General features: G+C 36.5%; 4 protein-coding genes across 7 annotated transcripts; 1 reads left to right on the top strand and 3 right to left on the bottom strand.

Annotated features, from left to right (window-relative positions):
* The first annotated feature begins 9,797 nt into the window (after positions 1 to 9,797).
* LOC109021196 (transcription factor bHLH140-like) lies at positions 9,798 to 10,385 on the top strand. The gene has a single exon (XM_019003788.2). It carries the CDS (start codon positions 9,863 to 9,865, stop codon positions 10,337 to 10,339), a length of 477 nt encoding a protein of 158 aa, XP_018859333.1. The 5' UTR covers positions 9,798 to 9,862; the 3' UTR covers positions 10,340 to 10,385.
* Positions 10,386 to 27,553: 17,168 nt separating this feature from the next.
* LOC108994864 (receptor-like protein 7) lies at positions 27,554 to 30,230 on the bottom strand. Its single transcript, XM_035688862.1, has 2 exons — positions 28,750 to 30,230; positions 27,554 to 28,218 (listed from the first exon to the last, which is right to left on the bottom strand). Exons 1-2 carry the CDS (start codon positions 30,191 to 30,193, stop codon positions 27,731 to 27,733), a joined length of 1,932 nt encoding a protein of 643 aa, XP_035544755.1. The 5' UTR covers positions 30,194 to 30,230; the 3' UTR covers positions 27,554 to 27,730.
* Positions 30,231 to 43,199: 12,969 nt separating this feature from the next.
* LOC108994886 (receptor-like protein 7) lies at positions 43,200 to 45,812 on the bottom strand. Its single transcript, XM_018970280.2, has 2 exons — positions 44,367 to 45,812; positions 43,200 to 43,835 (listed from the first exon to the last, which is right to left on the bottom strand). The coding sequence occupies exons 1-2, from the start codon at positions 45,796 to 45,798 to the stop codon at positions 43,348 to 43,350; spliced, it is 1,920 nt and encodes a 639-aa protein (XP_018825825.1). The 5' UTR covers positions 45,799 to 45,812; the 3' UTR covers positions 43,200 to 43,347.
* Positions 45,813 to 67,181: 21,369 nt separating this feature from the next.
* LOC108994921 (60S ribosomal export protein NMD3-like) lies at positions 67,182 to 71,352 on the bottom strand. 4 transcript variants are annotated; one of them, XM_018970347.2, is made up of 4 exons: positions 71,093 to 71,326; positions 70,201 to 70,220; positions 69,104 to 69,187; positions 67,182 to 68,916 (listed from the first exon to the last, which is right to left on the bottom strand). In XM_018970347.2, the coding sequence occupies exon 4, from the start codon at positions 68,912 to 68,914 to the stop codon at positions 67,379 to 67,381; it is 1,536 nt and encodes a 511-aa protein (XP_018825892.1). In that variant the 5' UTR covers positions 68,915 to 68,916; positions 69,104 to 69,187; positions 70,201 to 70,220; positions 71,093 to 71,326; the 3' UTR covers positions 67,182 to 67,378. The 4 variants fall into 4 exon arrangements, with proteins under 4 accessions (XP_018825892.1, XP_018825891.1, XP_035544354.1 ...); XM_018970346.2 differs by lacking the exon at positions 70,201 to 70,220 and having other exon boundaries at positions 71,093 to 71,352; XM_035688461.1 differs by lacking the exon at positions 70,201 to 70,220 and having other exon boundaries at positions 69,104 to 69,238.
* Positions 71,353 to 72,089: the final 737 nt, after the last annotated feature.

Genomic DNA, 72,089 nt, shown 5'->3' with positions numbered 1-72,089 from the left:
ATTAAAAAAAAAACCAGCTCGGTACTTATAATTTCCCTTAGCATCCTCTGGATGTTAGGAATTAAGAGAAGTCATGATTTTCAATGAGTATATCTCGAAATTCATTAATTGAGGAGAGAAAGAGACACAGAGAAAGAGCCGTCGAGACAGGGATTCTTGGAGAAAGTTTCAAAAGTGTAATTGAGTTTCAAAAGTGTAATTGGGCTACAGATCTTTCGAAACGAATCACTCAATAACTGCTAAAAAACATAAAGAAAAAGGCTAACATGCACATTGTACACGGGAAGTTCCTCCAAATTAATTACACCCATGCATATATATAGATTCAACGTTTTTCATGCATGGTATATATATACCCATGTTCCCACACTTAGAACAACCACATACGACTGGACTGTGTTTGGCAATTGAACTGTTTTCGGATTATTTCACTAAAGCATTGCTATTCATAAGTCTATACACCACACACCATAATTTTTTTATTTTATTTTTATTTTTTAGTTTTTTTTAATTTTTTTTTTTTTTAGTTTTATTCTTTTTAAAACAATTGAATTCTTTTACTCATCATCCATATACAACACATTTGGTAAGAAAAGAAATTAAAAAAAATCACAAAAAATATTATGTGTGGTGTATGAGGCTTATGAATAGAATTTTTCATTTCACTATTATTTACAAATAGTTTATTATTATTTATAAATAATTTATTAGTATTATTTTACTATTATTTCATTACTACTCACAGGTGTGAGACATTTTTAATAAACTTGATAGCCTTAGCTACTAGCCTGTGTCTAGGTTCCAACGTTTTGTTTTCTTGAAACTTCAATGGAAACTGGAAAGGCTAATCCAATATGAGAGCTGCTACATATAGTTCCATTCTGGGGCTCCTTTGTAGTCCTACATACATGTGCACGTGTGTTTCATTCAAATGACTAAATTGTCCCTGTTTCCTACTAGAAATCAAAATTATTGAAAATCGAAAGCTGAATTTTTTTTTTCCCTCTCGTCAATCTGTGTCCATTGCCCGTCGACAACCTCCTCCACCATTGACAGAGTCACATACTTCACTGCCCATTGTCGGCCTTCTCCACCATCAACGGATTCTCAGTGCTCTTCTCCTCCACTGCCCATCGCCGACCTCCACCACCATCCATAGAGTCGCAGTGCTCTTCCCCTCCACTGCCCATCTTTGGCATCCTCCACCATTGATAGAGCAAGTAAGGAATTTGTTACCTGAATTTGTTTCTCTTCAAAAAACCTGAAGTTTCTTTACATTTCTTAATGGAAAGTGGCTTACTTTGCATTTTTTAATGGAAAGTAAATGAGGTTTTGTGTATGAAATCAAGATATCTATAAATTGAATAATTACGACTACATTTAACTGATCTCACCTTCCCCACACACACCTACTTCTAGCACCGTGGTTCCTTTCTTTGTTGAGTGCATGACTCTGCAATAGTTTCCCCGTGGGGGCTGCCAAAATAGCAACATAATTGAAGTATAATTGAAACGCATAAATTTGACATTTTAATTACTAAAATGAAAAGTCCAGGACCTTAATTGAAAACTAAGTGAAATATAGAGGTTGCAAAGGAAATTAACCATTCAAGGGTGATTGTCTTTAACCAAAGAAATCAAAGAGAGACTGGAAAAAAATGGTACTGGAAAACTAAGTGAAACTTGATATTAGAGGGATACGACATGCCCAAAAATTCAAAGCAAAGCAAAACTACACTTGAGTCTTCCAATGTGTATTCATGTTGGAATACTTTTGTACATGAATGAAAATATTACTGAGTACATTTGTGCATGAAATCTACATTAGTGAAAATATTCATGTTGTGCTTAAATGTTCATTTGTCTTTTCCATACCAAGTTTTTTTACTTATTTAATTTTTTTTTTAATTTCATGTTGTGCTTAAATAAATCGAGATTGTTCTTGATGTTAGTTCTTACTCTATGTAGGTATTCTTGGTGTACAACTCGATGGAGAAATGGAAAGAAAGCACATCTACTAGGCGATCGTTGTTTTCTTCTGAAAGCAGTACTTATCCGAATACTCCGAATGTGAGAAATGATGAGAAAGTAACTGATGGGGTTCTAGAGCCAACTTTGGGGAGTGATGATGATGATGGGGTCTTAGAGCCAACGTTTGGGAATGATGATCATGGGGTTTTAGAGCCAATGCTGAGAAATGATGATGATGTGGCTTCAGAGTCAACACCGGGGATATTTTTTAAAATTGAGCAAAAACTCATTGACTACTACAAGTAATATGGGAAACAGATTGGATTTGGCATAATGACTCAAAGAAATAAAATGGAAGATGATGGGAGTGTTAGATATGTAACACTTGGTTGTGCTCATGGTGGTAAGGCAAGGAATCGTATTACCAACCTTTCTAAACCACGACCGACAATGAAAATTGATTGTAAGGTAAAGATTAATGCAATCTTGGTTGGTGGTGTCCCGTACATAACTACTGTTCAAAATGCACATAACTATGGGCTGAGTCCACAAAAGATAAGATTTTTTAGATGTTATCGAGCTATTGATTATTTCGTAAAGAGGCAATTAGATATTAATGACAAGACATGAATAAGTATGGCTAAAAGTTTTAACGAATTGGTTGTCGAGATTGGTGGATTCGGGAAACTTCTATTTATTGAGAAAGATGCACAGAATTATATTGACAATGCTCGACATCTAAGACTTGGGCAAATGAGGTACTGATGCACTTCGTATTTTGAGAGAATGTAGTATAAGAATTATAAGTTTTACTCATTGATGGATTTTGATGATGATAGACGATTACAAAATGTCTTTTGGGCCGATGCACGTAGTAGAGCATCATATGGGTATTTTGGAGATGTTGTTACAGTTGATACAACGTACCTAACAAATAGATATGGCATATCATTCGCCCCTTTTGTTGGTGTTAATCACTATGGACAATACATACTTTTGGGAGTAGGTTTGATATCAACTGAAAGTACTGAAACAATTGTTTGGTTATTTGAGACTTGGTTGAAATGTAAGGATGAGAGATCGCCAAAAACTATCATCACTAATTAAGACAGGGCAATGAAAAATGCTATTACAATAGTTTTTCCAAACACCCATCACGGATACTATTTGTGGCACATAATGCAAAAATTGCAAGAGAAGTTGGGTTCACAGGCTGAATATAAGGGTGGTTTGAAGAGTGCATTGCAGAAATGAGTTTATGAGTATGAAGCTTTTGACGAGTTTGAGAAGTATTGGAAGGTGTTTCTTGACACTTACAATTTACACGAAGATGCAAGACTTCAAAGTCTCTATAGTGAGCAAATATATTGGGTTCCCGTATACCTAAAAAATACGTTCTAGACTGAGATGAGCACAAGTCAGAGAAGTGAGAGTATATATGCCTTTTTCGATTGATTTGTACATTCAAGAATTACGTTAAAAGAATTCGTTGATCAATTTGAGAATGTACTGAGGAAGAAAGTAGTGAATGGAATGGCAGCAAACTTTTACTCATTCAATTGTACAATCCCATATATATCCCATTTATCTGTGGAGAAGAAATTTTAGGAAGTGTACATGAATTCTAAGTTTAAGGAAGTATACGCAAAAGTAATAAAAATTATCTATTCTCATTATGTTCTCATAAAAATGGAAGGGATGATTACAACATATCAAGTTAATGACCAGAGGCAAGTTGAAGATTGCATCTAACGATCAACTTTGCAGGCATATTTCAATGAAAATGAGTGAGAGGGGAAGTGCATGTGTGAACTATTGGAGATGAGAGAAATTATATGTATGCATATTCTTGCAATTTTTGCCTCAAGGGATGTTTGAGTGTTGCCGGAAAAGTACATTATGGATTGGTGGAGGAAGGACATTAAAGGTATTTATGCTCTCATTCGAAACAGTTACGATGATTTGAGTAGTAAACCAGCTACTGGTAGGTACTCTTGTTTGATAAAAATATGCTAAGAAGTAGCTACAAATACAGTAGAAAATGAAGATAATTCTATGAACATGACACAGAAGTTGCAGGCAATGAATTTGATTTCCACTAAAACAAAACCTCAAACTACAGTTGCAAATACTCATACTTCCATTAATGTCAAAACTGGAAGTTCAAAGAAAATGGTGAGTCCTCACGTTGTTAAAGGCAAATGGAGGCTCCCATCGAAGAGGAGACAACCTACAATAGAGAAGTTGCAAAACAAAAATAAAAAGGTCAGTGGCTAGTGACAGAGGAAAATTGTGGAAAGATTTAAATAATGAGATTTTGATATATGCAAAAATTTATTTTTAAGTTATTTAATTTTTTTATGTATTCAAATGTAGGCGACAGCACATCCGAAAGATGTATTAAACCCAACAAATTCGTTAATATTACCTGGCTTACAACAAAGTGTTGTTTCGCAAGTGCCTGGTACACAACACAACGTTGTTTCTCAGGTAAATGTTGGTACTTTTCCCTTTGTTTCTATGTTGAACAAGTAATGAGATTTTTTTTTTATGATTTTTACCCAACTTTTCAAATTACTTGCAGGTGGACTTCTAATATCATGACCCTCTCAAGGACTGATGAGAAGACTGTGTAGACTACTGCATTTTGACTATGTTAAAAAGAATTGGTTCATGTATTTCATAACTTCATTCGTGTAATTCTATTTTGGCATGATGGGACGTTCAGTGTATTGCTGATGATGTTGGATATTTTAACCAGTTTATGAGTATGGATTGATATAGATTTTGGTGGACATGAGATTTGCACTATATTTTCAAATGATTACATGATTGGTCATATTCATGAGATTGGTGGACATGAGATTGGTCATTATAATTTTCTAACTCCTAGTAGTACATGCTGCCATTATTATCTAACTTTTGAGTATTGCAAACATAGCAATCCAAACTGTCTGAATACATGACAACACTTATAATATATTATATAAATACCATAGGTTCTAAGAGTTTCATACACAACTGCTAGATTTGAATATTATATTGATAAATGTTCTAAACCTATTACATCCTGAACAAAGTTACACAGTTTGGTACACATTTACTTAATCTGTAATTTTTCTTGATCCTATCCAACAACATGATATTAGAATTGGAAGTCTCCAATACACGTAGAGTAGCATGTGTGCTAGGCTAATATCTTTCATTTGACCTTGAAGCTCATCCCGATCATTAAGAAGTCCAAATGTAATATTTTGGATGTCTTCCTCCCTTTTTTGAATCTCTTCCCATGCAGGTTGGAGTTTTTCCTCCCTGTTTTGGAGTTCTTCATACCTTTTTTGGAGTTCTTCCTCCCATTTTTGGAGTTCTTCCTCTCTCTTTGGAAGGCGACATTCTCTTTTCCAAAAAACTTTTCCTTCATTTCCTACTTCAATATATGCCCATAAAAAGTACTTGTAGTATGACATTTCCTACAACAAACAATTTGTACAAATCATTGTGGAAAATTATGATTAATACAACAATGTAGGAAAATAAAAGTACACAAACAAGAGAAAATATTAGTGTTCACCTCATTATTGTAATTTGGACATGAATAAAAATGTTGCCTTGGACTTCTTGGGGTGTTCGAGAATTTTAGACCTACCATCTCTCTGCATAAACATCTTGGAGCGTGATTCGAAAAACGATCAACCAAAGAAGATGAAGAATGCGATGAAGACATTGCATATCAAAAACAGAAACACTCTTGGAATAAGTAGAGATGCTGCTGCAACATAACAAAGATTTCTTGGATTATATAATATATGAAAAAAAAATTATTGACAAGCAAGAATTACAACTGTATTTAATATTTTGATATTTATTTTATATAGATATGCATTTTGTGAGTAGGTTGGTAGCAATGCTAACACTGTTGCATTAAACCTTGTTGCAAAACTGCCATTGAACATGTGTTTAACCATTTTATTAGCAGCTTCTCAAAAGCTCCTATTGAAAAGTAATTATTTTCTTGGTCAAATTTGGACTTCTCATTAAAGTAGAAAGCATGACCTTCTTTGTTGGCTTATTTACAATCATAAATGGGCCAAAATGGAAAGCAATAATAGTTCATAACATTCCAGCCAGGTGCAACTAAAGGAAAATATTTTAGGTTCATTATATGGACTTGACCAAAATCGAACAACTTTGTTCATTAAAAGGCTAAAGACTAACTAAATGGCTTTACTGCAAAGTATACTAGACATGTCAATGACTGACATATCACACAAAGCAATTGACCAGAGTAACCAATTCCATAGCTTATTGTATTTATGATATTGACAATTGATAAAATAACCAGATATGTAATTACATAAGAGTAGGAGTGTAAATTTTAACCGAAAAACCGGACTGGACCGGCCGAAATCGGTGGAACCGGTTTACAAGATCTCTCAAGTGCAAGCGTTATTTCTAATTGCTTCGTTTAACTATCATATTGACATAGAAATCATCACTTCCTTTTCTTGATTTTTTAGTTTTTTTTAGTTTTTAAATTGGTTTCAATAACAACAACTTGAGGATGCATTTGTTTTATTTAATTTTCATTGATTTCTTTTTTTTATTGAATGGTTTTAAGCATAATCAACAATACCCTCAAAACCATCAAGATCCTTGATAAATTATTGTCATGTGTTCATTCCATTGTATCTCAATGACATGTAAAATTTATCCCACATCTGCTTATTCGATTCGGCGAGCAAGAGATGACAAGATAAACTAGAAAAAAAAAATCAATATAAACTTAAAATAGCATAAATCAAGCTCATGGGTTATAGCAGACAAGCTCAGCATCTAACAAGAATTCAAACCATAAAACAAGAATTGAAAGCTCATAGCAGGAATCATTTATCATGTTAAGGGTAGACTCTACCTGACGAAGGCGACAACTGAGGAAGGGGAATGTGACGGACAATGATTCTAAGCAGGGGGAAGGGGACGACGGTTCTAAGAAGGCGACGACTATAGACGGGGAAGGCAATGACAAAGGGGAACGGGATTTTTTAGACTGCTTTTGGGCCTAGAGCTTAGAGAGTAGCTTTTTCCTTCCCTACGCACATGATATTTCAGAAAAATTTTTCACTAAAACGAAATAATTCTTTTGGTTTTTTTTTTTTTTGATAAAAACAAAGCACATTCCTTCATTAATAGAGGACATTGCAAAATTGACTTGAAAACAAGCCAGTTACAATCGTTAATAACTTTTCAGCATATTTCAGTGACTGATATGGTTTATTTCAGACTGCAAATCTTTAAAGACCTAAGTTTAAGAGATAGCACAACTCTATCCACGATAGAGGTAAATGAACCTGGTAACAAAACCCCCTATCCCGACTAAACGGAGTAGGGTGCACCAAACCTGGTAACAAAACCCCCTACCCCGACTAAGCGGAGGGGAGACCTTCCCATCAGACTAAGGTCTGAGGGTACGATATTTTTTTTAATTTTTAATTTTTGTAAAAACACTGCAAAAAATTAAGAAAATACTGCAAAAATTGAAAAAACAAAACACAAAAAGGCTGCAATGACGCGTGACACTATAGAAGAAAGGCCGTCAGTCGATCTTGAAAGTCTCAAAATTACATGCCCCAAAAATACCGAGCGTTGCGTCGGCGGAGAGGTCCTCGGTTTGGTTTATGCAGGGCCTGGATACGCATTCCACTGCAATTTCTCAATCCGATATATATATATATATATCTATCAACGACCTCCTGTGAGTCGTGTCGACCCAGTAGCACTGCTGCCGACGGCCTGTTGGATCTGTGTTTTTTTTGTATCTTCTTTTGATATGTTTTGTTAAATAGTCTTGTCAAAAAGCCCTAATGGAAGTGATCTTTTATTCATTGTAAAAGTCTTCTATCATTGCCATCATATTGCACTTGAAAATGCTTGCGACTGATGTCATTATATATATATATATATTTGGTTAATGTTTTGATTTTTGTTTTTTGACCAGAGACTGATGTGGTTGATGAAGCTGGATTTGAGAAGACAGGGAAAGCAGGTGATTTTCAGCTGAAACAAGTAAAAATAATTAAGCTTCTACCCACTCCCAACGTGAAAACCGGAGCTGCATGTGCTGTTTGCTTGCACTTGTCTCTCCGTCTTTTCCGATCACTATCTTAAGTAGTACTCCTGTTTTTTATTTTTATTTTTTTCTTTTTTCCCAGTTTTCACTCTTTCTTTCCATGAAATTTCTATTTCATCATTTATGTGACTATGTTACTGAATTAAATTAAAGAATGTGGAAATATAAAGTTGTATTGGAACGAACCACAATCTCCCTGTTCACAACATGTTTCATGCTATTCATACCTGGCCCCCCAATCAACAAGGATTATAATATTTTGGCTTCCAGTTAAATCATTAACTTTCTCCACCTGCCAAACTATATATGCATGTATTTGTCAATTTCCTTCAAATTTGTTGAAAGGAGTAAGATCCATGAATTTTTGTACGTTTTGGCTCACAATTAACTTGAATGAGCCACTCTACCAAAACTTGTGGCCTTTCTCCTGCTTGTATGTCTATATATAGCTAGCGCACGGCCATCATCTTCAGCAGTACCTCCTTCATGAATACACTGCCTGAGCTCCGGCTTGAATTGTTCATGATATCATGGTTCCTTTGAGGTTTGATTCGAGATTTATGAATTTTAAGTAAAAGTCTTATAATATTTATTAATTATATTGCTCATTCAACAGTACTGCATGTTTAAAATATCTATGCCAGTAATAATAAAATATTATAGACTCCAAATTATATATTTTCTGCAATTTTAACCTTTCCATTCTAGACAAGAGCTCAAAATTATTTTGAGCGGAAAAGAGATATATAACTATTCATGTATTCCATTCAGTACTGCGGATGCGAGGATGACACGTACCCTCATGATCAGCAGCTAGCCGGCCCTTAACACAGACCATTTTAGTAATAGTACTATTGGTTCCTACCTATTTCAGCCGACGAAACCATGAGATTGCAACTGTTAACTCCCGTTTTTCGATTCTTTTCCGCTGTGTTTTTATTCTCCGACAAAAAGACAAAGCATACCTTTGGTTTCTTTAAAGAGTGGGGTTTTTCAGCTATACTTTGTAGTGGATCTAGCTTGAATTTAGCAACAGTGGAATTAAACAGCTTTGATCCAAAAATCCCTTTAAAAGAAGAGCTGGGGGAGACATATTAATAAGCTCTTTAATTTCTTTTCCTCTTAACGAGATGCAACCTAAGGAAACACAAATACTCATTGATCGATCTCTTTCAGCAAACAGTGTAACCCGAGGTTAAAAAAAGCAGCTTGAAACCGTACACACTTAAAAAGACCCGCAACGACTTGCTCTTTTGATTAAGGCACACTTGTTATAATCATGATACATCCGCTTCGATTTCAGAGGAAGGGCCCCCTCTTGATCTCACTGCTCTGACCCACATAAAGAACAAATTGAATCCAACCTTAAAACAACACTGATTCCAGTCGTAGGGGTCCTATTTGGTCACAAATTTTTGTAGAAGGTCGGAGTCCACTAAAGCTAAGTAAACATGCCTTTATGGCTTTAACAAGCCAGCCAAAGCAAAAACCTTTGCGTATGCTAAAGATCGAGGCCCCTGCTGGGCTAGGCCCCTACGGTTGGACACCCGTATCCTGGCCAAAGATTAGCTGACTCACATGACGAAATCTCATCCATTCATTCAACACATCAAATCAACATTCCCTTGCGTTGTGATGTGCTCTCCCTATAAATATGTCCCATGGAAAACCTCCACTTCTCAGTCACAACTTACAAAAAGTCCGGAACTAAACATTGTGAGAGTTGGATAAGAGTGTTCAATTCCTTCTTATTCCTGCTTATATATGGACTACTTTTCCACTGCCAACCCTAGCTCCTCTGAGTTTTCTTCAGTGGCAAACAGCAGCAAGGAGAAGAAGATCAAAGGTGGGAAGAGAAGCAAGGGAGTTAAGCTCTCGACTGACCCTCAAAGCGTGGCTGCTAGAGAGAGAAGGCACCGGATCAGTGACCGGTTCAAGATCCTACAGAGCTTAGTTCCTGGTGGGAGTAAGATGGACACAGTGTCGATGTTGGAAGAAGCCATTCACTACGTGAAGTTCCTAAAGACACAGATTTGGCTTCACCAAACCATGATCAACTTTGTGGACGAGGACCCATCTTGCTTCCTTGCACCTTCTTTTCCTTCTCATGATCAGCAGAACTTTTATGCAGAAAACAGTTTAGTAGACCAAGTTCAGCCGTCATCACCACCGTTACCATTGCCGAATTCTTACTTCCAGACTGAGGAAACCGTTTCTTTGGACCCTTACGTGAAATACTAGATTTGGTCTGGTTTCTCTCTGTCTGTGTCCCTGTCTTTCTTGTCTCTGTGGCTGGGTGGGTGGGTGGGGTACTGCGTGTTAGCTGTGGTGTAAGAAATCCATCTGCTCTTCTGCAGAAAATGATTCGCTGCATGCTATATATTATATGGGCTGGGCTAGCTGTTGAGAGTACTATTACTAATTTCGAGGGATGTATCATAATATTGTAGTAATATTTTGCAGTTCATATATATTGTAGTACTGATGGTTATATGCATGGAAAGCTAATGATCAGTCCACGTTTTTAGAATCTCTCCTTGGATTGTGATTTATGAATATAAGAAAATGCAAGATTTATTACAAATTTTGGTATGAACAATTTTTTAAATTTAGTATAAATGGTGAGACGTGATCAGTGTACATAACATAATTTAATTTAAAAAATAAATTTTAAAATTTGAGTTTTAAAATTAAATATTATTATTTAAATAATATAAATAATATGCTCTAAGTACACACCAATTTTGAGAATTAATAACTCTTAATATTATTACTTGATTAGTTTAGGAAGCCTTATTAGTAAAATTCATGCCTCTTATATTACTCTTCAATATAACCACAAGATTTATTTACAATCATATATTTTCATCAATTGCCTCTTCAATATAGTGATTTTTTTAAAATATTTTTTAAACTCCCTTATATAAAAATCATAAATTTATTTAAAAAAATATTTGCTTAATCATTAAAAAAAATTAATACAAATTTACGGTAGGATTTATCGGTGTAATTATCATTTCCCTTTAATTTTAAAATAGTCGTCCTTTCACATGCCCTTTTTGACTGTGAATGAACTAGTTGGAACAATTGAATGAACTATTAACTTCGAAGAATTGAGAATTTCAAATCAGTTTGACCTCTTTTTTAGTCTCTTTTTTAGGCTTAAGGCTTGGTCAGTACTTCTAGTTCTCGATCCCTTTCTAGCTAATTTCTTCTCTTTTTTCTCTATTTCTTTTTTTCTCCTTTTTCCTTACTTGTTCTACGTCATTGCAATTTCTCAATAGCAATAATTGGACAAAACCCATCAAAGATCATCATGAGATCATCATCTAGCTAGAGATTTTCAGACTGAATGTTGGAATCAATTCAATTTTTTCAAGAGCGGTGTTACTCTACTGCTTGAGTAGCACCGCTTCAAGTGACCGCTAGGCTAAATTGATATTTTTATTTATCTTTTTAATTTTTTAACTTATATATTTTTTTATTATTTTAAAATATTTTAAAAATATATATAAAAAATTCAATACATTAATAATCATTTTTTTAATTATTAAGTAAAGAAAAAAATAAAAAAAATTAAAATACATAATGTATCAAAATAAAGAAACAAATTGATTGGATAAAATATCATTTTTCTTTTTTCAATACTATTACTTGAATTAGTTACAGACTTTCACATAAGTAATATGTTTGGCTTGTTAATAAATAGATTTATAAATAAGATTATTAAGTCAGTCCGAAATGAGAAATAAAGATTTTGAAATAGGTGTAGAAATAGACATCAACGCATCTATTCAATTCAAATTTTATTTATTATTTTAATATAAATGCCCAACTTATTTTCACCCATCACGTCAAAGTAGTTCATGCTTTGATCTTTCTCAAAATTTTTGCGTAAAAAATAAGGTCATGAGTCATGGCAAGACTTCAAACACGACAAATTAATGGTATACCCAAAGACTTGTACTAGCCCATTACGATAGGCCAACTGAACTCGAGAGATGTCAATATATGTCTACCTTTCTTTTCAGGTGGGCAAGTGGGTGTTCCCCCGTGGGGTCTCAATGTCATGATTTACATCTTTTTTTTACCTTTGAAAGAATCTAAACATTCATTTCACACTATAGAAATTCATCGATTACTATTCATTATTCCATATTTTATATCTTATTAAAAAAATTCTCATATACTATAAAAATTATCTCCACATATCTTATAAAAAAATTATAAAAATAAAATATAAAAATAAATAACGACTGATAAATAATAATTCCATTCACACTAACCCAAGAGCATGGAAGAGTTTAGACCAAAAACAAAAAAATAAAAATCTATTACAAGTAAATTTAATCATTTAATCAAATTCTCAGTTTTAATCATTATTTTTTGAAGAATATTAGGCCCGTAAAAAGAAAAGAAATACTATTCTTTCTCTTAGATCTTATCATTTTTAATTGTGAATATTATGTATCGTATTATAAGTGATTACTGTTTAAGTTGTTGACATAAGAAGCAAATATAACACCAAATGTGATGGAAATAATAAGATTTATGATAAAAATTAAGAGTTCTGCTATACAGAAATCGATGTGTTACCACACTACTTATAGTAGGGGTGATATCCGCATGGTGCGGGGTGGGGGTATCCTCCCCCGCACCCCGCCCCGGAAAAAATCACATCCGTCCCGCCTCCCGCCTAGGCACCACATTGTGTTTAAAAAAAAATTTTGATCTAAAAATATTTTTTTAGACCCAAATTATAATATAATTTAAATAATAAATTAAAATTTATAAATATAAATTTTTTTAGTAGTAAGTCTCACATTGCTTAAGGATGACTATTGTATAACCTTGGCCTCCTATATAAATGTTGACCTAGGAGGCCAAGGCAATCCAATGACTCAAATATAATTTTAAGTTTTTAATAAATTGTATATATCTATATACAATATATTTATTTATATATATATATAAATAAAAAAATTTTTATATGTCGAGCAAGGGCGAGGGGCGGACACAGCTTACACTACAGCCTCATCTATGACTGCAAACTGTTCCAACTTTTCTTCGGCTCCAAGTTGGTATCCGGACATAGCTGCTACTCATCATATTACTAATGATCTTGTAAACATGAATTTACAAGCTGTCGAATACCATGGGGAGGAGCAATTGCGTGTTGGTGATGGAACTGCCATCCCTATCTCACATACCGGTTTTGCCTCTTTTTTTTTCACCAACTTCTACATTTCATCTCAAACAATTGTTATGCGTCTCTTCTTTTCAAAAAAATATCGTCTCCGTCCAAAAGTTTTGTATGGATAACAATGCATTTTTTGAATTTTATTCTGACTCTTTTTGCATAAAGGATCGCATCTCGGGGAAGCTTCTACTCCGCGGGAGCACGCGCAATGGTCTCTACCAGTTCACACCATCCTCAATCCCTTCTGCTGCACTGACCACTGCCACTTCCTCAATTCCGCAATGGCATTACCGTCTCGGCCATCCATCCTTCAAGTTAGTCCGTTCCATTTTACAACAACACAATCTACAATATGATCCCTCTCAGTCATCTACTTTTTGCAACGCTTGTGCCCAAGCTAAGTCACATAGGCAACCAGCTCACAAAAGACCTCATAAATCTGTTGCCCCTTTTGATTTAATTTTTTCTGATCTTTGGGGACCATCCTCTCATGTATCAAGTGATGGTTATCAATACTACATTTCCTTTGTCGATGATTTTTCTCGATTTACATGGCTATTTCTTTTAAAATCCAAATCCCAAGCATTTTATATCTTTCTTAAGTTCAAAGCTCATATTGAACTTCAGTTTAATTCAAAGATTAAGAAATTTCAATCTAATTGGGGAGGCGAGTTTTGCCCATTTTCAAATTACCTTGCTACTAATGGCATTCTCCATCGTATTACATGTCCTCATACTCACACTCAAAATGGAATCATAGAGAGAAAACATTGCCACATCGTCGACACGGGCCTAGCACTCCTTTCTCACACATCAATCTCTTTAAAATTTTGGTCTTACGCATTCCTTCATGCAGTTTATCTCATCAACATGTTACCCTCACCATCACTTAATCACTCATCACCTTTCCTCCTTCTTCATAACAAACACCCAGACTATAGCTCTTTACGCACATTTGGCTCTGAGTGTTGGCCATTGACCACTTCCTACAATCACAGAAAGTTTGCTTACAGTGCCATTTCCACTACTTTTTGGGGTCTCAATCCTCTCCATAGAGGTTACATCTGCTATCTCATTCCAACAGCATGCATATATATTTCCAAAGACGTTCTTTTTAATGAAACATCTTTCCCTTTTGCAAATATTTCATCACCAAAAATCCCCAATCAACCAACCCACAGAGCCTTACCCCACTTCACTCAAACCACACACTTAAATCACTCAGAAACACTACCCTCAATACTGGGTCCTCCCCCTCAATCCCCGTCTAGTTCCCCTGTTTTATCATCAAACATGCACAGCTCCCCTCCTATGGTTGCTCCGCAGCCTGTACATTCTATGGAGACATGATCAAGGACCTCTTCAAGTCGTCCTCGACAGTTCAACGATGGGACCATACGTTGGCCACCACCCTGTGCACTTCTCACTACTCAAGTCAACATACCCAAAGCTCCTTCATGTTTGACAATTGCTCAACAATATCCTGAATGGCGTGAAGACAATATCCTGAATGGCGTGAAGCCATGTCTAAAGCATTTAATGCTCTACTTGCTAACAATACTTGGACCTTGGTTTCAGCTTCTCATGCACCTAACACAGTGGCTTGTAAGTGGGTTTTCCGCACCAAACGTTTTGCTGATGGCTCAATTGAGCGTCGAAAGGCTCAGCTAGTGGCAAAAGGATTCCTCCAGCAATCCAGAATTGACTTCGATGAAACTTTTAGCCCTGTTGTAAATGCCACCACAGTGTGCCTTGTTCTTGCAATGGTTGTCTCTCATGGCTGGGTTACACGGCAATATGACGTTGCAAAGGCATTTTTACACAGCCCCTTACAAGAAACGGTATACATGTCCCAACCTCCTGGTTTCTCACATCCACAACTTCCCTCACATGTCTGCAAGTTGAACAAAGCCATATATGGGCTACGTCAATCTCCTCTTGCGTGGTACTCGCGCCTCAGTAGCAAATTAACTGATCTTGGCTTCACCATCTCAACAGCCGACCCTTCTCTTTTTCTGTATTACACTGGCAGCATCACCATTTTCATTTTAGTTTATGTTGATGATTTACTAATAACTAGTTCATCGCAACAAGCCATTGAGGAACTCTCAGCTCTTCGAGAAGACTTTCCTATAACTGATCTCGGCAAACTGAAATATTTTTTAGGGGTCGAAGCTACCTACAATTCTGCTGGTTTGCTACTTACACAGCAAAAATACATCATTGATCTTCTTAACAAAACCAACATGATGCATGCAAAACCTGCCAAGTCCCCGATGGCCACATCAGAAAAACTTAGTGCTTTTAATGGAAGCTTGTTTGAGGATTCGACACTATACCGCATTGTTATTGGCTCTTTGCAGTACCTCTCTTTCACTAGGCCCGACCTTGCATTTGCTGTGAGCAAGGTGTGTCAGTTTATGCATGCACCAAGAGTACCCCATTGGCAAGTCGTCAAGCGTATCATTCGCTACCTCAAACACACATCTCACATTGGTCTACAATTCTCTCCGTGTTTGACTCCCAACCTTATTTTTTTTTCTGACGCCGACTGGGTTGGCTGCCCAGATGACAGAAGATCAACCAGTGGCTATTGCATTTTCCTTGGTTCCAACTTAATTTCCTGGTCTTCAAAGAAGCAACCTACAATAGCTAGATCATCAATGGAAGCCGAATTCAAAGCCATTGCTAATACTACAGCCGAAGTAATTTGGATGCAACAACTCTGCCGAGACCTTGGTATTACACTCAACCGTGCGCCCCTTCTCTACTATGATAACATTGGTGCAACATACTTGTCTTCAAATCTTGTTTTCCATGCTAGAACCAAGCATGTTAAAATCAATTTTCACTTTGTGCATCATCGGGTTCTTAACAAGTCTTTAACTGTCTCCTTCATTTCTGGAAAAGATCAGCTCACCGACATCTTGACTAAACCCCTCTCAGCAGCTCGCTTCACTCAATTATCTTCAAGTAGGGGTGTCAAATCATATTAACAGGTCGTGTTCGTGTCGTGTCAAGGTATGTGCATTATACTTAATGGGTCAACACGAACATGACCCGTTAAGGATTTCGTGTCAAAATTCTAAACCCGAATACGACACGATAAGATAACGGGTTAACACGACACGACCTGTTATGACCCGTTAATAAATAAGAAATAAATTGACACGACGTGATACGACACGACCCGTTCCGTTTCAACCCGTTTACGTTAATGGGTTGAACAGACACGATACGACACGACACGATCCGTTTGACTTAATTGATTTTATATAAATATTTAAATATAAATAATATCTATAAAAAATAAAAAACTAACTACAAGTCTAAAATTATAATCCAAACAAATATGATCCACACAATTTGTAATAATATTCATAATTAAAATTACATCCCAAATATAATAAATAAAACATACAATGTAAATATATTAATGTTACAATCCCAAATATAATAAAAAATTAAAAACACAGATCTAAACAAATTTAGAACTTGAAGATAGAAGTGGAGCGTCCTCTTTGCCTTTTAGGTCTAAGGGTATAAAGGTCAATTTAATTTTCTTAACGGGTCATAACGGGTTATAACGGGTTGACCCGTTAGTGACCCGTTAAGCAATCGTGTCTTAACGGGTCAACCCGTTTTGACCCGAACCTGTTAAGGCTAAACCCTAACCGGCTTTTATTGTGTCGTGTTTGTATTGGATTAAAGGGTCGTGTCACATATTGCCACCCCTATCTTCAAGTTTTCGCCTGCAATCCTTACTGCTTGACTTGAGGGAGGATGTTAAGGAAAATTCCACGTCTAAAGCACCATCACAGACATCACAGGCAAGTAAATCGGGTAAGACCCCATAACAAACTCTGCACAGCCAGCTGCTGCCCTTGCTAAGGATCCTGCCTGCATGAGTCACACTGCTACGCTGCTACAACTATGTGCTGCCTCTGCTGTACTACATTCTGCAACTTGTAACAAATACCATTAGAATATTCCTGTAATAATTATTCTTAGCAAGCTACTATATAAAGGCATTTGCCTCTGTAAATCAATTCAAGGAGAAGAAACTTTTCACAACTTTTCTATCTTTACACATGCTTTCTTTCCTTATAATATAGAACAGATGCACCCAATTTGATATTAGGTAGAAAGCAGATTATTTCTAAAGCAGAAGGGCCACTCAATTACATGTTCAAATTATGTTTTCATCCCCCCCTCTCTGGGGTTGATGATTTTGTATCTATATACAAAAAGGGCGGTCCACATGGTATATACAAAACCAAAACAAAAGAAGGGAAGAAATATGTACTCTGATGGTATGACTATGAAGAAGATGAGGATGCAGAGGAAATGAAAGAGATTGGTGGTGAGTTATGACATATACACTAGCGGCCATGAATGACCCTCTTCCTACCAATGTTGAGTTTAGAACAAAATATATGCACAATACTGACCTCAAAAATTTTAATCTTCCGTATCATCTTCTATGTTGTCACCCTCACTATCGCCCTCTGCCTCAACCACAACATACTTGTAGCCTATGCAAGACAATAATCTCATCATGGGAAGAATCACTAGAAGAATTTTAACAGTGCTACTGTCATATTGTTGCTCCTGCCCCAAAACCAAGTCCAGTCAATATGAACGTCCAATCAAATCCAATCAGCATGGTTGAAGCTGTCTTTTGAGATTTTGGTGATGCTGATGGCGTTGTTACTCCAACGTTGCATTTTGCCTTCAAAGGGGGGCCACAAGGCACAAAGTCCTTTGTTCCCTTCGTAAGAATCTTCTGAAAATGTGGCAAATTTCTTGATGAGTGGAATTAGTCCCACCAATTGATTGAAAGAAAGGTTTAGCACTGAGAGGAAAATAAGACTATTTGCAAGTTGCACAGGGATCTCCCCTTCCCCGGTAAGCTTGTTTCCTAACAAATGTAATGACTCCAGCTGAGTCAAGTTTGCCAGAGATGCTGGGATATAGCCTGTAAAAGCATTATGTGACAAGTTGAGAATATATAGTGATTTGAGTCCTATTTCATCTGGTATTGGCCCATCAAGATTGTTGCAGGACAGGTAGATCATTGAAATAAAAAGAGTTAGAATCTTCACCAGTTCCCTCTCTAAACTTTGAAGGTAACTCCAACTGAATCTTGATAATAAATCTTACTCAATTAATTCCAAGACTTCATACTGGAGGTGGTTGAGCTTTGATTGGGCCTCATCTTTAGCATCCATGATTGCCTTCCACTTAGAAAAGCATTTTACTGGAGAATTACCAATGAAATTGTTTGAAGCTATATCTACAATTTGAAGCATTGGCCAGTTGACATTATGCCCGGGACAACCAATGGGCCTACTAAAGTTGTTAGACTGCAAAACAAGTACACACAACATGATATGTTCTTCAAGTAATATGGGAAGATATCCTCAATGTGGTTGTTACCTATGTCAAAAACCTCCAACTTTGTGCAATTGGCCAGGGACTTTTGTAAGTGTTTGACAAGTTGGTTTCCATTGAGACCTCAAGCTTGTAATCCACAATGAAATATATTAGAAATTGTGCCACTGAGATTGTTTTTCCTTAGATCTAGCACCCCAAGAGTCCTACGCATCCCACTCAAGCTTTAGGGAATTGTGCCACTGAAGGAATTATCTGACAAATAAAGAACTAGGAGGTAGGTTGCATTACATATTGATGCAGGAGAGATACTCCCTAAAATTACCCAAGTGTCACTGTAACGCAGCGGGAATATCTACCAATTCACTCAACAAATTGGTTAGTCTTCAAGAATACAATTAATTTGATAAAAAATTAAATATATAAAATAAACGAAGTGCGTAACACCAAAATTGGTATCAAAGGGAAACCCTTTAAATAACTATTTAAAAGTAAAACCTTACGGGGCAACCAAACTCAGAAAAATCAATTTTATTATTTGAAAATCAATTACAAGTAAAATTCAATTACAAGACCTTTATCAATTGACACTCTTACTTGACTAGACAAATGACTCATTTGTCTTCTACCGCAGTAGCAGCCAGACCCTTTAACGAACTTCAAACATTGACTTTTCTCCTGGAATTCCAGTGGTTGAACTCGATCACATCAACTCCGACACGGAGTATGCACGCACTCAAAAAGAGAGATAAAACACAAGAGAATTTTCTCACACTCAAGTACTACTCTCTGAGAGAAACAATATGAAAATTTTTCAAAGAACTTTCTCACCAAAATATGCACTAGAAAGTACTCTAGAAAATATACATATTTGAATCTCTAATGATCCTAACCAATAGGATCACTTAAATAAATAATTTGAAAATCAATTCCAATTGCAGTAAGATTCTGCTGACGGAACAAATCTGATAAAGTTTGATCTGCAGTAGGACTTTGCTGACAGAATGAGTCTGGTAGGAATTTGATCTGCAGTAGGACTCTGCTGACGGACGCGAAGTCGTATCCAGATGAAATACTGACATTTCGATTTCAGATCAACCTCTTCTCTGGATAAGTGCAAATTCATTAGGACTCGATTTTCCCACTTATGACTTATCTAAACAACTTTTAATACCTCTTAGATAAAATTAATATTGTTATAGATAAAGTTATTAAATAATTTATATTCATACAAAATTACCAACTTAATGATAGGAAAAACTATATCATTTTAATCACCTAATCCTATACAAATTTATCAACTTAGTCACCTAGAGCCAAACTTTTACATCTACACTCCCATTGAATTTATTGCTTGCAAGAGAGAAGAAATAAGCAACAGTGAGGAAGTTGTTGTTAATGCAAACATGTATAATCGAGCTGAAATTATTTCTTGAGAAAGCCAAGTACGTAACAGATGGTGGGAGATTTGGGAGTTTCCCTGGATCTGGTTGGAGTGAAGGTCGAGGACACTCAAAGAAGAATGAGTGAGTGAAGATCCTTCAAAAGTAAAAAAATAGTGAAAAGATAGATTTAACTCAAAAAGATTAGGAAGTTTCCAGATCTATCTGGGTATCTCTATGCTAATCTGGTTGTTTGAAAGGTCTAGAATTGCTAATTTGGATTGAATTCTTAAGAAATTAGGACATGAGTTTAGGTTGCTAGAAGCCAATTTTAATGTAGTAAGTTGGGGAAAGGAGTGTAATGAAGAATTAGTTACATTATACTCAATCGATCAGCTGTTGTATGACAGATCAATCTTTGTAAATTGCTCAACTGCTGAATCACAACAAGCTGCAAGGAGCTATTGAAGTTGTTTGAAGAAAGTGATAAGATCTAATTAAGACCTCGGAGATCAAAGATTGACACTGGTATTCTCCCTTCCAAGTTGTTGCTACTCAAATCAATGGTCTCTAGTATAGTAGAAGAAATATTGGGAAATTGATTGAGTTGACCAGAAAATTGGTTGCCAGAAAGAAGTAGGTTTTGCAATGATGAAAGGGAAAATAGAGAAACTGGAATACTCCCTTCTAGTGAATTGTAATACAAATCAAGGTTTACTAAATACTGAAGCTTTTCTAGTGAGTAGAGGTAATCTGACCAATCATATGATTACAAGAAAAAGTTTATTTGAGTCAGATTCTTGGCCATGCTAAGTGAAGTAATCGGCCCACTGAGACTGTTCCCTGAAAAATCCAAATCAAACAATTGTGTAGGAAAGTCTGGCAAAGAACCATGAAGTATCACTCATTATAAGACAAGTCAAGAATCTCTAGTGTTGGTAACTGGAAGATCTTTTTTGGGAATGTGTCGTATAACCAAGAAGAGCTAAGACGCAAGGATGTCAATTAATATTTGAATTTCGGGAAAAGCTCTAGAATTGGTGTACAGAAAATGTTATCATCCAGATGAATAATCGAGAGGAACTGAAGGTTTAGTAAGGAGTAATCGATAGCACCTGAAAGATAACAATTTGAGAAGCTTAAAACTAGTTGAATATGATAAAGTCCAACACCACTTTTTCCCTCGTAATGATATGTTGACTCCATCTGTGAGAGGAGTTATCCCCTGGACCAGACCAGGAGAAGGGCCTGGGTTGAAGCCCAGACATAAGGCCTGAACTGGGATGAGCATGCTAGAAGGGCTCGAGTCAGAACCCAAACATGAGATCTGGGCCGGGCCGAGCATACCTTAGAGGCCCAACTAGATGAGATGGTTAGACAAGAAACCATAGCAAACATATGGCAGGGAAGATAGTTTGATGCCCCACTGGCCGATAGACAGAGACATTCACCAACTCCAAGTATCGGTGCCTAAACATGATAGGAAGGTAGCAATGAACTGAGTAAGGCAATGCCACATTAATGAGAGGGAAGAAACTGAGAGAGTAAGGCAACGCCGCATTAATGAGGTAGAAGAAACTTAGAGATGAAGGCATGTTGCATTTAATGCGGCCCGAGGCTTGGTACGAACGATATGAGGCCCTGTGTCAAGGGCAAGTGCCCTGCGTACCTGGCAGAGGCCCTACTGCATTAATGAAATGGAAAGAGTTGTAAGGGGAGGGCACCCCGCATTCAATGCGTCCCGGGGCTCGGTATGCTCAACATTAAAGCCCAGTGTCAGGAGCAGTCACCATCAAACCTAAGTGTCCTATAGCACGGTGAATGGGCAACATGAGTATCTGATCTCATACAAAGCGACGCCTCACTATCATGAAGGCTAGACCGTCGAGTATAAATAGGTATCATCTGGAATTAGTAAAAAGGTTAACTTCTATATACATTCCTAAGATTACTTTCCTTAAGATATACTCTCTGCATCTCTTACATTGAGACTAATTTGAGCGTCGGAGGTACCACGGATCCCGAACTCCCCATTCTCCTCCTTGGAAGGAAGAGTCCGAGTGCTGCCAGCGTAGAGCTGTCCAGGCCTGCAAAACACGACATCAACACCATCAATTAAGATGAAGTTCTATTAGTTCTAAAAGATTCCGATCTAGCATATGCAAATTTGGATATTCAAATTTCAGGGAATGAGGAGCTCCTAGAAAATAAAGGGTAGACATATCAAGAATAACCAACCTCGTCAAGCGTGAAATGGCAATCGGAATCTATTATTAGCTTATCGTATAATAACATTTGATTAGGTTTGGATAGTGAGTTGAGATGAAAGTTAAAAGTTGAATAAAATATTATTTTTTAATATTATTATTGTTTTAAGATTTGAAAAAGTTAAATTGTTTATTATATTTTATATAAAAATTTATAAAAATTATAATAATGAGATGATATAAAATGATTTAGATTGTTTCTCAATCCAAATCTAACCTCATTTTTTAGTTACATGTATCACATGCACATTAGTTAAAGTGTACATCACCTGATTACTTCATTATATATATTTTTGTACTTTATTTTTATGATGAAATACAAGGTTCTAGACTTCTTTTTATCTTCCAATCAAGCTTTCCCCTTTCCCTCTTATCATGGTATAAGATGTAACCCTAATTTATTAGTGATGATTCACCATGGTTGTCGCCTCTGATGATTCTTCTTCTTCTTCCACTGTTCAACATCATACTTTTGAGGATTATTCAAATCCTTATTATCATCAAAGTGGTGATCATCTTGGAGCGATTCTCATTTCCCAGCCACTGAATGGAGACAATTATCTCACATGGAATTGATCCACGTCCATAGCACTCATTGACAAGAACAAGTTGTGTTTTGTTAATGGAGCTCCGCCACTGCCTGCAGAGACAAATCCAATGTATAATGCATGGATCTGACGCAATACTGTCGTTCTATCGTGGTTGCTTAATGCTTTATCGAAGGACTATCGTGGTTGCTCAATGCTTTATCGAAGGAAATCGCTTCTTCACTCATCTACATCAACTCTGCTGACGAGATGTGCCAAGCTTAGGTTCTAGAGGTACTAGAGACTAAAAAGGTTACTTGAATTGTCGAGTCCACCCTACAGGTTACACCTGCCCATAAACAGCACTCGATACTGTGATTCCAGAGCACCATTTTTGTGAAGGATCTCCCTTTGAAATGAATTCTTTCTTCAATTGGAGGTACAAGGATTGCTGATCCTCCAAACATTGGCCAGAGACTAGAAAAACAGATCAGCTGAGCAAAGTTGACAATACTGGTAGTATGAAAGAAAAGCGATGAAAAGAACTGAAGTCTCGTTGGAACTCATATCAAGAGAGACCTGTACGGTAAAGAATTGAAAACGGAGATGAAATTTGTAGTGGGTTCAGGAACTGATTATGAATAGGTAGGGTTAGGCACAGGCAATAACTTAAAGTGTAGAATGAGATCGAGGTTGAAGGAGAAGAAAAAGTGCGGTCCAAGAAACTGCATCTCTGTCTGTATCATGTTTGTCTTGTATATTGGAAAAGACGCGTTTGTGTGGGTCTTTCTTTATTCCAATCAAGATTTTTTTTTTTAGAATAACAAAGACCTCCATTCATAATATCAGACACATATATAGTTATTTGTACAATCGTCACACATGCAAAAAAACATAAAACCAGAGAGAACAAACACTGTATTGCCCAGCAAATACATAAAAGACAACATTAACTCCCAGAAAATGAAACAATATCATCAGCAAGCCTAGTAGCTAGAAATGGTGGAGGTTCTTACCACCATTGTAATGTATTATCCACTGATATTGCATGATGAGCTAAGATATGGGCTGTCTCATTTTCTTGTCTAACCATATGAACAATTTTATAATGTAGGAAACAGGACAACAATGATTTAATCTCACGTATCAATGGGCCACAATGTGACAAATGCTCATAATCTGAAAAAATTACTTCCACAATAACCAAAGAATCACCCTCTAAAATCAAATCAAAGACACCCAATGGTAAAAGTATTTGAAGTCCCCATAAAGAAGCAAGGGCCTCAGTTTCATCCACCTCATATACATCATCCTTTCTTCTACACATAGCCATAAGCCTTTCACACCTCTCATTTCTAAGAATTGCACCCACACCCGACTTATTTAATAGATGAAAAACAGCCCCATCAAAATTCAACATACATTTACCAACTGGAGGAGGATGCCAACATAATAATGGAATCTGCTTATGAACCTGTTCAGAAGCCTTGATCTGCTGAAAGTTCTCCATGTACTTTAGACAAGAGATAATAATATCATGTATACTTGTCAGTATTGTCAAATATGCAAAAGTTTCTATATTTCCAAATTCCCCAAGCAATAATTAGGAAATGAGAAAGTGTAGAGATATCAACATGTTGAACAATATCCCAAACCAACATATCAAATCACAAATAGCTACTGCAATCAAAACAGCTCACATAAAAAAAATCCATCTAAATCCGAATTAAGTTGGGACAAGTACATAAAAGCATGAAGAGTATCCTCCACCCCACATCACAGAAATCACAAATCAAACAATTAAAAATTTGCATGGACAATAAATTCTAATTCTGCTTTGAAGGTAAATTGTTACCACAAGCACGTCAAGCAAAAATTTTCACCTTATTAGGAATTTTTAGGTTCCAAATAGTCTTCCAAAGTAAATGATTAATGTATCTATTTGAGCTAGCCCCCTGATCTTCCCCAGAAAGAATGTTCAGAGCAACATAGTAGTCTGATTTCACAGTAAACAGACCATTTTTCATGTGTTTCCAAACCAGTTGGTCACTGCATCACTGAGCAAAAATAAGAATTTCAGAGTCTGAACAACCTCACTGGGAAGAAATACATGATGCACTAACTCACAATTCAGCCTATAAGGAAACCCCCAGAAGTGTAGCAGCCCAACCATCAGATGATAGAATATTACAAGGAGTAAGTACTTTGCTCCCAAGAAAATGAGGCAGTCAATTATCATCCCATAATCTAATTTGATCTCCACTACCTATCATCCATGAACATCTTGAATTAATAATCATTGGCATAAAAAATACTTATACAAAAAAATGACAGAGCACTACCCAAATTAATGTGTAAAAAATCAAAATGGGGAAAATACTTTGCTTTAAAGACTTTATAAAACAATGAATTTGGATAATGAAGAAGCCTCCAACTTTGTTTTGCCAAAAGAGCTAAATTATAAAAGCTTCAAGATCTCCAAAAGCTCATAACACCTCTAAATTTTAAAAAGTACAAACGTTTCCAACTAGCCCAATGAATTTTCCTCTCTTCAACCTGTTGTCTCCACTGAAACCGACCATACATCCTCTCTTATTCTTGACAAAAACCTTTAGGTAGCTTGAAAAAACTCATGGTGTAATTCAAAATAGTTTGAACCACTGCTTTAATTAAAATCTCACGACCTGCTTGTGGAAGAAGTTTCTCATTCTAGTCCTGAAGCTTAGCCCAAACATTCTCCTTGATATCCTAAAAAGTGTTAATTTTAGATCAATCCATAAAGGAAGGTAAATCAAGATACTTATCATGGTGTTGAATGGACTAAGGACCCCATATTTCTTTGATTTCCTGCAATGTTTCCCTCCACACATTATCACTAAACATCAACTTTGTTTTCTGTTTTCTCCGAATTGAACTGCTGTCTTGAAGCAGCCCCCATATGCTGATAAGATGTGCTGTAATTTGTCATTAGTAACAACAGTTGCTTGACTAAAAATAAATGATTAATATGGGGAGCTACGCGGCATTGTATTATATAAGCATGACCGATGGTACCATCTATAAGATGAACTGGAGCCCTTCTAAGAAAGTTAGATTCACTTTTCAATCATTTTACCAAGTTCTAACTAGTCTTGGAATGACCATGTCCCCATGGAAGAGTATATGACAGACGAAAACTCCTTCAAAATTAGTTTTTTTTTCGTATGGAAAATATCATTGGACAAGATCCTCACCACAAATAATTTAAGGAAACGTTGGGTAATGGCGTTGGATTGGTGTTATATGTGAAGAAGAATGGTGAATCAGTAGATTATTTGCATTTACATTGTGAGGTGGCTAGGACCACGTGGAATGATATTTTCGTGAGAATTGGATTTTCATGGGTCATACCTCTTAGACCGGTAGACTTCTTTGCAAGCTGTAGAGGCTTTCGAGATAACTCACAAGTGGCAACCATATGGAGAATGGTTCCTATATATATGTGCTGATGTATTTGGCAGGAGAGAAATGATAAAAGTTTTGAAGATCTAAGAGAAGAATAGATAAGTTAAGTTTTCTTTCTTAAATCATTGTTCTTATGGGCAGAGGCCATTGTTTGTAATGGGCTAAATGTCGATTATTTTCTCATTTCGATTATAAACTCTAACTAGGTGATTCTCATATATCCTAATAAAACTTCTTGATTACCTATTAAAAAAATTGTTTGAATATAACTTTTTTAATATAATTTTTGTTTTGAAAATTGAAAAGTTGTATTATTTTTTGTGTTTTATTTAGAAGTTTAAAAAAATTATAATGATTAAGTAATGATTAGGTCGACCGACAACTACAATAAACATTGACTTCTATCTAATATCTTCAAAAAGTTTATATATACAATATAGCAATGATAAAATTAGTAAGGATTTAAGTAACATGTTTTAGTATTAAGAACATGATTTCCTCTAATATTTTTAAATATTTTAAATATTCTCATTATAAATATATAGATAATATTATACAAAATAATAAATATGAAATTATTCGAATTATATGAGCTTATACGAGTCGTGCAGAGCTTTATACGAGTTGTAATATTTAATGATCGATTATAATTTTGTGTTTACAAATAGCTCATCCAGCCGAACTCGAATTTGACCGAAACAATTTTAACCAGCTTATTGAATAGTATTGTTTATTTACAGCTCTACTTAAAAAAAGCATTTTTATTTTAAATATAAGCAAAACTATTCCTCATAATGGGTGATAGTATAGTTTGAGGGTTTTTGTTTATATATCTCTATGCCTAGTTTGAATAGTGAGATGAGATGAGATAATCTGAAAATAGTAATGAAATAATTTGTAAAAATAAGTAAAATAGTTTGAGTTAAAATGTTTATGGAATTTTAGAAAATGAAAGAAAAAAAATTGAATAAAAATATTATCAAATAAAAATATTTTTATAATAAATTTTTGTTTTAATATTTGAAAAAGTTTAATTATTTATTTAGTTTTATTTGTAAGTTTGGAAAAATTATAATGATTAGATAATTGATTAGATATAAAATTAAATATTGACAATTAAAAAATGTTTGTATTTATAATATTTAGATATTAAGATGAGATGAATCAATGTTCGAAAGAGTGAGTAATGCGTTAAAACAGGGGCATGCTCAGTTTCAACATCACGATTCACATCTGCACCGCATAAGTCACCAGCAAATCTATATCACGTACAGAAGTATTTCAATAATACATATTAGCAATTACAATGATAAAACCTTAAGAAAACTCTCATATCAAATTGCCTGACCACATTTTTTTTTTTATTCTGCATTATATCGAAACTGGGGGAAAACTATACTAATGCCTTTGCCTCTTCTTCAAGAAATCAGCTTGGGGAAGATTTTTGAAAGAATGTCATCAAGTTGTTGGGAATACCATATCCTCCACCTCTTTGAAAATATATTCGGTAAGATGATAATTCCAAGGCCATAAATAAATCCAAACTCAGCGATTATGATGTTCCAGTCAACCTCAATGTCATCATTCGAATGAGATCCTGAGTCTTTGCATTCTTCATGCAGTGGGAAGCCACATAATCCTTTGTTTCCCTCGTTGGATGTCTCCGGACGTCTCATTCGTGGAATATGCCCCACCAAGTTATTAAACGAAAGATCTAGTGATATAAGATGATTCAGTTTTCCCAGAGATGATGGGATTTGGCCTGTAAGAGCATTATGGGATAAGTTGAGAACTCCTAATGAATAGATTCCTCCTATTTCTTCGGGGATTGTCCCCTCAAGATTGTTGTAGGAAACGTCAATCACTATTTCTTCGGAGATTGGCCAGGCAGCATTGCCATTTGGCCCTGTACAACCAATTAGGGACGCATGGAATTAGAACAAGGACATGCAAATTAAATACATTCTGCAACTAACATGGCAAGTAATGTGAAATATTTCATTAAATGTAGTTGAGTATAGAGTCAAGTTCAAACTCAGAACTTTTGTTCTAATACCATGTAAAATCACTACTTATTCTAAAAGCTTACACTGATGGGAAAATATAGATTTTATTATTTATTTTATATCTTGACCTGCAATTGGACATAGATTTGGGTAGCCCTCCTTCTAGTTGGTTTTCATTGAGAGAGAGAGTTTGTAGGCCACAATTGCTAGGAAATATATCTGGAGTTGTTCCAGTGAGGTTGTTTTTCCCAAGATTTAGCACTTCTAGAGTCTCACTCATTTCAATCAAGCATTTGGGAATTATGCCACTGAAGGAATTATCAAACAGGTCCAAAACTTTGAGATATTTGGCGTTGCATATTGATCTACGATTTTTCCATGGAACTTATTGCTTGAAAGAGAGAAGAAATAAGCGAAAGTAAGGGACTTACAGATACCAGCTGGTATGCCAGCGCTGAAATTGTTCGTTGAAAGATTCAAGTATGTGGCCATTTGTAGGAGATTGGGGAGTTGCCCCTGAAGTCGATTAGAGCTGAGGTCCACGATTCTCAAAGAAGAGACCTCGGAAAATGGATGCAGTTTCCCTGAAAATTGGTTCTTGGAAAGCTGTAGTTTCTGCAATTTTGGAAGGGAAAACAGAGAAAGTGGAATACTCCCATCCAGTGAATTGTTACGCAAGTCAAGGTTCACAAGACTCAAAAGCACTTCCCATCGAGTGGAAGTAACTTGACCAGTTAAATGATTGTGAGAAAGGTTAATTTCGGTCAGATTCTTGGCCATGCTGAATGATGGAATTGATCCAGTGAAATAGTTCATTGACATATTCAAATAGAGCAATTGGGTAAGATTTGCAATTGAGTATGGGATTGATCCATGGAAATTGCAGCTTGAAAGATCTATTCTGGACAACATAGTAAGGTTAGCAATAGAATCAGACAATGTGCCTGAAAAGTTTGTCTTGCTAAGCACCAGGGTTCTAAGAGATCTATTACGAGGAAAATCAGGCAAGGAACCTTGGAGTAGTGGATTATTAGATAAATCAAGAATCTCTAGTGTTGGTACCTGGAAGATCTTTTCTGGAAATGTATCATACAACCCAGAAGTAGTGAGAGATATGGACTTCAAGTTTTTGAACTTTGCAAATAACTCTGGCACATGAGTAGACAAATTGTTATTATCCAGACGAATAACCAAGAGAGACTGAAGCTTGAGTAAGGAAGAATGAAAAGGGCCCGAAAGATGACAATTTGACAAGCTCAACACTCTTAGATTTGGTAGTGAAGATGATATAATTTGGCACCACTCATTCCCTTGTGCTGACATGTTTACACCATCAAGATGAAGTTCCATAAGCTCCCGGAGATTTCGAACCAGCATGTGTAGAGTTGGATTCTCTAGTTTCAATACAGGGAAGTAAAAGGTAGATAAATCAAGAACGACCAAGCTTGTTAAGCGTGAAATCGCAATAGGAATCTGCCCTGCAAAGCCAGCATTTGAAAGGTTCAAGCATCTCAAATTCGTCAACCTTTCAAACTCTGATGGAATCTGAGAATTGGTGAAATTGTTATGTGCCAAATTCAGGTTCTGGAGGTGCTGAAGACTAAACAGGCTACTTGAATTGTCAAGACCAGCAGAGATTGATTCACTGCTCAAGTCTAGACCAATAACACGTCCCAGGCTACAGTACACACCTTTCCACAAACAGCAATCGACACTTCGATTCCAGTGCACCAGTTTTGGGGAGGAAGCCTCGTCGAATTGGAGACTATTCTGCAATTGGAGCAACAAGGATTTCTGGTCATCCAAACACTCACCAGTGACTATGGGTATCAAGAAAAGCCAAGTAAAGAATGGAATTTTCGTTGTAGGCTGCATTGAGAATACCCACACAATAAAGAAATGAAAAGTTGGTGCAAACAATAGAAAGCTCAAGAGAGAGAAAAGTGAAGAATTGGGGACAGAAGAAGTAGCTGTGTTCATGGATGTCAAGCCTTGCCGTTGGGTTTACGGTTTGCAATTTTCTATGGACTCGTAGAAAATTGCCTACACAACTGGTGACTCCTGCGCAGAAAATGATGTCGATTTGTTATCGCTAGAGCTTAGCTTTCACAAGTCTTTGCCAAAACTTTTGCGTGCCTCTTCAAACTTTTTCTTTTTTTCCAAAATTAAATGATAATGTTTATTTTAACAAAATCATTACAATTTCTTTGCTATTTCACTTCCATGGAAAACGCTTTGAAGTTTGAATTTCTCCTGACCAAAAGACACGGGATTGGGCATTCACATTTTCTCCCCTTTGGGATTCTTTTGGGCCAAAGTCCATTTAAGTTAGTCATGGTCAATACTTTGATTTCTTGTGTTCTATTTCTTCGTCATTCTTGAGAAGAAAATACAAAGGTTTATACGTGGAATTAGACCTTCTTTTTTTTTTCATTACGGATCTAATGGTCTACTTAAATTGCAAATTTAAGCTAAAAAAATCTATTTATCTTATTGACATTACAGAACATAACTGTTGTATTTTTGTAAAGTTGTTCTTTCAGAATAATTCGGTGGAAAAAGTGTTGAAGAATACGAGAAAATTGGTTAGAATTATCTTGCACATTCTTTTGTTAGGAATAATAAGAGAAAAAAAATAAAATGAAAGTTGAATCAATCGTATATGAATAATGCTAGATATAATTAGATTAGAGCGTTCAAGTCCTGTACACTCATTTGAAAAAAAAAAAGTGGGACACACAATTAAAAAAATGATACTGCTACACCCACCCACACTCTGCACCGACAGTGTCATCGAGAAGGCCTTTTTTTTGTGATTTATTTTGAAACATTTTTTTAGATCCTTTAAACATTTAAAAATAAAAAATAAAAATCACAAACTCATTAAAAACAACTTACTTAACTATTAAGTATAAATAAATAAAAATAAAAAAGAGAAGAAATCGGTGAGGATCCTTGGTAAGCCAAGCATTTTCCTTAAAAATATATATATTTTTTTTATGTAAGTCTTAGATTTATCTATTTTTTTTTAATTACTCTCATGCTAGTGAGTCTGTAACTAATTTTAACACAAATCTAATCATCCATGCTGAGTAAAAACAGGGGGAAGATTTGCTTTCATATCACGTCTTCAACAATTCACCAGTTATGGATATCATTATGTGGATCTAATAATATTTATTCTTTATTTAAGAGCGTTTGAAATATTTATAAAGACAATAATAGATGTCGTAGCATTCACTTTATTTTTTTGAATAAGAATAACCAATTTTATTTAACTTTAGCTTAGCAAATGTTGGATACAAGGAGGGACTTCCAAAGAAATGCTCTCCTCAAAGAATTTTAATGTATTTTTAGCTAAACAATGAGCAATACAATTGAAATTTCTAGAGACATGCATGATAGACCATTTTGGCCTGTTCCTGAGCTCGGATTTGATGTCTTGAATGATCAAACCTGTTGTGCTCCAGTCTCTTGGCTCCCTCTTAAGGTCATGAACCACATTGAGTGCATCCCCTTCAGGAATTACGCTATGAATACTTAATTGTCTACACAAAATGATAACTTTGAGAGCAACCATAGCCTCAACAAGCTTGACATTAGGAAACAAACTTTTTTGGAATCTCAATGTAGCAACCACTTGGCCCTCCCAATTCTTGACTACCATCTCTATTCCCACTCTACAACATACTCGATCAATAGTTGCTGGCCTTGAATACGTTCATTGGTGGAGAAGTCTAGTTAGACACATGAGGCCTCTCTGATTCCACACCACCATAGTTCATTTCATTAGCAGACTTAAAATGTCGGACCATCTATCGAGTAATTTGTACCAGTTTTGAGGGGTCCTTATATTTCTCTTCAAACACAAAGAGATTCCTTCTCTTCCATACATGATAGACAGTAACAGCAAAAAAATCAATATCTTTCTCACTTAGAGATGAAAACAGAAGCCTCACTAACTCTCTGAACGTATCAAATCTGACTTGGACCTTCTATAATCTCCTGGAGGAAACTCCCTACACATCCTGCACTGATGCACAAGACCATAAAGCATGTATAACAGATTCATGTTCCAGATTACGAAAAGGACATAAAGGAGAGTCCCTTATTTTCCTCTTGTAGAGATTGAGATTTGTTGGCAATGAGTCATGGTCGGCCCTCAACAATAGTATCTTAGCTGCAATTGGAACCTTAACTTTCAATATTTTAGACCTAATCTCCTTGTGACTTGCTCGAATAGAGGGTTGACCTATGGATGACAAATTCATTTCACCAAGAAGATGATAAGCACTCTTTACTGTAAATTGACCATCTTTAGTGCACCTCCATGCCAACTGATCTGAAATGCCAGTCCAGCTGATAGGAATCCCACATATTTTGCTAATATCCTCTTCTGTAAAAATAATTCTTAGTACAGGCAAGTTCAATGCTTTTGTATGCTCATCAATCAAATTATTGACTTGCCAATGTGATACCTCTCAACCAAAGGAGTCTGTACCTTGAAGGAAGTAGGTTGAGGAATCCACTCGTCTCTCCATATGTTAATAGCCTCCTTATTCCCAATCCTCCACAACATGCCCTCTTCCAGAATAGGTCTAGCTTCGAAGGAACTTCTCCAAAGGTAAGAGGCATTGCTGCCAAGCCTTGCATGTAAAAAGTCAGATCTGAAAAAATACTTGGCTTTCATCACTTTTGCTGCCAATGAGTGGGGTTGTTGTATCAATCTCTAACCATGCTTGGCTAAGAGTGCAAGATTAAACTGCTCAAAGTCTCTATAGCCTAGACCACCTTCTATTTTGATCTTACCAAGCAATTTCCAAGAAAGCCATTGAGTTTTAGTCCTATCCCCTCTACTACCCCACCAAAATTGTTGCATTAACTTGTTGATAGCATTGAGAATAGTTTTAGGAAGCTTGAAGATACTCATGCAGTAAGTTGGGATAGCTTGCACAGTTGATTTCAAAAGCACTTCTTTACTTGCATTTGAAATGAACTTCACCTTCCAATTTTGAATTCGGTTTGGTCGACTTCTCCAAATTTATTCTCTATCTAGAAGCATCCTCATATGAGTTTAATAGTCTGCTACTCCACTCCAGTGTGTTAGCTTTGCTAAAAAAACAAGCTATCATTTGCACAAAAAAAAAAAAACTTAACCAACAAAAAGCCCCTTGCAAAAGGGAAGCCAGATATGTGCCCCTTCCTCTTAGTTGTATCCAGCAAGTTTCCAAGAGCCTCAGTACAAAGAATAAAAATACAAAGGGAAAAATGATCCCCTTGTCTTAATCCTCTAGATGGTTGGAAGGGTTGCTGAGGTACACCATTAATCAATAAGGAGTATTTTACAGAAGAAACACACTACATTATCAAATATGTCCACAACTTCTCAAAGCTCATCTTAAGTAAAACAGCTTCCAAATATGACCACTCTATTCGATCATATGCTTTGCTCATGTCCAGTTTCATTGACATGTAACTCTCATTTTTACTCTTCATTCTATGTTGCATGGAGTGCGTTGCTTCATAAGCAACAATAATGTTATCTGAAATCAAGCAAAAGCACTTTGGTATGGGGAAATCAACGTGGATAGAAATGGTTTCACTCTATTGGCCAGGACTTTCGAAACCGCTTTATAAACCACATTACACAGGCTTATAGGTTGATACTCAATCACCATTGTAGGACTCCTCTTCTTAGGGATCAAAACAATTTAGGTATCATTGAGCTCATGTAACGCTCTCTTAAAAGTAAGGACCTCTCTGACAGCTGAAACCACCACCTCACCAACTACAGCCCAGCTGCCTTGATAAAACCTAGTAGAGAACCCATCAGGTCCTGGGGAACTCAATGGGTCCATTTCAAACATAGCATTTTTGACCTCTTAGTATGAGTATACTCTTTGAAGCTGATAGTTCATCGCAGGTGTCACAACATGATTAAAATCTATAAGAACATCAGCACTACCCCACGGGTTAAAAGTCATAAAAAGGTTCTGATAATACCTTTGAAAAGTGGCACAAACCTCTGAATTATTACTAACACTCTCTCTCCTTTCATTGTTGATCTTGGAAATAGTATTTGCCTTTCTTCTTTGAGTAGCATATTGTGGAAATAACTGGTATTTTTATCACCTTCCTTAAGCCACAGTTGTTTCGACCTTTGCCGCCATTTGACCTCCTCATCTGCTAACATTACATTGACTTCATCTTGAAGGCCTTTGATGGTTTCATTCAATTCTCCATGATTTAGTCTCTGCATCTCCTGGATCATATCACTTTTTTGTCTAATCTGATGCCTTTGCTTCCCAACCGAGATTTTAGACTAGGTCTCCAAGTTATTCTTGCATCTATCCCAGTCCTGCTTAAGATTTCTCACAGGTTGCCCCCTCTCTTAAAGAGGCCAGCTAGGACCTCCTGATAGTATCCTTGCACTCCTGCTTCGAGGAGCAAAAAGCTTCATACCTGAAAAAATTTTCTCTCTTGCTCACAATAGCTTCATCATTGTCACATGTGACCAACAATGGAAAGTGATCAGAGTTAAGCACAGGTAACATAAACACCTCACTGTTCCAAAATTGCATAGGCCACAACCCATTGCCCATAGCTCTATCCAGCCTTTCTTTAATGAATCCTCCCCCTCCCTATTGCTGCTGCAAGTGTACTTTGACCTTATGTAACCAAGGTCACTCAGTTCACAGTCATCAAGTGCCACCCTAAAGCTTTCCATATGTGAAAATGGCCTAGCAGCTGCCCCTAACTTCTCATCATTGCTCAAAATTTCGTTAAAGTCTCCCATACACAACCATGCCATTGGATTCTCAGGCTTTAGCATTCTCAAAAGTCTCCAACTCTCTTTCATTTTTCTGTTATAAGGTTTCCATAGAAGCCTGAAAACATCCATGGTTGCCCTCCAAGCTCAGGAGAAACAGTCACTAAGATGTCACTATTAGAGTAAGAGAATAAAAGAGCATTAACCTCAGCTTTACAAAGACTTCTGTTTGTGGAGGATAGGAGATGGAAGGTGACTTGTCATCTTTGTGTGAGGGACTGAAACTTATAGAAGAGGAAAAACCAGTCTGAAGCAATGGAAGTGGGTGACAAGAAGATCAAACAGACTCAAGATGTGGAGGGGGAGGAATGTGTTTACAAGGCAGTGGCTGGAGTGCAGCACTGCCAATCCCCATGAAGCTCATATGTTGGAACTGCCGAGAGCTTGGGAACCCTCAGACAATTAATGAACTTCACAATTTGGTGAAGGAAAGAGCCCTATTAAATAACGTTTAATTTAATAGCATATATATTGAAACAAAGCAGAACAAAGAAAAAGTTTTATAAACCTGGTTGTATTGCTCCTCAAAATTATTCCCGATGTCTCGGTCCCCGATTTCTTTGAGTTGGTTTATGCTGGATTTTTCTTCCAAGATATAGTTTGGGAAAGATCTTGAAAAGAATGCCATCAACTTGTTTGAAATATAATATCCTCCATCTCTCACAAAACATAAGCGGCCCAATGAAAATCCCACATCTGTCTCGCCATGAGGGGGTTTTCTTATTTCATTTCAGAACAAGAGCTTATGGATGTTCCTTGAACTGGAATATCCATAAGTACTTGGTCCAAAAATCGAGAAATCTCATCTTGGTCAAGGATTGATAGGTTTTTGTTAACTTTGGATTGTGAGTTACATTTTTCGGATGTAACTCAAAGAAGATTACCCCGATTATGTCTTGATCACTTCTCCATCATCTTAGATTGTGCATGCATCTAAGGGAGTAAAAGGTATTTTAAATTTGAGAATATGTGGCTTAAATCTGATGGTTTTGTAGACAAGGTCAAACAATGGTGGTCTTCTTACAATTTCCCAAGCTCTCCAAGCTTCATCATGGAAAGAAAGTTAAAAGCGTTGAAACATTATCTGAAACAAAGGAATGAACAAGTTTTTGGCAATTTGGTTCAATGGAGACGCTCTTTCTTAAATGAGCTACACGGTCTGGAGGGCGAGGAGGAGGGAATAACTCTCTTTGAATTTGAGAGAACTCACAAGAGTTAGGTTGTCACAAACTTGAAAGGGTAATATTGATGGAGGGGATCTTCTTAAGACAAAAATCGTGGGCATTATAGCCTAAGGAGGAAGGCAAGTATACAAAGTTCTTTCATAGGGTGACTAATTATCATATGAGGAACAATGCTATTGATATGTTAATGGTAGATGAGGCAATTTCCTTTCATCAACTACTCATCAAGAACCACATCGCACAGTATTACCAACACCTCATATCTGAACAGCACACCTGGCTACCGAAAGTGGATAGTATAACTTTTTTCAGCATTAGATCAAAAGTGTGTAAGATGGCTAGAGAGGCCTTTGGAAGAAGATGAAGTGTGCAAAGTAATCCATGGCATGGTTAGTGACAGGGCTCCAAGCCTTAATGATTTTACCATGGGCTTCTTCCAAGCTTGTTGGGAAGTGATTAAGGGTGATCGTATGCACGACTTTTAAGATTTTCATATTAAGGCTAGATTTGAAAAAAAAAAGTCTTAACACTACATTCTTAACACTCATTCTCGAAAGATGGGGCCCGTATACGTTAGAGATTATTGCCATATTAGCCTTATGAATGGGGTTTACAAGATTCTTTCTAAAGTGTTAGCGAATAGATTGAGTTCGATGATGGAAAAGTTAATTTCGAAGCTTCAAAATGCATTTGTCAAAGGTAGACAAATCCTATATTCAGTCTTAATTGTAAATTAAGTGTTGGATCGATGACTTAAATCTAGAGAACCCAGATTACTTTGCAAATTAGACATGGAGAAAACCTATGATCACGTTAACTGAAAGTTCTTACTTTATTTACTTGCAAGATGTGGCTTTGGCGAGAAATGGCATAAATGAGTAGAATTTTACATTTATACAGTTCATTTCTCTATCTTGGTGAATGGCTCACCGGTGGATTTCTTCAAATCCTTTCATGGTTTAGACAGGGGACCCATTCTCTCCTTTACTTTTATTATTCATCATGGAAGCTCTCAGTAAGATGATTGTGGGCCTTGTGGAAGGTGTTTTACTCTTTGGTTTCTTGGTGGAGAATAATGATTATGGCTCCATTGATATTTCTTACCTGCTATTTGCTGACAATATTCTCATCTTGTGGTGCACATCTCAGGCATATCCAATTTTTTAGGGCCTAGTTCTTTGTTTTGAAAGTGTCTCAAGATTGAGAGTTAATCTCTCAAAGTCTAAATTGGTGTTGGTGTGGAATGTCCCTGAAGCCGAAACTTTTAGTCTCTCTCTTGGGATGCAACGTATCATCTCTACCTCTGAAGTATCTTGGTTTACCATTGGACGCTTCTTTTAAACTAGAGAGGGTTTGGAATGGCATGGTTGAAAAAGTGCAATGCAGATTGATTTCTTGGAAGAGGTTATAGTTGTCAAAAGGTAGTAGGCTCACTTTGATTAAAAGTAATATTTCTAACTTACCCACATATTTTGTGTCCTTGCTTTCGCTCCCCACAATGATTGCCAATGATATTGAGAAGCTACAACGAGACTTCTTGTGAAGTGGATTGGGGGAAGACTTCAACTTTCATCTGATTAATTGATCCACTGTATGTATTCCAATTTCTAGGGGTGGATTAAGGGTTCACAATTTGATGAATTTCAATCAAGCACTATTGGATAAATGGTTATGGAGGTACCATCACGAAAGGGGATCCTTATAGAAGGATGTTATAGATTCACAGTTTGGGGAGGTTTGGGAAGGATGGTGCTTGAATAAGGTACGTGGCCCATATGGAGTGGGTTTGTGGAAAACCTTTGAAGACATAAACATATTATAGTGGGCGAAGACTCTCATTTTAGATTTTGGTTCGACAAATGGGTGTGGAGAATGAAACCTCTAATACACCTTCCCTGCCATATTTGAACTCGCACGAGAAAATGATGCATTGATAGTAGATCTCTTGTAGGGGTGCTACCCGCACCATAAGGTGCGGGGAAGCCCCTTCCCCATCCCCTGCCCACTTCAATAATTTGTAAATATGACTATAATTTAAAAGTTATGTAGTTTTTAAATTTGTTAGTGCATATTTTGTGTAAGTTGTAGTGCAGTAGGATGGGCTTTTTATATATTACTTTCACAATACAAGTCTCACACTTAAGCAATGTGAGACTCTTGTATTTCCTTGAAAATCTATAAAAGGGTCATCCTACTACACTACAACAGAGCATCCACATTGGTCTATGCATCTACATATGCAATGTCATATTTGCATAATATGAGCCTAAATTCCTCTACATTGACTTATGCATGATCTCCAAATATTTAGCTAGGTATGAACAACATTTATGTAAATTTGGAGATCTACTATTCACTCCACAAAGCATATTTTATTCATTATTTCTCTCTCCTCTCACTTTCTCTCTCAAGACAACCTCCTTCCCCAACGTGATTATTTTCTATTTTCTCCCCCATACGGTTTCTGGTTCTCCATTCCTCTCTCGACTCGAACAACCACAATGGAAGATCAAACCCATACACCTCTCTCTCACGACAACTGTTGACGAAGTTTGCGATGGCTCTGGACTCGTCACAGTTGGGTTTTCTGTTGGCTCTCTACATTTCAAGTATGAAATCGCTAGGTTGAAAAGCAGGTATTTCTAGGTTGAAAAGCAGGTATTTCTCCCTCTGTTTCTTCACGGTTTCGATGTGCTACTATCCCTTCATGGGTTTGATGATGCTGCTATTTCTTCACTTGTTGTTCTTGGTTTTAGATTAGGGTTTCAATGATGCTAGTTTTACATTAGGGTTTCTTCATTTTAGACCTCATGGACTAGATTTTCTATTCTTGCTTTTAGATTCTGTTCTTGCTTTTAGATTCTTGCTTTTACATGTAAATTTTAGCCATTGAACTCATGCTTTGTCCCACTGATTGTTAAATATTGGGTTATATAGAACTTCTTAAGCTTGATCTATGTACACTTATTTAAACTTGGTAAAAATACCCCAAACTAGCTCTTTTAACCACAGGTGAATTGCAGTGACTTCAGAATTTATTTCTAGAGCTAGCCAAAATAAGGAAAATTTATAGATGTTTCATTCAATTATGCACACACTCTATCAAGATAGTATTTATTTGTCATCACCTATTTGTGCATGAGGATATCATGCACACCAGGATACAAATTATATGCGAGGCCAGAGTCACAAAGTAAAAACACTCTTTATCATTTGTTAAATATTGATGTTAATGTTCATATGGGTTATATTCATGATTTGTTCAATATGTGCACCCTGTTTTGCTGGTGTAGTATTTTGATTTGTGCAATATGTGCACCCTGTTTTTAGCTTTACTTTATAATATATGCACCATGTTTTGTTGGTGTAATATTTTGATTTGTGCAATATGTGCACCCTATTTTTAGCTTTATTTTACAATATGTGCACCCTGTTTTGCTGGTTCTCTTTGGTTTGTTATTGAAGCCATACAATATGTGCACCCTGTTTTGCTTAATATTTACAAAATTTAATAACATTTTTCCTTCAATATTTTGTTGAAGGATGAATGCTTTAATTGATGAGAATCCCTTCTTCATCACACTATTGGAAAGTGGTGAGTGTGGTAGTAAAAATCCTACTATGGATGCTACTTTCGTTGATGTCCAAGCGACACAACCCCAACGGGAAAAAAGGGCACCTAAACAAAAATCCCAGTGGGGTGTGTCATTTATTGTTAAGGAAGATACTCTCCTCATTTCAACTTAGCTTAACATTAGTATAGATTTCATACGGGGGGCTGACCAAACCTCCACACAATTATGGTGTAGAATTTATGATTACTACTCCACTTACAAAAAAAAAACTAACAGTCAAGAACGTTCCATGAATTCTTTGACAAATCGGTGGTCAACCATTCAAAAATGTGTTAATAAATTTTGTGGTTTCATGGCCTAAGTTGAAGGAATGCATCCAAGCGGTGCAACCGAGCTAGACAAGGTATAATCTTTTTAAAAAAATTGTTGTTGTTATTGTTCTAATTATTAATGATTTGTCTCACTGATTGTTAAACAAAATTGCATATTGATAAAGCAAAAATCTTGTATTGAGAGACCAAAAAAACCAACTTCATCATGTATCATTGTTAGAATCTTTTGAGGCACCAACCGAAAGAGCAAACACACATGGAGAGCATAAGAAGAAGAGATAATGTCTCACGTTCAGGTAGTAATCCAAACTCAGTACGATTAGGGGAAGAGATGGAAAATGTGCTCGTGGAGTGTGAGAGACCTCCGAGCAAAAAAGCTAAAAAAGAAAGAGAGAAAAAAAAAAGAAAAGCCAGGGAAAGAGAATATAATGAATTTAGTGACACCTTAAGGGAAATGACACATGATAGGAAGATTCATATGTTGGAGAGAAAAGAATCAAATTTGAGGTTAGACAACGAAAGGTCTTCGTTATTGGCTATTAAGAAGAGAAGGGTTGAAATTGAAATTAAGGCTCAAGAAGAAAGATCTATAATACTAGCTGAAAAGAAGAGGAAAAATTATATGGAAATTATGAAATTGGATATTGGTTCCATGAATTCTATGCAACAAGAGTATTTCCATAATTTTTAAATGGAAATAATTGAGAAACAAAGGAATAATGCAATATCTCGTATATAGTTGCATGCTTTGTTTTGTACAGTTTTTGATAATTTTTTTTACTGTGGTGACATGTTTTGGATATTATTGTACTGCTGATTCTATGAAATGGAAATCATTTTTTGTACCTCTATATGGAATTGTATTTTGTTGGTGGTTGGTGGTGGGTGGGTACCAATCGATTGGGTGAATTTTGTTGTTGGTGGGGTTTGATTTTTGTTGCTACTTGCTAGTGGTGGAACCGCTAGAGGACCCAATGCCAATGCTAGTTTTTGTTGTTGCTTGCTGGTGGTGGAGCCGCTGGAGGACTTGTTGGTGATTGCTGGATGTGGTTGTTGCTGCTAGAAATTTGTGTTGCTGGAAATTTTTCATTCCATAATCTTGCTGGAAATTTGTGTTGTAATGATCTTGGAGAAACTTGTATTGTAATGAATTTGTATCAAAATCAACTTTTGGAACTTGTATCAAGTTGATTTTGATATATGGAATTTGTATTAAGTTGACATTACAAACTGTTTTGTAGTACAAAAAATGTTCACTTGATATGGAACTTGACATTGAACTTGTATCAAGTTGATTTTGATACATGAAATTTGTATTAAGATGAACAATACCTTGATTTAGCAGATCACCTAGTTGATACATGGAATTTGTATTAAGGTGACATATTAATATGTGTTGTTTATGAGCACATGGGATTCATTTTTGGTGTATATAAATTTGATGTATTTTGTTATATATGGAATTGCTAAATTTGGATGCATGAAATTGTATTTAGGTAAAAAATTAATAATAATATTTTATTATTATTTTGTCTCAAATATGCATAAGCCAATGTGAGAGTTTTGCTTGAATGGCAAAGTGGATATGCAAAAGAGGTGATTTTGCATATGCATAGACCAATGCTAATGCTCTTACACAAAATAGTAAATAAAAGTTCTCCTTAATACATATTACTATATTTATATATAGTACAAATAATAAATAATAAATATGTATAGTATAAATATATATATATATATATATAAATGTATATTTAATAAAATATATAAGTGCAGGGCGGGGTTGGGCACTCCCCGCCCCCTGCCCCCGCATGGGTTGCCCGTCCCGCCATGTAGGGGCGGGGTAGCGAGACCCTGCCCTAATATCTTGGTCTTTTCTAGTGGCTCCTTTCAAAGGAACATTGAGTTTATTAGGGCAGCCCAAGATTTGGAGTTGGAGACTATCAAAAAGTTCTATGCAACATTGCATTATATAAGCATGACAGAAGGTACCATCGATAAGAAGAACTGAAGCCCTTCTAAGAAAGCTAGATTCATTGTTCGATTGTTTTACCAAGTTCTAACAAGTCTTGGAATGACCATGTTCTCATGGAAGAGTATATGGCAGACGATAGCTCATTCAAAAGCAGTTTTTTTTTTTCGTATGGACAACATTGTTGGACAAGATTCTCACCACAGATAATTTAAGAAAATGTCGGGTAATGGTGTTAGATTGATGTTATATGTGTAAGAAGAATGGTGAATCAATAGATCATTTACTTTTATATTGTGAGGTGGCTAGGATCACGTGCAATGATTTTTTAATTGGATTTTCATGGGTCATAGACCAGTGGACTTCTTTGCAAGCTGAAGAGGCCTTTGAAGTAACTCATAAGTGGCAACCATCTGGAGAATGGTTCCTATATGTATGTGCTAGTGTATTTGGTGTGAGAGAAATGAGAGAAGCTTTGAAGGTCTAAGAGAACAATAGATGAGTTTAAAGTTTTCTTTTTTAAATCATTGTTCTTATGGGTGGGCTCATTGTTTGTAGTGGGTTAAATATTCATGATTTTCGATTATAAACTCTAACTATGTGATTCTCTTATATACTCCCTATGTAATTGGACTTAACTTATTCCTATGAATAAAACTTCTTGATTACTTATAAAAAAAAAAATTTGAATATAATTTTGTTTTGAAAATTTGAAAAAGTTGGATTGTTTTTTGTGTTATGTTTAAAAGTTTAGATAAAATTTGATTTCTATCTAATATCTTCAAAAAAGTTTATATATATACAATATAGCAATGATAAAACTAGTAACGATTTAAGTAACGTGTCTTAGTATTATGAACATGATTTTTTCTAATCTCTTTAAATATTCTCATTATAAATATAGAGATAATATTATACAAAATAATAAATACGAAATACTTCGTTTCAACATCACATCTGCATAAGTCACCAGCAAATCTATATCACGTACAGAAGTATTTCAATAATACATATTAGCAATTACAATGATAAAACCTTAAGAAAACTCTCATATCAAATTGCCTGACCACATTTTTTTTTTTATTCTGCATTATATCGAAACTGGGGGAAAACTATACTAATGCCTTTGCCTCTTCTTCAAGAAATCAGCTTGGGGAAGATTTTTGAAAGAATGTCATCAAGTTGTTGGGAATACCATATCCTCCACCTCTTTGAAAATATATTCGGTAAGATGATAATTCCAAGGCCATAAATAAATCCAAACTCAGCGATTATGATGTTCCAGTCAACCTCAATGTCATCATTCGAATGAGATCCTGAGTCTTTGCATTCTTCATGCAGTGGGAAGCCACATAATCCTTTGTTTCCCTCGTTGGATGTCTCCGGACGTCTCATTCGTGGAATATGCCCCACCAAGTTATTAAACGAAAGATCTAGTGATATAAGATGATTCAGTTTTCCCAGAGATGATGGGATTTGGCCTGTAAGAGCATTATGGGATAAGTTGAGAACTCCTAATGAATAGATTCCTCCTATTTCTTCGGGGATTGTCCCCTCAAGATTGTTGTAGGAAACGTCAATCACTATTTCTTCGGAGATTGGCCAGGCAGCATTGCCATTTGGCCCTGTACAACCAATTAGGGACGCATGGAATTAGAACAAGGACATGCAAATTAAATACATTCTGCAACTAACATGGCAAGTAATGTGAAATATTTCATTAAATGTAGTTGAGTATAGAGTCAAGTTCAAACTCAGAACTTTTGTTCTAATACCATGTAAAATCACTACTTATTCTAAAAGCTTACACTGATGGGAAAATATAGATTTTATTATTTATTTTATATCTTGACCTGCAATTGGACATAGATTTGGGTAGCCCTCCTTCTAGTTGGTTTTCATTGAGAGAGAGAGTTTGTAGGCCACAATTGCTAGGAAATATATCTGGAGTTGTTCCAGTGAGGTTGTTTTTCCCAAGATTTAGCACTTCTAGAGTCTCACTCATTTCAATCAAGCATTTGGGAATTATGCCACTGAAGGAATTATCAAACAGGTCCAAAACTTTGAGATATTTGGCGTTGCATATTGATCTACGATTTTTCCATGGAACTTATTGCTTGAAAGAGAGAAGAAATAAGCGAAAGTAAGGGACTTACAGATACCAGCTGGTATGCCAGCGCTGAAATTGTTCGTTGAAAGATTCAAGTATGTGGCCATTTGTGGGAGATTGGGGAGTTGCCCCTGAAGTCGATTAGAGCTAAGGTCCACGATTCTCAAAGAAGAGACCTCGGAAAATGGATGCAGTTTCCCTGAAAATTGGTTCTTGGAAAGCTGTAGTTTCTGCAATTTTGGAAGGGAAAACAGAGAAAGTGGAATACTCCCATCCAGTGAATTGTTACGCAAGTCAAGGTTCACAAGACTCAAAAGCACTTCCCATCGAGTGGAAGTAACTTGACCAGTTAAATGATTGTGAGAAAGGTTAATTTCGGTCAGATTCTTGGCCATGCTGAATGATGGAATTGATCCAGTGAAATAGTTCATAGACATATTCAAATAGAGCAATTGGGTAAGATTTGCAATTGAGTATGGGATTGATCCATGGAAATTGCAGCTTGAAAGATCTATTCTGGACAACATAGTAAGGTTAGCAATAGAATCAGACAATGTGCCTGAAAAGTTTGTCTTGCTAAGCACCAGGGTTCTAAGAGATCTATTACGAGGAAAATCAGGCAAGGAACCTTGGAGTAGTGGATTATTAGATAAATCAAGAATCTCTAGTGTTGGTACCTGGAAGATCTTTTCTGGAAATGTATCATACAACCCAGAAGTAGTGAGAGATATGGACTTCAAGTTTTTGAACTTTGCAAATAACTCTGGCACATGAGTAGACAAATTGTTATTATCCAGACGAATAACCGAGAGAGACTGAAGCTTGAGTAAGGAAGAATGAAAAGGGCCCGAAAGATGACAATTTGACAAGCTCAACACTCTTAGATTTGGTAGTGAAGATGATATAATTTGGCACCACTCATTCCCTTGTGCTGACATGTTTACACCATCAAGATGAAGTTTCATAAGCTCCCGGAGATTTCGAACCAGCATGTGTAGAGTTGGATTCTCTAGTTTCAATACAGGGAAGTAAAAGGTAGATAAATCAAGAACGACCAAACTTGTTAAGCGCAAAATCGCAATTGGAATCTGCCTTGAAAAGCCAGCATTTGAAAGGTTCAAGCATCTCAAATTCGTCAACCTTTCAAACTCTGATGGAATCTGAGAATTGGTGAAATTGTTATGTGCCAAATTCAGGTTCTGGAGGTACTGAAGACTAAAAAGGCTACTTGAATTGTCAAGACCAGCAGAGATTGATTCACTGCTCAAGTCTAGACCAATAACACGTCCCTGGCTACAGTACACACCTTTCCACAAACAGCAATCGACACTTTGATTCCAGTGCACCAGTTTTGTGGAGGAAGCCTTGTCGAATTGGAGACTATTCTGCAATTGGAGCAACAAGGATTTCTGGTCATCCAAACACTGACCAGAGACTATGGGTATCAAGAAAAGCCAAGTGAAGAATGGAATTTTCATTGTAGGCTGCAATGAGAACACCCACACAATAGAGAAATGAAAAGTTGGTGAAATCAATAGAAAGCTCAAGAGAGAGAAAAGTGTAGAATTGGGGACAGAAGAAGTAGCAAAGAGTTGGCTTAATATTGGATGAATTTTCAGAGTGTGAGTAGCTGTGTTCATGGATGTGAAGCCTCGCCATTGGGTTTACGGTTTGCAATTGCATGAACACTTTACGAGCAACTGTGGACGCATAGAAAATTGCTTACACAACTTGGTGGCTCCTGCGCAGAAAATGACGTCGATTTGTTATCGCTAGAGCTTAGCTTTCACAAATCTTTGCCAAAACTTTTGCGTGCCTCTTCCAACTTTTTCTTTTTTTCCAAGGTTGCAAGGATTTCGTTCTGTCTCAGCAATGGAACCTTAAATGGTAGGAAGTTTCAATGTTTCATGCCAATATGAAAAAAAGAATAATATTTTAAGGCTTTTAATGAAAACTCAAGATCCTACAGATTTATTCACAACTTCCGAGTTTTTAATGTCAAAGTCTTCTGAAATTTTTTGGTTAAATGTAAAATAATTCCCTGAGTTTGCATCCTGTGATGAAGAAATTTCTTGATTTTTTAATATTGATTCATTGTTTAGTTAAATCCCCCATTTAAATCTCGTTAGATTTTGCAGTAATAAATATAAGGGTAATGATACCCTTGATACCCCATTATCCAAACTTATGTGGCTTTAGTTTTTTTTTTCTTCAGCTCTGCCTTCTGCCCTTCTGTGATGGAGAGGAGGCTCTGTCTGGTTCACGATGGAGAGAAAATGTGTGAAAATGTTAGGATCTGAGACTGTAGTTTTGAATTTTAAAAAGAAAACGAAACTGACAGAGAGATTTGAGTCTCAGAGGGGATGGAGGGACTGAGAGGCATGTTCTTAAAACTAAGATATTCATGTTCCTAAAGTCTAATACCTCGTAAATATTAGCCATGTCAAAAAAAAAACGTTAAAAAAAAACTTAGTATTGGAAATGCCAAAAAATTGCAGCAACTAAAAATAATAACATTAAAACTAAAAAACTAAATTGATAACTAAAAAAGAAAAAAAAAACTTAATAATCTAACATTATATGATTAAATAAAGTTACAAAACTAATAAACACTCCAACTTGAAAATGTTGAAATTAAGAAAAGAAAAAGGAACTAGAAAAAACTAGATGAAGGGGAGGAATGGTTTTCGTTTTTCTGATTTTTATATATAATATATTTTTTAAAAAATATCATCTTTATTTATTTATTTGAGCTTTTCCGACTTTTTATAGTATTATAAATATTTATATTTTCAATTAGATTGTTGACGTGGTGCTATGAAATTACATGTCAACTTCTTATTGATAAGTTACATCAAGACCATGATTGATATCACATGGGTCAAGTGCATTGAAAGAATGCGGTAAAAATTAAATGATAATGTTTATTATCGAGTTAAAACTAATTACGGACTGTTATTTTAACAAAATTATTAAAATATCTTTGCTATTTTCTTTGCTATTCACTTTAATGGAAAGAGACTAATGGGATTGGGCATTCGCATTCTCTCACCTGCCAAAGTCCATTTTAAGTTAGTCATGGTCAATATTTTAATTTCTAGTGTTCTATTTCTTCGTCATTCTTGAGAAGAAAATATAAAGGTTTATACGTGGAATTAGACCCTTTTTTTTCATTACGGATCTAATGGTCTACTTAAATTGCAAATTTAAGCTAAAAAAATCTATTTATCTTATTGATATTACAGAACATAACTGTTGTATTTTAGTAAAGTTGTTCTTTCAGAATAATTCGGTGGAAAAAGTGTTGAAGAATACGAGAAAATTGGTTAGAATTGTCTTGCATTCTTGAAATTGTTAGGAATGATTAGAGAAAAAAATGAAATAAAAGTGGAATCAATCACATGCTAATGAGTCTGCGACAAATTTTAACACAAATCTAACCATTCCATGCAGAGTAAAAGCAGGGGGAAGATTTGCTTGTCTTCAACAATTCACCAGTTACAACCAGTTACGGCTATCATTATGTGGATCTAATCATATTTATTCTTTATTTAATAATTTTTTAAATATTTATAAAGACATTAATAGATGTCATGGCATTCACTTTATGTATCTATTTCTCTTTTGGTAGATATATTTGTTCCAATTGGTATGGCCAGGAAGGATAAAATTTAAGATAGAAAGTCTAATGTATGAATTTGCTCTTAATAGCCTCACATTCAATAGCATATATATCGTGTTTTATTTATTTATTTAGCATTATATTGAAACAATGCGGAACAAAGAAAAAGTTTTATAAACATGGTTATATTGCTCCTCAAAATTATTCCCGATGACTCTATACCCGATTTCTTTGAGTTGGTCTATGCTGGATTTTTCTTCCAAGATACAGATTGGGAAAGATCTTGGAAAGAATGCCAACAATTTATTTGACATGTTGAGAACATATAACAATTTGAGTGCTCCTAATTCTTTAGGAATAGACCCAACGAGAGATTGTTGCATGAAAAGTCAATATAAGTGAGAATTGTTAGGATCTTTCACCAACTCTAGCTCAAGATCCTTACTAAATCGTTAAAGTATCTTGGTAATAATAATAGGAAAATGCTAGGTCCACAAAATTTTTTTACCGAAACCCTCCACCGAATGACTTGGCTACTGCCAGGTGGATTTAAAAAAACAACAACAAAAAAAAGAAAAAAAAAAAAAACCTACCTCATATCCCTTATCTCCAGACACCACCTACGAGCCCTCATCTCTCCCGTCTCCATCATCTCCACCTACGAAGCCTCTCTCCCTGAAAATCTCGAGCGCATCTCCCTAAACCACACGATCCCTCATCTCCTTGAACCACACGAACCCATCTCCCTGAAATATGAACCTTCGCCCGTGGCCTCCATCTCCCCAAAATACGAACCTTCGCCCGTGGCCTCTATCTCCCCGAGCCATCTCATCTCCCTCTTAGCATTCTCTCAACATCTCATCCCCTGAACCACAAACCCTCGCACGAAACCTGAGCCAGAACCCTCTGCTTCCAAAGCTCGTCGCCCCTCACCCTGAACGAACCCCCACCCTGAACCCACGCTTGCCTCAATCCCTTCCCCCCCCCCCCTCTAATTTTAAAACCCCCGAACCCTGCATCTCCCTAAGCCCGAACCCTCCATCTTCTAGAGCCCGTCGCTTGCCTCCATCCCGATTGGCAGAGCTCCATTAACAACAACAGAGTCTCTGTTGTTACATAGCATGCTTCGTTGCTTGTCTCTAGTTTTCACTTCTCTATTTTATGTTTTCTAGCAAGATTTATGTTCAGCCCCTCTAACTTTTTGCCATTATTGATGGGTTATAAATTGTAATTATTAATTGTTTGAATTACCATTGTTGTAAATGTGTTCTGTAGTGATTTATGGTTATTGATTTAGCATTATTGTAACAATTAATATGCTTAATTGGAAAAAAAAAAATAAGGGAGAGTTGTAGCTTGGGTTGTGTACATTGTTTGAAACTCAGGAAGAAAATGAGAATTTAATTTGGTATGTTTTTTCCTTTTTACTCTGCTCAAGCTAGGTGAGTTGACATACAGATTACATAATATATAGTAAGAGATAAACGGATGAGGTCGTGGATTCAAGATTGGAACTCTTAAGACTGCAAACTTTCAAATTGAACCTTTGATATCACATACATACATATATATATATATATATATATATATATAGCTAGAAAAAATATTTTGTCAACCTTAACACAAAGTAATTCTATTTAAATGGTAGAAAAAAAAAAAAAAAAGGACCCCAATTAATTAAGCTCCATTTTACATGTAGCAATATCAAAGATTTTGATTTAGGCAATGAAGTTCTTTGCAAAAAGGGGCACCTGAGTTATGGGCTTTGATTACCTTTTCTTATGGGTTATGTTTTACCTTCCTCTGCTAATTGAATGACATGAATACAACAGGATGTTCAAAAACTTGAAGTTGTACATTTCATTGATGATAACAAATATTGAAGTTGTGCCAAATGTGTAGATGATAACAAGTATTTCGAAGAAGAGCGGAAACCAGTGATAGAAAAGCCCAAAGGTCCTGTTATAATGCACATCCCTTTAAAAGAAGTCTTCAATAGAATAAATGAAGCAGTGAATGGACTGGCACGGCCAAGACACCGTTTGTTAACATCATGCATCCCATGAATTTGGTGCTGGGGGAGAAGTTGCAGTTGTTGGGTTCTACCCAACTTTGGTTTGGTGTCTTTGGGGTTAGGGTAGTTCTGAGATGTACTTTAATATTGACATGTAATTGATGGGTACTTTTATGTTTTGGGCATTTCTTGTTGTAAATTTATAAATATTTTACTTTTGAGAATGAATAGACAGTTTTAGATTTACGTATATCTCCACATGGCAATTTTAGCTTCAGTTTTTACAGGATACCTTGTAAACTTATTCTGGTTGTGAATTTGTAAATATTTTGCCTTTGAGAATGAATGGACAATTTCAGATTTTTGTATATCTTCACATGACAATTTCAGTTCAGCTTCAATTTTAACAAGATACCTTGTAAACTCATTCTGGTTTTGAATTTGTAAATATTTTGTTTTTAAGAATGAATGGACAGTTTCAATTTTTTGTATATTTTCACATGACAGTTTTAGCTTCATTTTTTATAGGATACCTTGTAATCGTATTCCATCACAAAATCATGCATTACAGGATATTGCACTGATTCCATTAATACAAAAATGCATTACAGAAAATTGCACTAAGCATATTACAGGAAGTACGTTTGAATATTACATTACAATAACTTAATGGACCAAAACACCACCACATACTCCAATAATTTCCACCAAAATCGTACGCCAATAATTTCCACCAAAACATTCTTGCTAATCACCACTATTTATACTTGCCCTGATAATCATCTTGATCCGAGAGATGCAATTGAGATGGTTGGACCTAAAGAACAAAACTTAGTAAGAACAATAATAAAAAATTAAAAAACAATATTAGTGTCTCACGTTGACACTACTTACACTGGAAGAGCAGTCGCTCCAATACCCAAATAATCTGTTGTATATACTTGCCCGTGTGTATACTATAGTCATAAAAAAAATGTTGTTTCAAATGTTTCAAAATGTAATATCATAATGAGTCCAAAGAGTAGTACAAACTTTATTTTTATATTTTTGCGAACGTTTACATGTGAAGGAGCAGCAGTCGCTCCAATTCCTAAATAATTCGTCGTGTATAATTGTCCCCGTGTATAATATAGGCATAAAAAAAATATTGTGTTAAAACCAACAAAATGCAATAGTGGTACAAACTTTATTTTTTATATCCTGCGAAGGTTTATTTGCGAAGGAGGAGCAGTCAAAGGAGTAGAAAAAAATTATGGTGCATGTGTCCAAACTTGATTTCTTATATCCTGTAAAAATATACAATAGCATTATTCACATACACAACATCAAAATATGGACAAAATATACAAATTGCAATCACAGCAAAAAACCATGAAATGAAGTACCTGGGTTTGAGGAGATACATATTGTGTGCCACTCACATTGCATTAATATGCTATTTGACTACTCTGCTCTCTAGGAACCTCAACAGGGTTGTATCGCAGTCTCTTTCTTGTACTAGCTTTCTTAAGAACCTTTTCAACAAGGTGCGCTTTTCTTCTTGACAGTGGTCTTCCCTTATTCCGAACTATTAACGAACTAAGAACTGTACTTTTCCTGCCCTCCAATGAAGTAGGTGGATCAGCTGGTTTGCTAACACACTGAGAATTGATGCCAGGGTACTCTAGCTTCAACTGCTCTATTTGGCTGATCAATTTCACACAACTGCTCTCGGCTTTTGAAGCATTCGAACACAGTTTTTAGAAGCAATTTTGGATCCTATCATACTTTTGTCCATCGTGGTTGCTACTCGACTCATAACTATTTTTTACAAATGTGTATTTTCGCTTTATATCTTTCCTCCACCGATCCAATATGTATTTTTATGGTGTTGTACTCTTGCCTAGCTGAGCCAAGATATGAAGAACATGTCTGCATAATATGTCCCTAAAGTCAAACAACTTGCAACTACATTTAACATCCAGGGGATCTTAATTGACCAAAACACTGTAGTTTGCATGTTTTATTAAGTTATGACTCACTCGAACCTCATCGGCTACTACGTACGTGCATATTCCACCCACACACCCCAAATACAAGGTAGTCAAATATAGAAATCCTTGAAATCATCTTGTACTTCTTTGAACTCGACAATTATGTATGCTTTTTTAAACTACTCCTCAAGAGGATAGTGACTGATGCAATGAATCATAGTATTAAATGAATTGAAGTCAGCAATGGCTTCATTCTCCACCTTCCTCCTAAGAGCTGAATCATACTGATCAACTAATTTCTTCAAAGTGGTCTTTGAGTTAACGTAGTTATCAAAAAATGCATTCATGCCTTCACTCCGTTGTGTAGTTGACATTCCAGCCCAAAATGTCTCTAACGCAGGCCGACACCCAAAAATGTCAATCGCTATATAGTGATCCCAACCATGCATTCTCATGCAAATCATACGTATCGAGCAAATCAGACCAACATTCTTCAAATTCATGCACACTTAAAGAGTCATACACGCATTTCTGTAGTGCACTCTTAATTTCATCATATCGAGCATGTGATCCAAATTTCTCAGGAAATTTTTTCATTATGTACCACAAGCATAAGCAATGCCTAGACATTGGAAACACCCTAGCAATTGCAATTTACATTGCCTTGTCTTGGTCTATGATGATTGTATTTGGTGGTTGGTCCTTCATACACTTCAACCATGACTTAAACAACCACTCAAAGGTATGTGCACCCTTATTGGATATCAATCCGCACCCGAATATGATTGACTGACCATGGTGATTCACACCCACAAACGGTGCAAAGGGCATCTTGTAGGCATTAGTCAGGTATGTTGTGTCAAATGTAATCACATCTCCAAATGATTCATACATAGCTATACTCCGGGCATCTACTCAAAACACATTATTTAATCTCGTATCATGGTCACATCTAGGCAAAAATAAAATTTTGGATTTTTTTTTTTTTTTTTTTTTTTTTTGCATTTCTTTGAATTATTTACATAGAGTTTCAACGCCTCCAACCCCAAGATGAAATTGTCTTACTTTGTCAGTATAGTTTCAACATTCCTTCTCCCAGAATGATAGCTTATCGAAACCCCCCACCTCAACAACTACAGACTTGAAATTCTTTGACATTCGTATTCTTATTTCATCATTAATTTCAAGCATTTTAGCTACACGAGCATCAACCTTCTTAAAGCATTTGAAATGTCTTGTCTTTTCCGGACCACAAATGTGTGTGTGCTCCTAGTTTACTTTAGTTAGGGTATATCCGCCTTCATCATTCATTATCACATTGATCCTAGCCATACACCCTATTTTCTCCGTTTTTCTTGGCTTGAGAACATTGGTAACCTTACTCTTTGATGTGCCTTCCCTCACACATACTAAGGTAAACCATCTGACATTACCATCATCATCCTGTTTAGAATTCTGTTTACACATCCCAAATCTCTCATGCTTATCATACTTCATATAGTAAGATAAAACTTCTTGTGCAGATGAAAATTTCATTCCGACCTTAGGTTCATCGACTATTTCAGCACATTCTTGCTCATTATCAACTTCTACCTTGTCATACTCATTATCTGCATGTTCCATATCAGAATCCATTGCAACTCTAGTGTTTGAATTATCTAAGAATATTCAACCAGATTCAAATCAAGATATTAACTTGAATATTGAAATAAATCATATACAATCAAAGGGATTTCAAAGAAAAGTGTATGATTTGTTTTTGTTGTAATTATTGACAATGGATTTTACATTAAAAATAGTACACTCAAGGAGGCATTTTTACCAATCAACTAGCTAAAACAAGTAGTTTCTCATATAAATTTTTAATCCATTGATAGTTGAGTTGAATGCTCAAGCCATTGTGTGCAAACACATCCATACGTAAGGCTTAAATGCTTAGAGATTTTTTATTGGAGATTTATGATAAGCAGAAATCACTAAACACAACAAAATATGTAAAAATGATTTGCATGTAACTCTTGACAAGAAGAAGCTATGGTTTGATGCAATCGGAATGATGAACTAGGCCAATTGCAATGGGTCATTTGCAGTTGGAAACAAATAGGGATCATTATCTTACCCAAGAGAAAAAGGGGAAAAAGTGGGGAAACAAACAAAAATTTGAACCACTTCATATGCACAAAAAGTGGGAAAACAAATAAAAAGTTGGACCACTTCGTATGCACAAAAAGTGGGGAAGCAAACAAAAAGTTGAACCAGCTTTTTGAAGTTTATTATTAATGCTTGTGAGTATTTATACAAAGAAAATGATATATACAAATATATACAAATAATACAATAATAAACAGTATACGTCCAAAATTCTAAGGTCCAAAACTGTATACATGAAGTTTGAACAACCTTAATCAAACAAAAATCTAAGGTCCAAAATTCTCCAACACAAAAGGCTTGGAAGAGGGGGAAAACGAGGCCAACGTAAGGTAGACTAGAACTAGAGGTCCGTGCCAGAAATAGAGAGAGAAAGCGAGGCCGGCACCTGTAGGCTATAGCAATACAATGAGAGGAGAGGGATGAATGGCAGGGTTTGTTTTCATTTTCTTTTATTTATTTTTAATTCACGTGGAATGCCACTCAAGAGAGACATGTCATTCGGTAAAAATATGTGCCCAACTTCGAAGACTGTAGCAACACCCATAATAATATGGACCTAATCCATAAGAAGTCAAAGTGGAGATGATTCAGCTCTATCTATTCCTCATCGTCACCAGCTATCAGTTTCTTCCATGCAGTGAAGGAAATTTTTTATAGTTTTTCACTGATTTGTTGAAAGCTAGATCTAGAATTTGAAGGTCCAGCCAATTAGTGGCATTCGGCCCCGGGCATCCAATTGACCCATAAATCGCAAAACAAGGACACGCAAACTGAAACTGTTCTTCAAACAACAAGGGAAGGTGTCTTCGATGTGGTTGTTCCCAATATGCAAGACTTTCAACTTTGTGCAATTGGCTAGAGATTTTGGCAACTCTCCTTCTAGTTGGTTTTCATTGAGAGCAAAAGTTTGTAAATGATAATTGCTTGGAAATGTATCAGAAATTTTGCCAATGAGGTTGTTTCTCCCCAGATTTAGCACTCGTAGCATCTCACTCAGCTCAATCAAGCACTGGGGAATTATTCCATTAGAGGAATTGTTTGACAGATCTAAAACTTGAAGATATGTAGCATTGCATATTAAATAGGTATACTCCCATTGAATTTGTTGCTTGAAAGGGAGAAGAAATTAGTGGTATTGGGCAAGTTCTCAATGCTTTTTTGTATGGAAGAGTTGAAATTATTCCTTGACAAATCTAAGTGCACAACATTGGGGAGAAAAACTGGGAATTGGCCATGGAGATGGATGGAACGAAGGTCTAGTATATTTAAAGTTAGACAACTGAGCAATGGTCCTTCTAGAGATACTAGGTAGTTAAAAGAGAGATTCAAGTGAGCTAGATTAGGAAGTTTCCAGATCCAACTGGGTATCCCTCCATGAATCTGATTATATGAAAGGTCTAGTTCTAATAATAAGGATTGGCTTCTCAAGAAATCAATAAATGTTTTCAAAATGTTAGAAGAAAGTTTTAATGTGCTGATTTGAGGAAATACTGAAGAATTAATTCCATTGTGTTGAATCAACAAGTTATTGAATGAAAGAACAAGAGTTGAAAGGTTTTTCAATTGTTGGATGGGATCGAGTTGCATTGAGCCGTTAAAGTTGTTAGAAGAAAGGTCAAGGACCTTACGACCCGCCTCGGAGTTCGAAAAAAGATATCGGTACCTGCCCTTCCAAGTTGTTGCTGGAAAAATAAGGAAGTATAGTGGGTCAGAAGAAACATTGGAGAACTCATCAAGTTGTAGAGAAAATCGGATGTTGGAAAGTTTTGTGACACAGGAAGGGCTCCGCCTATGGGGTTACTGGGGTGCCACCATTGGGGAATGGAGGAGGCTAGAGATCGGGACTGAGAAAGGGGGGAAATCGAAATGAAAAAAACCTAATCTGAAGTGAAATGTTGTCGTCGAAATCAACTGCTTAAGGGTCAAACGGGTTGTGGAACATGGGCCGGCGGTGGGCCAAGAGGATACGTTGGGTTAAGAATTAGATGAGTCCATTACTAATTGTAAGGCTTAGGCCCAATCCATGATAGTGAGTTAAATATGTTATTCTTCAAGTTATTGCATCTTTTATTTCCTAGTGTACCTGCATCTGTTATTTCCTTAGGTGCCATGCACAGTAAGCTTGTCATTTCCCTTTTCAGTTAGTATGTCCGAGGGTAAATGAATTGTAGTGGGACATTGTTTCCTTTTTTATGCAAAGATCAATACAAAATATTCATTCCTTTCTCTATTTCCTCTCATCCCCTGGAGGAGCTCACCCTCGAAGTGAGTATCATCTTTCTGAATTCCATAGCCATGTAACAGTTTTGGTATCCAGAGCCTGGTCAGTCCACGGCAACAGATCCACCACCATGGCTGAAGAGGCATGCATCATCCAGTTGCAAGAGGGGTTGAGTGGGTTCAAAAAAACAAAAGAGTCCCAGCTGAAGACATTGGAGACAGAGGTGTTAGCCTTAAAAAGGCAATCAGATGCAATAGTACAACAACTAGTAGCCTTAACAATGGAATTACAAAAGAGAAATGGTAGCCCTCACCGAGAAGAAAATTCATTAAGAGTGCATCACCGTAGACAAGAAGGTTATGATGAAGTGAATGGTGAAATAGTAGACAGGTCAGTCAGAATTGATTTTCTCTCTTTCCAAGGGGAAGATCTTCTACATCACCGTAGACAGAGGTGTTAGCCTTGAAAAGGCAATCAGATGTAATAGTACCACAACTAGCAGCCTTAACAATAGAATTACAAAACAGAAATGGTAGCCCTCACCGAGAAGAAAATTCATCAGGAGTGCATCACCGTAGAAAAGAAGGTTATGGTGAAGTGAATGATGAAATAATAGCCAGGTCAGTTAAAATTGATTTTCCCTCTTTCCAAGGGGAAGATCCCCTTGGATGGCTTTTCAAGGCTAATCATTTTTTTATGTTTTATAACACTCTTTCACAACACAAATTGAGGCTAGCTTCCTTCCACATGGAGGGAAAAGCCATGATTTGGTTCCTGGATCTGGAAAACTCAGGCTTAATTATTGATTGGGAGACTTTTGTTAAGGCCTTTTTGGTCAGGTTTGGACCTAGCTCCTATGATGATCCCATGAAGGCTCTAACTAGGTTAAGACAACGGGTTCTGTAGAGGAGTATAAGATGGAGTTTGAGACAATCGCTAATAGACTATGCAGGCTGTCTGACCCCCACAAACTGAGCTATTTTTTAAGTGGCCTAAAGGATGAAATTAGCGTATAGGTGAGGATGTTAATCCACCTGATCTGTTGACAACATTCAGTTTAGCTAAATTGCAAGAAGAAAATGTGAAAATTAGTAAGAGGGGGGCAAAACATTAGGTCACTATGAGTATTGAAGCTAGGGGCCATAAAGGGCAGAGATCTTACCAAGGTCAGTAAAGTTGTAGTTCCAGTTCAGAAAATTAACTCTATCCAGATGAAGGAAAGGAGAGACAAGGGATTGTGTTACTCTTGTGATTCCAAATAGAATCCAGGCCATAAATGTAGGAATCCCAAACTGTTTTTGATAAAAAGAAGTCGAGGAGGATGAGGGGGGAATGATAGAGAATAAGCCCCAACTAGTTAGAGTGGAAGGAGAAGAATAGCCTCTAGTGGAGGAAGGGCTTCAGGAACCCGAGATCTCTTTCCATGCCTTGATAAGCTTTAACAACCCAAGCATGTGCACAAAATAGCCTTTCGTACTCACGAATACCATTATGAATTCTTGGTCATGCCATTTGGATTGACCAATGCACCCTCGACATTTCAAAGTTTAATAAATGAGGTCTTCAGGCCATTTTTAATGAAGTTTGTATTAGTATTTTTTTATGACATTCTAGTCTACATTAGGGGGAGGAAGAGTACTTGGAACTTGAAACTCACCTTGAATCTGCTAAGAAGGCACCCATTGTTTGCCAACTAGTCGAAGTGTAAGTTTGGGTGCCTAGAAGTCAGGTATTTGGGCCATGTTATTTCTGGCCAATGAGTGAAGGCCGATTCTAAGAAGCTGAAAGCAATGCTAGAGTGGCCTAAGCCTAAGACCCTAAAGGCTCTAAAGGGCCTCCTAGGGCTAATAGGGTACTATAGGAGGTTTATAAAAAAATTATGGAGTAATTGCTTCTGCCTTAACTGCTTTGCTTAAAAAAAATTCCTTTGTAATGAAGAAGCTGAACAGACCTTTAATTATCTGAAGAAAGCAGTAACTCAACCCACAGTGCTAATTCTACCAGATTTTTCTTAACCATTTGTAATTAAGTGCGATGTCTCAGAAAAGGGGGTAGGGGCAGTGTTGATGCAGCAAGGCAAATAATTAAAAGTGGAGGCCCTATCAATTTGGAAGATCTTTTGTGGTCAGAACTGATCACCACAGTCTCAAATATCTCCTAGATCAAAAGATTAGCACTCATATGCAGTAGAAGTGGCTGAGCAAATTACTGGGCTATGACTTCTTGGTTGAGTATAAAAAAGGCCCTGAAAACAAGGTGGCTAATGCCCTATCCAGGGTAGAGGAGGAGGAGGAAATCTCAATAGCACTAATCTTAGTGTCTTACTTGAAGTGGCTGGAAGAGATCAGGAAAGGTAATGAAGGAGATCCAGAATCACAGAAGTTTATTTTTAGGTATCAGGAAGAGGGATTATCACACCACTATTATGTAAGAGAGGGAATAATGTATTACAAAGGCAAGATATATGTGGCTAGGTCCGTTGAGCTCAAAACTAAGCAGCTATAGTTTCTACATGATAGTCCTAGGGGCGCATTCAGAGGACCCAAAGGGATTTGTTTTTTTTTGCCAGGGATGAAGTCTGAAGTCAGAGCCTACATTAGAAATTGTGAGCTAGCAACAAAAAACTAAACATGATTTTCCTAGGGGGTTATTGAAGCCCTTGCCAATTCCCTCCAAACTAAGGCTGGTACCCGCCCCCTACGAGGCGGGGCCACCCGTCCCCCGCCCCCGCATATGCGGGGGTGGGATTTTTTTCCCCGGACCCCGGCCCCGCCCATGCGGGGGCGGGGTCCCCCGTCCGCTACCCGGGGTGCGGGGGTGGACCCCCACCCGTCTGCACCCCCGCATATGGTACTGGGCCTTAGTACATTTTTCTGGGCCCTAAATGGCCCAGAACCAGTTTTTGGGCCCAGAATTTGTTTTGGGCCACTTTGGCCCCATTATTTAGATTAAAAAAAATATAAATTTAAAAACAGAAAACAAATACTTTTTTTTTATAAGTAAATATTAAGTTTTAACTATTAAATAATTAAGTAATATTCATCACTAAGGCAGTAAGACACTATGCTAAAATAAATAGTTTACAATTATACAAATTAAGAGAACTAATAAATTATTACACTATTACAAACTCTTCTAAAAAAATAAATATTACAAATTGTATAATTAACTATTGTAGCAACATTACAATAATTGTAAATTAAGAAAATTGATTTTGGGGTGGAGCCGTAGTTGTGAGTTCACTGAGTCATGTCGAATGTCGATTGCTGTGAGACTGAAAATCAATAAGTTAAAAATAAAAGTTAATAAGTCAAAAAACCTGAAATATTAATAAGTTAAAAATAAAACAAATTAGAATTAAAAAGTTATAAAAATGAAACAAAGTTTTAAATGCAAAAAACAATTAGGGAATAAATTATGCAAACCATGGCAATGGTGAGTCCAATACAAAAGTCATACTGCATCGGAGGTAGCCTTAAACGCCGTCTCATGTATCACTATGAGTATTAAATTTGAAATCAAATTAATAAATATCAATTAAATGAAAATAAGAAATTAGAATAAATACCAGATCCAGACTGATCATCACCCTCCTTCTCGACGTCGGCCTCCTCATACTCAAGAATATTCGGAACATGAATTGGAGTTCCCTTGATCCAATTATACGTGCAAATCAAAGCCTCCACAGTGGCAGGAGCTAATGAACTCCGAAATGAATCTAATACACGCCCTCCGGTGCTAAAGGCCGACTCTGAGGCTACTGTGCTAACAGGGATGGCCAAAAGTGTGCGGGCTATCTCTCCAAGGATGAGATACTTCACGGCATTCACCTTCCACCAACTTAATATATCGAAATCTCGTGAAAATGGTAGAATCTCTGCTGCTAAGTATCTGTCTATCTCTTACTGAGCCTCTACAGAAGTCCAGAGGAAGGGGGTCTGCTCATACCTCTCACCTCACTCCAATCTACGCCTTTTCTCAACCTCGACTTCAGGAAACTGTGAGCCTAAGACTGAGGGGTAGATGTAGGTGCCGCAATATTACCACCCCGCAGGGTGGAAAACTCATCAAATAATCTAGTAAGGGTTTCCCGAACCCTTGCTGCAATAAGCTTCACCCATACTTGCCCGTACGCAAGGCCCAATCCAAATATCATGCCATCCAACTTATACCTCGGGTCAAAGACGACAGCTACATATAACAAAATATTAGCCCTAGTTAAATCTCGCCAATACTTGTCGTACTTTGACCTCATAACCAATGCCATCTCCCGTAGCCTAATGTGACCACCCGCGACCATGTCATCTAATTCTTCTTTTACCCTACATATTTGCTGGCATACAACATTGGATGTAGGGTACAAAGTTCCAGATAGCCTCGTGGTGACATCGTAAAAGAGCCTCAAAAACTCTACAAAAATAGTTACAATTTCCCAATCATCAGTTACGGGTTTCCCCAATCCCCCGTGATCATCAAAATATTTTACATATTGGATGTCTTCGTCACCCAATAATGCAAATGCCGGCCTATATTCTTGGGCCGCCTCCAACATCAGAAATGTTGAGTTCCATCGTGTAGGCATACAGTACAAAGGCCCTTCTTAGATGTTAGACCCGCAAATCTCGCAGCAACCTTGAATTTCTCCAACCTTGAAGGAGAAGATCTCACCCATCTCACAGCAGTCCTAACCCGAGCAATCGAGTCATGAAGATCTCTTAAACCATCACTGACAATCAGATTCAGAATATGTGTTGCACATCTCACATGCAGACACTCACCACCCATAAGTGTCTTATTTGCCTCTCTAAGATAAGTTTTCAAATGTCCTAATGCAACATCGTTAGATGAGGCATTATCGACTGTGACTGTAACAACTTGGGTCAACCCCCACTCTTTTATTGAAGCCTCTAAGGCCTTCCCAACTGTCTCACCCTTATGATCGGTGATTTTACAAAATTTTATAATTTTCTTTTGTAATGTCCAATGGCAATCAATAAAATGCACAGTCAAAGACATATAATTAAAATTTTGGATCGATGTCCAAGTGTCAGTAGTGAGACAAACAAATTGATCCGCCAATTGACCCCTCAACTTCTCCTTTTCAATGTAAAAATACTTTTTCACATCCTTTGCCACTGTGTGGCGAGTGGGAATATTAAACCTTGGTTCCAAGTAGTGAGAATACGCTTGGAACCCTTTCCCGTCAACAATTTGAAAAGGTAGCTCGTCCATTATGACTATACGAACTAGATGTCTTCTACACTCATCGGGATCATACTTAGTATACCCCCTCAAACTTGCACCCCTACTAGTCTCATCCGCCATTTTTTGAAGTCCAACTTCTAGCCTAGATTGGCTTTTCTCTTGTAATGATCTTAATATTGGATTTTTTTTGCATTGCTCTTCTAAGTGCACATTTAATTGTGAGGTGCCATCTTTCCTATAGTGGCATCCATAAATTTTTCCACAATAGTTACACTTGGCTTGGGGGTTACTTGAGTCACCACCCTCTAGTTTGGTGAAGTGACTCCAAACTATTGAAGCAGGTTTCTTGCTGGACTTGGGGGCGGGGCAAGGTGCCGTAGGGCTAGGGGTAGGGGTATGAGTAGGAGGGGTAGCTATAGGTGTAGGGGTAGGGGTAGGGGTGCCCTCGGCCTGGAAAGGAGAGCTCGCACTCGAATCCGCTGGCCTATCCATAAACTAAAGCAAACAAGAAATCTGAAATAATAGAAAACATAACAACTATATAATGAATATAAAAGAAAAGTAGAATAAAAAAAAGTATCACACTATCACTTGACATTCATATATATATGTAAATATATATATATATATATTGTGTACTTTGGTTATAAATGTAATAAAGTATATTAACAACAAATACACTATATGTTGTTAATAAAGTATATTAACAAATACACTACATGAGGCAAGAAAATATGGATGTTTCCTTTATTTAAGTAAGGTAGAAAAGTCCACATCCAACAAATTAAAAAATATTAAAAAGAAATGACATCTTTTTATTTATTTTTATTTTTTTAAATCTTCATCTCTTAATATAACATTAAATAATTTTTAAAATAATAAAAAATAATTATAAAGATGATAATGAAAAATAATTTTCTTTTTACTCTCGTAAATGTAATATTATGCATGGGTTGAAAAATGATATTTAGAGTAGATAAGTCTTGTGTATTTTTTTTTAAAGAAAAAACTTAATTAGTAAATGTGAAACTTACAAGAATAATATTTTTTTTTAATGATGAATCTCATTTTTTTTAAAGAAAATCCTTAGTATACTTGTATAAATTATATCTAGCATTACTAGTCTAGAATAGGGTATTGGAGGATAATATATACACACACAAAGTTAATTTCCACACCTTTATTTTTCTAAGAAATTGCTAAAAGATGCGAACCAGATTTTAATGGCATGCAATTTCCTGTTTATACATTATGTTTTGTCGGTTTCTAACTTTCTGTGATCAAAAGGTTTTGAACTTCATCAACATGAATAGAGACTGAACTTCATCAACATGAATAGATTTATGTGATCAAAAGGTTTTGAACTTCATCAACATGAATAGGTTTTATCAAATATTTAATATATGAATAATGAATAGAAAAATTAAATTAGTTTGAAAAGAATAAACTAAAAAAATTTTAAAAAAAATTAAAAATTTTAAAAAATATAATATATGGAGATTGAAGAGATTGTGTTGCATTGTTTATAGAGATTCCAAAAATCTAATTAAAGTCAAATAGAGGGAGGCCGCATTATTAGCTGTAGATCGAATATCCAATTGTTTTTTTTTATTTGTTTTGTTTTGTTTTTATTTAGGATATTTCGAAACCCTAAATTAATTTAGGAGTTCCAATCCGAATTAATTAGAGTTTTAGACACAATCAAATCCAATCCAATCCGAAATAATTACAGAAATGAGAAAAGAAACACAATTCACATGCATTATGTCACGGACTCATTCAAATTTCAAACCAAAACACATGCACAATCTAAGCTCCACAGCACACAATTCACAAAAATCTCATCCTCCATCTCCGATAAACCCCATCCTTCCTCCAATCTCCATTAAAAATATAAATCACAAAAAAATAAAATAGGATAGGGTTTCTTACCTTCTGATCTTCGGTGACGGAGATGCAGAGAGAAGGACCGGATGCGCACGGCGATGTTGAAGGAGACGCTGGTAGCTGGGTGAGGCGCCGGAAACTCAGAGAGAGGGAGAGACTAGCGGAGCTGGTGCGTCACTGGGAGGCACCGAGGCAGAGACAGAGAGAAGTGAGAGTCTGAGTGAGCAAGGGAGGGAATCGGGGAGAGGGGCGGGAATTTCATTTCTAATTAAACCAGGCATGAAACGACGTCGTTTCATGCCTGGGTTTAAAAAAAAAAAAAACCTACGCATGAAACGACGTCGTTTCATGCGTAGTTTTTATATATATATGAACAGTGCTTATGCGGGGCGGGGCAGGGTATTTGCGGGGCGGGTGTCACCCCCATCCCGCACCCGCACCCGCCCCCGGACAAGGCGCCAGATGCTGGACGGGTGACCCCGCCCCCGCATCTGGCGGACGGGGTGGTCCCCCCCGCCACACGGGTGCGGGCGGAAGTGGGTCGGGGCAGCGGGGGCGGGGCCCCACTGCCCACCCCTACTCCAAACCATGGGCTCACATAACCATGGACCTCATTGAAGGGTTACCTAACTCCAATGGATTCAGTACCTTGTGGGTGGTCGTGGACAAAATGACCAAGTACAGCCACTTCACAGCCCTGGGCCACCCATATACAGCTAAGTTCATAGCCCAACTTTTCATCAAGCACATATTCAAGCTGCATGGACTACCCCAGTCCACCGTCAGACAAGAACAGTACATTTACTAGCATATTTTGGAGGAAACTATTTAAAGCCCAAGGGGCCCAGCTCGAGTTTAGTGATGCATATCATCCTCAGACTGATGGACAGTCTGAGGCCGTGAACAAATGCCTAGAGACCTACCTGAGATGCTTCGTTGGGGACATCCCTACAGACTAGGTCAAATGGGTGTCGTTGGCTGAGTGGTGGTACAACACCACTCACCACTTAGCAACTAGACTCACACCCTTTGAAGGGCTATATGGGCATCCCCCATCAAGACTGAGCTCTTACATCCTAGGGACTACAAGAGTGGAGGCAGTGGACACTAAACTCAGGACCAAAGAACAAATTTCTACCCTACTACGTAGTAGTTTAACTAAAGCCCAAAGCAAAATGGTACGATATGCCAACAAAAAGAGAAAAGATCGAATCTTGAAGGTAGGGGATTTGGTTTACCTCAAGCTGCAGCCATATCAACAGATGTCCATGTCTCAGTGCCGAGATCTGAAGCTGGCCCGCCGTTACTACTGATCCTTTCTGGCGTACAGGTTGAGGTTACCCCCAACCTCTCAGATACACCTCGTCTTCCATATCTCTCAACTGAAGAAGAGATTGGGAAAGGGAGAGGCAGCAACCACCACTCTGCCTCCAATGAACGACCAAGGCACACTACAACCTGAGCTAGACGAGATTTTGGGTAAAAGGATTAGGCCACTCAACAACAGACCCGTAACTGAGCTTTTGGTACTGTGGCAAGGGCAACGGGTTGAAGATGAGAGATGGGAAGGGTACTATAAGTTAAAAAAATGCCTTCCCACACCTTGTGGACAAGGTGTTTTAAGGGGGAGGTATTGTGACACGGGAAGGGCTCCACCGATGGGGTTACCAGGGCGCCACCATAGGAGGGGAGGAGGCTAGAGATCAGGACTGAGAAATGGAGGAAATAGAAATGAGAAATCCTAATCTGAAGTGAAATGTTGTCGTCGGGATCAACTGCTTAGGGGTCAAACGGGATGTGGGACATTGGCCATGTTGGGCCAGGAGGATACGTTGGGTTAAGGATTAGATGAGTCCATTACTAATTGTAAGGCTTAGGCCCAGTCCATGATAGTGAGTTAAATATGTTATTCTTCAGGTTATTGCATCTTTTATTTCCTAGTGTACCTGCGTCTATTATTTCCTTAGGTGACATGCACAGTTAGCTTGTCATTTCCCTTTTCAGTTAGTATGTCAAAGGGTATATGAATTGTTGTGGGACGTTGTTTCCTTTTTTATGCAAAGATCAATACAAAATATTCTTTCATTTCTCTCTTTTCTCTCATCCGCTTGAGGAGCTCACCCTCGAAGTGAGTATCATCTTTCTGAATTCCATAGTCGCCTTAATTCTAGCAATAACGGAAGAGAAAATAGAGAAATGACTGTGTGAGGTTGCCATTGACTTTGGGATTGATCCACTAAAATTGCAACTATTCAAATCAATTCTAGTCAACATTTTGAGGTTACCAATAGGATCCGGCAATGTCCCTGAAAACAAGTACCCCCTAGTACTAGGGTTCAAAGATTTCCATTGGAAGGACATTCTAATAAAGAACCTTGAAGTATAGTATTACTTGATTATAGCGTTTGCAGTGTTGCAATTTGGAAGATCTTTTTTGGGAATTTTCCATTCAAATTGTATGAGGTAAAACTCAATGATGTCAAGTTTTTGAAGCCTACAAAAAATTCTGGTATTGGAACCAAAAAAGTTGTTATGAGCTAGATGAATAACTGAGGATTGCAGTTGACAGATTCAAGTCAGTCAAATTGCTGAGCTTCGAAAAATGGGATGGAATCTGGGAAGAATCAAACTCGTTAGAGGCCAAGTTTAGCTTCTGGAGATGGTGAAGATTGAAAAGGCGGCTGCTGCTGGAATTGTCAAGCAAGCGAGAGATGGAATTGTTGAGTTTATGATTTATCCATTCGTAGAAACATACTAATCATTTAACCCATGATCATATTAATGTCATTTTTTAATGAAACTTGGAGCATACTCATCTCTAATTAATTGTCAACTTCAATTACGAAATGAATAATGATAGGGTTACTACTCTACTACTACCCATTTACTACTATTTTTATATTTGATTTTTTTTAATTTTTTAATTTTACTTAATAATTAAGGAAATGTGTATTAGTAAATATATATATTTTTTTAATTTTTTCTTAATGATTAAGGATGTTAAAAAAATACTTAAAAGAAAATGATAAAAAAATAAAAAAAACTTAAAATACCTTTTGGTAGTAATAGGGTAGTAAGCCTATCACTACCCTTTTAAGTGATAAAGATAAGAAATAATGGTTACTAAATAATGAGTAAAATTGGCTCTAAAATGTTGTACATGTACATTTCCTTCACTTCCTACAAATTGAATAAATTGGGTTTGAAACAAAATCAACAAACATACATTTTTCAGGATTTTCGATTAGTAAAAAGAACTATGAAAAGTTATTGGGTTAAAAAATATAGAATTTTTTTATAGAGGAATGCTACAAAGCCGCCTACACCACACACTACAACTGTTTTAGTTTTTTTTTTCAATTTTATTCCTATTAAAGTAATTAAGTTCTTCTATTCATCATCTCTAGACCACATATTTGTCAAGGAAAAAAAATAAAAAGATAAAAAATCAAAGTAGGCATGTGGTGTAAAGATGATGAGTACAATTATTCTTTGTGATAAGGCACTCTTACTAATATTTGTACAGGTCGACAATAAGATATGATATGATCTTTCTATAGTTTCTTGAGAACTATGGATGAATTGACCTACAAAATATTGATGTACTTCATGTAAAAGCAAACTTCTATAAAGAGCCAATTTGTATGGTTTATTTCATTGAAATCATTGCATTCATACTTCCATCACATCCAACCATCCGAAAACACAACTATCAGGAATAACTCAACTTACAACATTAACGGCCATTACAATAGAGAAGGGAACAAAGGGAAAAAGACCATCTTTTGCAAAATATAATTTATTTACTTGTACGATAGAAGTTCAGAGTAAGGAAAATTCGTTTTTTTTTTTTTTTAAGTAAGAAGTTTTATTAATCCACATAAAAAGCAATGCTCAAGTACACATGAAAAGCAATGCTCAAGTACACATGAAGTATTCAAGAAAAAACAGTAAGGAAAATACGTTTAAGAACAAAAGCTTCTCATCACTCCATCATGCTATCACTCTCACCTTCCTCCTCTACACTTAGTTCGAGATCAGCAAGCAACTCTTCCAGTGGAACAGAAGGCAAGTCATCTCCATCAGCCACAGATGTCATCTCTGATGGCTGGTAATCTCTATTACGGTACAATGATATATTGAACCTCATTTCAGGGTTCTCCTCCAGATCTTTCAAGAACTGTTCATACTCGGTGTTCATCTTCTCTTGCTCAGCTCTACCCTTCCTATCATCAACTTCCATGTCAAGGGATTTAAGCTTCCATGCACGAGGCTTCCCGCGCTTCTTCTGGCGCTTCTCTTCGTAGCTCTTCTTTATCAGAATTGCCTCTGGGAGGATCAGGCCCTTGTGCTTCTCTAGCTCACCATCATTACTGTTAGCTCCATATAAGTCATAACCAAGAGCATAATCCCCAGGGTTCAAAAGATGGCCCAGATGTGTTCTGATGGAGAAAATTGTATCATTTTTCCCAAAATCTGATACACGGGCCACTTGTGAATCAGCTAAGAAATACTTGGAGCCACCAACGTTAACTTCAGAAGAAACAATCTCCACATCTAACACTATATACTCCACTAGCTGCCTGCTAGTGGATAGAGATTTGAATGGCACCCTCCAATACTGATCAGCATCCAAGAAACAGATCCTTAAGGTGAAAGGATCAAGCAAAGCAATGCTGTTGGTGACTTTGGTGCAAATCACAAGAGGACCAATATTTCCCAAACTAGCAGCGACCTTTGGAGGCAAACAGATCAAATCCTCACGACATATCGGGCAGATTTCAACAGAGAAAGTGTACTTGTAATTATAGTTATTGCTCTTAGTGTCATGGGAAACAAGCTGTTTGTCATTGCGACTTCTAACTGGAGCAACTTTACCAACGAAGTCCACAAACTTCACACCATGACTCCGGTTCGAGAAAAAGAAGTCGATCCCTTGATCCATCTGCTTGATCTTTATGGCAGAGGCAGCAGCATTGTGCTTCAGAATCAGCTGCTCCAAGTAAAAGAAAGTACGCCTGTGAGAAACATGTTGGCGCAGTTGCACAGCTGCAACCCACTGGTCCGGATTGGCCTGAATCCTTGAACAGGGTTCACACATATGTTCTTGCTGAACATACTCGACCACATACGATTGTTCAAGTATTGCTCCATTAAGAACCTCTTTCTGAACTTTCAATCTGACCTTGATCCTCTTGGAATGGGGTTCGGTCCAAATGAACTCTGCATGCACCAATCTTACTTTATTCAAATTCTTCAGCCTCTTTACGCAGAACGTCAACAGCTCCTTCGATTCCAATTGGGCTTTGAGCCAAGTTCTTGGTGGCTGCAAGTAGCTATCACACTCAGGGCAATGAATTATGATTACATGCTTCTGAAGACCTTCCGTGATGTCGACTTCAGAGCGCAGACACTTCACGCACATATTGGCAGCATTTGGTGCCATTGGAATGCCGCATCTGCAACAAAGAACGCTTCCGACTGTTTGGGGAACCATAAACATACCTGATTCTTCAGCCATGGCTGATACGATATAACACAAAAAAACATTAAACTTAGAAATGCACAAAACAACATCAACTATAACAGATACAAGTGGCTGTCTTATATGATAATTCAAACAGAAAAAATCCATTGATGATAAACTTAAACCGACCCTTGTATAAAGTTTGATTTAATGGCTGTTGTCCGTTTGCAGAAAAATAGTTACCTTTGATGTTGGGGCAATGGAGAAAACAAAGTATGAAGATGATCGATGTCGAAGGATCCTTCTCCGTTGACCTCTCTTTTTCCCCTACTCAAACAGGTCAAGAGATGAATATCTTTTCCCAGAAAATAAGTTCAGCTGACACAAACACAAGCCTTAATAAAAGAGAAATACATCTTTTCCCAGAAAATAAGTTCGGCTGACACAAACACAGCCTTAATAAAAGAGAAATACAACAGGAGGCGCTGGGTTTCCCCAACAAACTACAGCATAAAGTTAGCTCGGGAATTAAAAGCAAATAATTCCAGAAGTATTCAGGATTGAATATACTGTTTTTTTTTTATGTTGGGGAACCTCTCCAACACAGGGCCCTTCGGACCCACCCCTGCAGAGTAAAACCCGGTCCCATGCCCCACACCCTCGGAACTTTCTCTACACAGAACTGGTTAAATCACTAGCTTTTCACCAGGGGGTGTGGCCCCAAATGATTGTTTGCACCCATGAAGTGTTGAACCTTGGACCTTGAAAGGAGTGAAACCCCAAGACCAAAGCCTTCACCACTTGGGCCAACCCCTTGGGGTTATTCAGGATTGAATATACTATTATTGGCTTCACATATATCCAACATTGTTTGTTCAATAGAGCAGGACGGCAACTTTAAGACATAGAGACCAATCACACGAGCCCAATTACAACTTAAAACCAATTAATAAAATCTCAAATCCCAGGCAGCCAAACAAAAAATTTTCAACATATAGTCAGTTCCATCAAATTTGAAGAACACTTACTGACAGCCTCCCTCAGAATACAAAGCAAACTCACGGAAATTATTAAACCAAAAGAAAGAGAGTAATCTTGGAACCAAAATCAAAGCTTAAGAGTCGGACACAAATTTGCTTCAGCTAAGGGGAGGTTTTTTTTCTCTTTCTTGGCAATTTTACCGGGTTTCAAATGATTGAAGCAAATTCCCAGAAGATTAAACCATATTAAAACTGAGTAACCAGGCCAAAAAGAAAATTTACAGGAAAAAATATATAGAGCACTAATAAAAGCGAACCTACTTATAAAAAAAAACAAAAAAAAAAAAAAAGAGAGCGAACCTGGAGCACAACTCTAATAACTGGAGAATGATCCGGTTAAGAGAAGCAGTTTGGAAAGCGGCTCACCAGAAAATTCCAACACAAAATATAATAATCAATTCAACTTTTTCAAATCTCAAAACAATAATAATATTAAAAAATAATATTCTAACAATATTTTATTCAACTTTCATTTCAACTCATCTCATCTCAACACACTATCCAAACCTCACCTTAATGTGTAACCCAAATCACCAACTTCATGATCAGGTAGGAAGAGAAAAAATCGTGAAAAAAAAAGGCCGAGGAACAAGTTCCACAGTTTGGCTTCTCAGAAAATACAGGAATGTAATAGGAAAACGAGAAGTCTAATTTCAAATATGCATCTGTAAAATCTAAAGCCGATAGGTCCAATTAAAAAAAAAAAAAGCCTAAACACAGCTGTCCCAAACTTTCTCCGTTCACGTGTGAAATCTTCTAGGCAGCCAAACAGATTAATAGCTGATAACCATAACAGCCCAAGAGGATATGACATCCATACAGTAACCAGCGATTATTGGATAAAAAGGCAGAAGTGTTCTTCAAGTTTGACGGAACTGACTATATATTGAAAATTTTTTGACTATACATTCCTAGTTTTGTGTACCATAATCTGCATGTGCTTCACAGAAGTTAAAAACTCTTACAGTTACAGCATAGTCGGATCCCAGTTCATTTCTTTCACTAAAGTTAGAAACCCTAGCAGACGCCAAAAAAATCAACCAACAAAGTTACAAAATCAACCAAGAAATCTGGAAAAAAGCATACCAAAAATCAACCAAAAAAATCTGGAAATCAGCATACAAAAAAATCAACCAAGAAATTAAAATCAACAGTGAACGGAACAGAGTGAGTGAACGGAAGAGGCACTTACGGACCACGGTGATGGGACCGACGTCGATGACTCGATGGGCAGTGGCAGGGCGATGACTTGATGAGAGTGAGTGATGTCGATGAGAGTGAGGGACTCAGTGAGGTCGGACGGCGAGGGGGAGTCGATGGACGGCCGCACCGCGGGAGAAAAGAGAGAGAGGCGACGAGCTGGGTGGGTGGGAAAAGGCCTTCTCGGCTCCGAAGGGTTTTGGGTTTTTCCAAGAGAATATGAGAACGTAGAAACCGGAAGAGGGCCGGTCCGGTTGGGTTATAATTTTGACATATTTTACAATCGAGTCCGTATATTCCAGTTTCAGAATTTGAAAAATCTTAAACCGGTATTTCTGATTTTTTTATTCAATTTTCAGTTTTTAATACAGTATTAATAGATTATATAGTTATTATAACTATACTATAGTGATATATAATAGTATAGTATTACTAATATTACAGTGATTTATATAGTTATTTATATATAGTGGATACCTAATAGTATTGGTGTTATTATTTGTAAATATATATATACTAGTATCATATAGTGATATACTATTTGATTATATATATTATTGATAATATGTTAGTAATAATATGTTATTGTCTAACTTATTTATATATTTGATTGTATATGTTAATAATAATATGTTTGGTTACATATATGTTAGTGATAATATGATGATTACGTACACTTATTATATGAATGTAAATTATCAAACATATACAAATGTATTTTTAAAAAAGAATGTATATTATAATTTATTATGTTATAAAATGTATTTATCTTTCATATATATGTATATATAGTTTATATTAATAACATATAATCAAATGTTCATGTTTAGAACTAGAATTTTATAAGATTTAATGATAATGATAATGTTATATCAAATGTTATATTAATATTTATAAGATTAAGTTTATATTATATTAAATGTTATATTAGTTTTATGTTATTAGATTATTAATATATATGAATAATAGAATTTTAAAATTTAACTTTA

This window comes from Juglans regia, chromosome 3, assembly GCF_001411555.2.
Source record: "Juglans regia cultivar Chandler chromosome 3, Walnut 2.0, whole genome shotgun sequence".
Taxonomy (NCBI): domain Eukaryota; kingdom Viridiplantae; phylum Streptophyta; class Magnoliopsida; order Fagales; family Juglandaceae; genus Juglans; species Juglans regia.
This window is presented reverse-complemented; position numbering and strand designations above follow the sequence as displayed.

Coding starts and splice junctions, on each gene's coding strand:
- LOC108994864 (XM_035688862.1), bottom strand. CDS start 30,193: ATGCAGCCTACAACGAAAATTCCATTCTTTACTTGGCTTTTCTTGATA. Junction 28,219..28,749: donor TGGCATACCAGCTGGTATCT/GTAAGTCCCTTA, acceptor TTGGTTGTACAG/GGCCAAATGGCAATGCTGCC.
- LOC108994886 (XM_018970280.2), bottom strand. CDS start 45,798: ATGAAAATTCCATTCTTCACTTGGCTTTTCTTGATACCCATAGTCTCT. Junction 43,836..44,366: donor TGGCATACCAGCTGGTATCT/GTAAGTCCCTTA, acceptor TTGGTTGTACAG/GGCCAAATGGCAATGCTGCC.
- LOC109021196 (XM_019003788.2), top strand. CDS start 9,863: ATGGACTACTTTTCCACTGCCAACCCTAGCTCCTCTGAGTTTTCTTCA.
- LOC108994921 (XM_018970346.2), bottom strand. CDS start 68,914: ATGGCTGAAGAATCAGGTATGTTTATGGTTCCCCAAACAGTCGGAAGC.